This window comes from Drosophila mauritiana, chromosome 2L, assembly GCF_004382145.1.
Source record: "Drosophila mauritiana strain mau12 chromosome 2L, ASM438214v1, whole genome shotgun sequence".
Lineage (NCBI taxonomy): Eukaryota > Metazoa > Arthropoda > Insecta > Diptera > Drosophilidae > Drosophila > Drosophila mauritiana.
Genome location: NC_046667.1, coordinates 22891124 through 22952071, shown reverse-complemented (window position 1 = coordinate 22952071; position 60948 = coordinate 22891124). Strand labels below are relative to the sequence as shown.

Below are 60948 nucleotides of genomic sequence, written 5' to 3'. Positions count from 1 at the left end.
CAATCAAATCAGAGCCTACACTGAGTGGAGTTAATCTATAGAAATAGAATAGAAATTGAAGCCAGATTTCTTTCTTAATCTGAGCCAATTCCTGGGATAGTTGCGTAAGCAAATCGTTTTTCATTCCCTGTACCACCTGATTGACTAGATTTCCTACATCCTGTTGGGTACGACTCTCGCACTGTTTCCCTTCTGGTGCTAGTGAATTTATATTTGGCTTGCTGCCTGACGGAAGCTGGAAACATGCGCCCCACAGACTGAACACTCTCGGTGTGATCTAGAGTGAGTTGTGATACAGGTTTTCTGGAACTCATGCCCACATTTCGTTTTGAAAGTCACGGAATGTTTTAAGTCTTTGTCGCACAAGGTGCACTTTGGGACCTTTGCCCGCTTCCTCACTTCCCGGCATTTTTGGAAATTATTTATTTGTTTTTTTTCCCCAAAGTACTAAAATTTCTAAATGCCAAAGAGCTGGGTAATCTCAAACAAATTTATTAAATTATAAGATTTAAGGGCTAATTCTAGCAAAAATTTTTTTTTTCGCATAGAGACCAGTTGAACGCTGGAGTCCAAAGCGATTATTAAATAAAACCAAAACTCTCAAAATGGATTCAACGATAATAAAGAAACACAAGCATTCGCTCAATATAAAAAATAAGAATGTTAAAAATTGATAATATTCATATGATAATTTGCCTTCTGCCATAGGTTTCTTCCCTGCAAATCTATGGTTAGCAACATTTTTCTGAAATTCGTTGGGTAAAAAAATATAGGAAAAAGAAACATGCAATTGTTGCTTATGCAAAGCTAAGTGGCTAAACTTAATTGCCAAGCTTAGAATCAAAATCAGCAATTGCAAACGTGACATGAAATATTTAGCCGCCGTTTACAGAAGTTAACATTCGAATACTATTTCAATTGTCTCTTTTATTTCGATCTGTACTCTAGCTTGGTTCAACAGCGACTGACTGCCGCGCTCTCTGCAGAGTGGCGAGTCGATCAGTCGATAAGTTTCTCGATAATATTTGTATGTATGTATATAGTAAGGATGGGTGTATGAATGTATAAGCTTATGACTAGATTGGCTATGTATAATTAGGTATGTATGACTAGGAATGTATGACTAAGAGTAGAGGAAGAGGGTAGAAGGAGCAGCCTACTACAAATATATATTACGTTGTGAACCGTGGCCAGTTGATCTCTTTATTTTTTTTTTTGAAAATTCAGCTGTAATTCCGAAGCGATTCTCGAACGCTATTCTTTCGTTGTTATATGTTGAAGCTGGGTTCTGGCACAGACTAGTTATCCGTGGCCAGAGAGACAACTAATAATAATTATCCCCTCTGTCGATCCCTACTATTGGTTATTAGAAAGGTTTGACCTCACTGTATTCCTATATCAACCGTGGCTAACTGATCGCTTGCGCACAAGCCTTCAGCTATCGATCCTATTCAACTGATATAGGGTTCGAGCGAGAACCCCAGAAAGTACTGAAAGTACAGAGAGAATGTAAACACATACTGCTGAATACCTTACGAAGAAAAAAAGTTGAACTGTGTGTTTTTGCCTTCCAGTGGGAGTTTCCACAGCTGGTAATAAAGATTTTGGCCACCATGTTGGGTGCCAGGTAATTAAGAATGATAATAATTATTTCTGTAACGATTCATAAGGCTAGGGTGGTGTTATGAGATATTTCAGGACGCACGCGCGAAGGTACAGCTGCTCCTTGTCGGTTATGTGGTGTTGTGGTCTTGTCCTGGAATCTCAGCCTAATTTCATTCCAAAAATCATCAATATGATTGCGTGCTACGACAATTAAGAAAAGGGCGGCAAATCGCCATCTACGACAAAGACAATGGACAGAAAGATTCTTATACCCTACAAACTGCTCGATCCTCAGGTGTGGTGAAGGATCGTGTTATGCCCGCCCAACCTAGGCCATTCCGTACCAAAAAAATCACAAACAATTGTCGTCCCGAATGGCCCCTTCGGTCGCTAACCGCGGCTTACAGGGAATACCTCCTAGTCATAGGCAAACAATTTAGTTTTTCAAAACATTATAAAAAAGGATTATATTAGAATAAATAAAATTTCTTACAGCTATCATACATCTTAATTGAGACTTAATAGAATTAGAACTTAGAATTCAGACCGCCAATAATAATATTTCCATTTACAGCTTCAAATTTTTCTGAAAATAAATACTTAATTCAGATGAAATAACACTGGATGGGAGAGACAATTTTGTGCCTTCAAAAATCCATTAAAAGTTAACAAACATTTCTTTTCGGCCAAAAATTAAACGGACCAAAAAGAAACAAAGAAATAAGCGGTATCAATCTGCAAATCGCAAAGACAAATAGCAGAGAAAAATTGTGCCCTTAAAAACTAATTCCACCATTCCGGTCTGCTAAAGACCTTGGCCTTGAAAACGATACTAATCCTACTAATGCTTAGGCGATAAAAATATTGCTGCGCCTTGCGCACCGTGGGACCAGGACCCCGATTACGTGAATTTAATTTATATTTTTTTTATCTCATGCCTTTTTTTTCCATTAAATAAATCAGTTAAAAAACCCCCCCATTTTTGGGAATCCACCGACGAAAGCGCTTCCGGGTGATTTTCCTGTGGAATTCATGTCTTATGCAAATAAAAGATTAACAATAAAAATATAAAATAATTTGGAGACATGCAGCGCTACTTGCGATCTTTTTTTTCTCTTCTCGCTTATTTCATTTTTTTCTCAAAGGCCATCCAATGTTGGGCCGCACTACATTCTAAACCAAATGCGGCGTCTCGCTGTCACTTATAAAAAAACATACACATATAAAAAAACCACTAAGAACTTAACACTACTTAAACTAATTAGTTATTTCTGACCGGACTTAACATTTCTTTCGAAGCATCCACGATTTTAATAGATACAAAAATACTGCCACAAAAGCCGCGTCAATTGCTTTGGGCCAGACTCCGGGAACTAATCAGCTCGATCGCCGTGTTCTCTACCCGCACCGTTTTGAAGCTTAGAACGCGGGCGGGAACCGGGAATATCACGCTGCTCTTAATTTCTCTTAAGCATAAGCAAACTCTATGCGTTACATCGAACCAAAAATTGCGCTAGGTCGCGAATTTTTTTGGCGACCTTCGGAGACCGGCGGTTCTTTGAAATTTTCTAAAAAAAAGCGACGGCGACCCTCACAAATGCATGCCAGTTTTCCTTAATTTAATTTATATTTATGATTTCCACTTTCTCGGGCTTCTAGGCCTCCTGTTCCCAGTTGATCTCGAAGTTAATATATATAATATATATAATATTTAAATTTTGTTTAATTTTTTGTTTTTTTTGTTAATTTTTCAGAGATATCTAACTTGAATTCCCCCGGCACTCGCTTACCCTTTTTTTTGAATCCAGCGCCTCAATGATAATCATGAATTTTTTCTTCACTTTTCGCCGGCCACAAAAAAACTTTTCACTGTTTCGTCAGACCGTCAGAAATGGACTAAAACCATATTGGCCTTCGGATGCCGGCCGAACCCAGACTCCCAAGGCTGATACCACCAAGCTTGAGGCAGGTAGCTTATTGCCTCATGTCTTTGGCGTGGTATCTCCCTACGAATCGACCTTGTAAGTCTTCTAAATCGTAGTACGAATTCCCAACCTTTCTCCGGACCCGAGCTTTCAGGTAATTCGGACCCCATTTGGCATTATACCCCGCTTGGAAATTATTATGCCTGTAATTATTACGAAACACTTCCTGGCCCACATCATAAGATATTATTCAGGATCGGAGGTTGTAAAGCCACTCATTCTTATCATTTTGCTTTCTCATTACTTCCGCGGCCTTATTCCTCACTAACTCCAAGGAATCCTCACTAGCGAAAGCCATGGAGCGATCCTGAATCAACCCCAGAGCTCTTAACAATTTATATGTAGATCCTGATCCAACAAAGTGCTGCCCGAACACCATATAATATGGAGTAGTTCCCAAACTGGAATGCCCCGCGGATCTCAAAGCACAGCAAATGCTACTCAGCTCTTCGTCGCAATTTTTCTAGTCTGGCCTGACGTACGACCGGATCGCCGCTTATACCGACCTATTTAGTCTTTCGGAAGCATTCGACTGCGGTGAAAATACCGCCGTTAGCTTGTGGCGAATAATAATATCTTCGAACTCGTTCTAAGGTCTTATGTATTCCTCCGTGTGAAGCCAATGGATGATCGTGGGCATTTTTTAAAACACTCTGGACTAAGCCTGACTGATCATGAAAACAATCACCGGTGACATGATCCATTCTCATATATGCAAGGCCGTTAACTAATTTAATATCTGGCAACAAGTTGTTGTTCGCCTTCAACCGCTCAAATTCCTTGTACTTGTCGGACTTGAACTCTGGCGAATCCAAATCGACTATCAACCCTTGACTGGAATCTAACGCGGCTATATTCTCCTCATTTACCCGAGATAAATCGTCTGGCACAACATTCAGCTTGCCGCTGCGGTGCTCAATATTGAAACAACCTTCGGTTGTTTTTTTTAACCAAAACTCCTCCTCCTTGCTAGCGTCACACTGCACAAAAAATGACTCCGAAATCCGGACTAAGAAGAACAGGCGCTGAACATAACATCTCCTTCATCTCAAATGCTAGCTTTCCTTCAGGAGTCATGACGAACTTCTGTCTTGTCTTTAATAAGTCAGTCAAAGGCGCTGCTACTGACGCAAAATTATTAATAAACTTGCGATACCAGTCAACCATTCCTAAAAACCTCCGAAGACTTTTTAACGAATTTGGTAGCGGAAAATCTGTCATCGAAAATATTTTCTCCGGATGTGTTTTTATTACGCCCTTCCCGACAATGTGCCCTAAATATTTCACCGAACGCATGCAAAATTTACTTTTCTCTACGTTGAGCGTCAGGCCTGCCGTCTTAATATGACTTGCAACTTCTCTTAGAACCTTCAGATGTGATTCAAAGCTATCGGAAACTACCAATAGGTCGTCTAGGTAAACAAACACTTCGTTTCGCAGTTCTGCTGGTATGGCCTTGTCCATCAGGCGTGTCATCGTTTGCGAAGCATTTGTCAGCCCGAAAGGCATCACTTTATATTGATAAAGCGGCTTTCCGGGTAGGGTAAACGGCGTCTTAAACCTAGAATCTTTTTCAAGGGCTATCTGCCAATAGGCATCTTTCAGATCGAGACTACAAATAAACAAAGCTTTTGGGAGGCGACTCTCCCCTCTTCGGGAGAGGATTCGCATCTTTTCTGGTGACAGCATTCACATTTCCGCTATCCAAACAGTGCCGCACTTTCCCGGGTTTTTGCACTAAGACAACTGGTGAAGACCAAGCGCTATCGGATTCTTCAATTATCCCAAGCTTTAGCATACGTCCAATCTCAGCATATAGAAGATTTTTCACAGCTAGCAACACCGGGAAATGCCGCTGCTTTACCGGCTTAGCATCTCCAATATCAATTAAATGGGATAGTATAGAAGTTTTCCCAGGCCAAAATCGGAAAATGAAGGAAGTGCTTGCATTACATTTTGTAACTCGTCTTGTTGCTGTGTGGAAAGATAGTGAGTTAAGGAAGTTATTTTAGAAATTTGCATCTCCGCCGGCAGCAACTCAAACTTAGACCAAAAATCAATACCTATATATAAATCTTGGCTAAGAAAAGGAATCAAATGCAGGTCGAGAATTTCTTTCCTTCCTTTGAACTGTACTAATTCGACCCATTACTTCCATCCGCAGTGCTTACCGAAGACAACCCTTGCAGCGCTAGATTGCCCTCTAGACTCTTACTGCCGCTCCCATTACTATCCGATTTAAAACACACACTTCAGCGTATGGACGCCTGTCTTTCGCCCTATGTCGAATTGTGTTAATTGTTTTCAGAGCCATCCATCAGTTTTTTTGTACGCTGAGCATTTCTGGAATAAGATTTCTGACGTACTAGTGGTTGTGAGACGCGAAATGAATTATATATATTACGTTGTGAAACGTGGCCAGTTGATCTCTGTTGGGATGATGGGGTTTGCTGGTCATGGAAAATTCCTAGTTTGCTGAAAATAGAACACTCGAAAAAAAACTCGAAGACTTGTAGAAATAGCGCGGGCGCGACCGGGCGTATGTTTATTGATCGTGGTTAGTTTTTACACTAAAGCTTATTCTAGTAGGTAGGTCGGTAGTAGGCCGATGGAACCCGTCATCAGCCAGCATGATGTCCCGGTACTTGGACACTACGGTGTCGCTCAATGCCCGGACAGGTGTGCGGATCCGCACCCTGGGCTCGATCTTGAGCACGACCTCCAGCTTCGTGTTCGCGTCGATCCTGGAGCGAATCGTCGTCGTGCAGACCTTCTCGTCACCAACATTGGTCATCGGAAGCTTAAAGGCTGACGCCAACGAAGCGTCGATGCAGCTCATGGGGCTGCACGGATCGATGAGTGCTGCGGTCTCGAAGGTCTTCGTCCCGGTCTCCAACTCGCACTCGTTCCGTCGCACACGGAACTGCTGATGGAGAGCTTTCAAATGCTGCCACCGATTAAGAAGGGATTTCGTTTCCCCCTTTACTTCGGGTTCCACCGTGGAGATAAGGGGTCCCCCGACAAGGAAATGCCCTGGCGTCAGAGCCAGCAAATCTGTCGGATCCTCAGACATAGGAGAGAGCGGCCTGGAGTTAAGGCACGTTTCTATTTTTGCCAAGAGCGTGGAGAGCTCTTCGAACGTGTATTTTCGTGTGGCAGTGCATTTGTAAAATAGCGTCTTGAAGCTTTTTACGCCTGCTTCCCAAAGGCCTCCCATATGGGGTGCCCCCGGAGGAATAAATTGCCATTGCATCTCTTGATGAATATAGGCATTCGTCACCGACTCTTTCACGGCTTGAAGGAAATCGCGGGAATGCAGGGTAGCAGCGCCAACAAAGGTTTTGTCTGACTGGACTTGACGTGGACACCCTCTTCCGGATACAAAACGAGAGAAATTGGCAAGAAACTTTTCGGTCGTTAAGTCAGATGTAGGCTCTAAGTGGATGGCCTTGGTGGAGAAACAAACAAAAACTAACACATACCCCTTTGTAATAAGACATGCTCTTCCCGTATAGTTCTTTATATCGAACGGACCGGCGTAATCCATGCCAGTATACGTGAATGGTCGGGAGAACGATGCTCTTTCTTTGGGCAGGACACCCATCAGTTGGCTTTGCAACCGCTTTTTGTGGATCACACATACTTTGCACGAATTTACCACTGCTTTCATCAGGTTCTTAATTCTCGGAATCCAGTATTTCGACCGGATGAGGCGCACCATTAACTGGTTACCACCATGGAGAGTTATGCGATGCGTGAAATTCGCAAGGAGGCGAGAAAGTAGGCAGTTATACGGGAGAATCACTGGATGGCGTTCATTGTATTGAAGGCTTTCGGAAGCCGCCACACGGCCGCATGCCCTGATCAGTCCTTGCGGATCTAGAAACGGGTTCATGCTTAGGATGGCACTTGAACTTGGCACTGGACGCTTTTCACTTAGGCAGTGATATTCCACAGGGAATTCTCTGCGCTGAGTGTTCGAAATTAGGAACCGCTCGGCGGCGGCGATTTCAGTGGCCAGTAGATGCACATCAGATGGAGATGTCTGCTTCCTGCACCGCTGAATGAAGCGATAAACATAAGCAAGGACTCGTAGGGCTTTCTCTAGCTTGGAGAAACGTGCCAACAACTCTTCAGAAGGAGCTTTTGCGAGATGGACTTTTAGAGCACGCTTCTCCAGGTCGGTCACCGGAGCGTTGTCGACTTGAGTTGGCCATTGGTTGCGTGGATTTTGCAACCAAGTCGGTCCGTGCCACCATAACTGGCTATCGGCTAGATCTTGGAGGGAAACTCCTCTACTTGCCAGGTCTGCTGGATTATGCTCAGATTGAACATGAGACCAATTCTCTGTTTTTGTGGCCTGGGCGATCTTCGTCACCCTATTGGCTACAAATGTGGTCCACTGGCACGCTGGCTTGCTTAACCATGCAAGCACTATCGTGGAGTCCGTCCAACAGTAAAGTTCGGATTTAATCGTAGGCATCTGCGGAATGATGGCTGCAGCCATTTCGGAAAGCAATAACGCTCCGCACAGCTCCAGTCTTGGGAGCGAAACCGTTTTGACTGGTGCTACCCGGGTTTTCGCGGTTAGGAGTTGCACCATAATGGTGCTGCTCACTTCTACGCGGACATATATGGCCGCCCCATAAGCCTTTTGCGACGCATCGCAAAAGCCATGATGCTCGACCTTGAAATCTGGACGAAACGATAGCCAGCGTGGAATGCGTATCTGCTCTAACACTGAAAAACTTTGAAGAAAATTAAGCCATCGCTGAAAAAGCTCATTTGGAATGTTTTCGTCTCACCCAAACTCCTGCAGCCAAATCTCCTGCATGAAAATTTTGGCTCGAACGATAAACGGCGCTAACCAGCCTGCAGGGTCGAACAATTTGGCAATTTGGGACAGGACTTGGCGTTTTGTAAAGGACGTTTCGATAGCCAACTCTGGCGGGACGAAGAAGAATTCGTCGGAGGTTGCTTTCCAGCGAATACCGAGGGTTTTGGCAGTACTTTCTGCATCGATCTCGAGAAAATCAGTATTTAAAAGATGGTTGCTCTGAATGGCCGCTAAAACTTCCTTTTGGTTGGAGGTCCATTTCCTCAATGGAAATCCGGCGGAATTCAGAGCGTCTCGGAGCTCTTGCACCATGAGCTGAGCTTCTTCCGTGGAGTCCGCTCCGGCTAGAACATCATCCATATAATATAATAGGCATATAATAGGCGTTGCAATCATGCGTAGGAAGAACTTGTCGCATGTGCTTTAAGTCGAGATATTCCTGGATCACCGAATCGTATCTCGCATTCAAGGCCTCATCTCTTTTTAGACGCTGCTCATTTCTTAAGAACTGAGCCAACGCGAAAGACCTAGAATGCCCTAGCCCGGAACCAATATGTTCTGGGTCGCGAAAAGGCAGAGTAACGACATATTTGCCGCACTCGTTTCTCGTGGTCGTTCGAAGGAAATTCTTCTCGCACATGGAATCGGATTCTTTTACCAACGTTGTTGGTATATCCTCCACCTCCCAAAATTTTGTGAGGAGTTTGTCCAGTGAATCATCGTACGCGTGGGAGATCTGTGTAGAAAAAGAGGAAATTCTGCTTTGGGCTGAGGCTGACACTGGCCCAGTTAGTACCCAGCCGAAAATGGTCTCTTGCCCCAAGAGAGAGCCACAGATGTTGGTTTTTGCTCCACTCAGAAGCACCGAAGGCAAGATGTCGGCTCCGATAAGTACATCTATTTGTGCGCTCTCATAGAATTTTGGATCCGCCAGTGGAAAATCGGGAAGATCCCGAAGGAAATTTTGGGGAATTGGGTAGGAAGGCAGATTTCCGGCTAGTTGACGGAGGACATAGGCCGTCGTCTCCAACTGCAACGCGGGCCTAGTCGGAGATCGGATGGAGAAACTGCAGAGATTCTTGGACTGAGCAGCTACTGTTTGGTTTAAGCCCGAGACTTGGGCTCGAACCACCTGGAATGGCAATCTAATTAGATTGAACAGTCGCTCGGTTATGAATGTCGCTTCTGATCCGGAGTCGATCAGAGCGCGTGCCTTAAAGTTAGTGCCAAGATGGGAGATATTGATTATGGCAGTGCCAAGAAGGATAGCTCTTGAGCCCGTGGCGAAATAATTTTGAGCACCGGCTTGCTCATTTGGAACGAAATTGGCCTGAGTAGCGGAAATTGGCCTTGCAGGATTTGAAGGGCTTGAATTGCTGGAACAGAGGTTGTTTCGGTGCAACAACGTGTGATGCCGGCCACGGCAAGTAAAACAATTGTGAGTGCTTTTGCACTCACGAAGCTGATGTCCCGTTGCGAAGCAGTTTAAGCATAACTGCTTCCGTTTAATGTAGGCTGATCGGTCGTCAACCGACATTTGGAGAAACCGCGGACATACACGGACAGGATGGTTCTCCTTGTTGCACAAGTCGCAACTTTTCAATTTTGGAGCCACTTTCGTCTCGTAGGAATTTTATTTTCTAGAGGGCCCACTTGAGTTTATCGCTTTGGAATGCGACTGACTCGGTACGGACGGTCTCACATCATCGATTGCTTCTAGGGTTCGATGACGTTCTGTGAGGAAGGTGTTCAGCTCTCCCCATGTCGGGATGTCGGCTTTCTTATGTAGCGACTGCTCCCATAAGGAGAGAGTTATCTTCGGGAGCTTGGATGAGCATAGGTATACCAGCAGGCAGTCCCAGTTCTCAGTGTTGATGCCTGACAGTTCTAAGGCAGTCAAGCAACCTTGAACAGTACTTTGCAGTACCTTCAAGGCCGCCCCAGATTCCTGTGGTATCGACTGCACATTAAACAGTATTTTTAATTGACTGTTTACCAACAATCGTTTATTTTCGAAACGCTCTATCAGGTTTTCCCACGCAGAGCGGAAACCCTCGTTGGTGAGAGGCGAAATCGAAACTATGGCATGCGCGTCGCCACTTGTTTTGGCATTTAAGTGGAATAACTTTTCAACCGGAGTCAGCCGTGGATTATTAATATAAATGGCTGTGAAAAGATCCCGGAAAGTCGGCCAGCGAAGATAGTCGCCTGCGAAAACTTCTGTATCGCATGGAGGCAACCGACAGCCAGAGGAAATGTAGGCCTGGGGCGCAGCGTTCGCGGTTGGGATGGACTGAGAAGTGCCCTGCTCGATTTTATCAACGAGCTGGGCAACACACCTTTCATAGACTGAAAAGCAATAACTGTATTTAGCCCTGAGAATAGGCATGTTGCTTGCTGCCGCTTCGCCTGCTGACACAAGGCACTCTGAGCAGAGATCGTATTCCTTCTCAACCTTGTCCCATAGGGTTCGGACTTGGTCGCGACGGACGCCAAGCATCGTGACGGTTGGAGCTGCGGATTCCGGAGTTTTGATCTGCGACTCAAATTCGCTTAAGCGGTCAGAAACCGAAATGAATTTGGCTAGCGCTAGATCTGAAGCAGCCATATTTTTAGCTGTGCGCTGTACTGTGGCTTTGGATGGCGTAGCACAGTCGTCGGAAATCTGCGAAGGCGTTCTCACCGAAATGCTTGGGATTCTTGGGCCCTTGTGGTGAAAAAATAGACCTTGGTTTGTCAGCGGACAATTTCGTCTTATCGTCCCCGATGGGCATAATCGAAGAAATACGAAATGGAAGGAAAGCGGTTTTGGTGCCCTGTCACACTTTTGAAAAAGTAGACAGATTCCTCAGGCTGCACTTAATAATTTAAGTGGTGTAAAACTTACGAAGTGGAAACGCCGTAGTTTAGACTGATCGGACAGGTGATTCGGAGTGAACAGCGAATTGTAAAAATGACCTGTGATTTATGGTAATTGGGTCCACCTTATTTACGGTTGGAACCCTTGGAATATGGAACACGGTGATATAAAATGTTTTTTAGAACGCAGAAAATTGTATTCTTTTATTTACAACTGGAAACGGAGAAAATGGAATGACTGGAATTGAAGTCTTTTCTACGCGTTGTAAATACTTCTAAAACAACCACAAACTAATATCTAAGCAATACGAAAAAGAAATATTTGTCGGGTGAACGACTTGTATATGGCGGTCGTATTATTTATTTATGTATAATTATTTTTTGAAAGTTTTCAAAAACATTTAAAAAATAATTTAATAAATATTGAAAATGTTTAATTTAATTTAAAATTTATTTATTGTTCGGAAATAAATTTGGAAATTTACGGAAAAATATTGATGGAAAATAAAACGCCTTTTCCGCGTCGGCACTTGGGACACAGGTAATTTAAACTCTGGTAAACTTTGGTTAAAGGGAATGCAGATAATCTGCGCAATGTACTATATGTATAATATAATGTACTATATGTAATGTATATGGAGATGTATATGCATATGTATGTATATGGAGATGTATATGTATGGATATGGAGATGTAATGTATGTATATGGAGATGTAATGTATGTATATGGAGATGTAATGCATGCAATGTATATAGGTAAATGGCGGGAAAATATTTAATTAATATTTTCCTTGGAATGGCCAGCGGGTATGTGTTGTTTGTTTGTTGTTTGCATGTATAGCAGAGCAAATTTTATTAAGCGGACTGCGGAGTTAAGGCATAAAAATGTGTTGAAAATAATTTGGCTTGCGTTGGACACAGTGAAACGAGAACGGAATGTTTGCCACTTTTGGCAGAGCTTTGGACTTTAGAAATTTTCATTTCTTAACTTGGCACAAATTAATTTCACTTTTCCACATTTGAAATTTTGCACTGTTCGGACTGGATGAATATTTAAATATATTTGGAAAATGGGACTTAGAATTTTAGAACGATGGGTAATATGGCGGCGCCCGTTAAAATGGATAAGTAATTTCCTTTAATTGCCTTTTGACGGAGAAATCCGTTAGATCTGACAATAAATCTGGCAGCAAATTGAACGAAATTGGATGTTCGAACCTTTTGCTGCAGACCGGCAATTAAAAGGAATGGAGATTTCGTACTTATCTTATAAGTTGGTCGCTGAAGGACAAACTTGAAAAATCCAGGATATCCGGCTCGAAGGACCAAAATGTAGGGATGATGGGGTTTGCTGGTCCTGGAAAATTCCTAGTTTGCTGAAAATAGAACACTCGAAAAAAACACTCGAAGACTTGTAGAAATAGCGCGAGCGCGACCGGGCGTATGTTTATTGATCGTGGTTAGTTTTTACACTAAAGCTTATTCTAATGAGTTGGGTTCTCCCAAGAGCAGCGGATACTCTGTGGTGAACAGCGGGAGAACGTAAGAGGGAGTGGAGAGCATAAGAGGGAGCGGAGAGCGGGTGACAGTCGAAACCCCGTAACTTGAACAATCTCTTTATTTTTTTTTTAGAAAATTCAGCTGTAGTTCCGACGCGTTTCCCGAATGCTCTTTTATTCGTTGTTCTTTAATGTAGCTGGGTTCTTAGCACTGACTAGTTATCCGTGGCCAGAGAGACAACTAGTATAATTATCCCCCCTTTCGATCCAAGCGCCTAACTAGCCGTTACTTCAGATCCCTACTATTGGAAGATGGAAAGGATTGGTCCACTGTATTCCTATATCAACCGTGGCTAACTGAGCCTTCAGCTATCGATCCTATTCAACTGATATAGGGTTCGAGCGGGAACACCAGAAAATGTACTGAATGTTTTGGCAAACGTTGGCTAGAAAGTAAGTTTCCACAGCTGGTAATAACGATTTTGGCCACCATTTTGGGCGCCAGATAATAAAGAATGATTATAAATATTTATGTAACGATTAATAAGGCTAGGTTGGTGTTATGAGATATTTCAGGACGCACGCGCGAAGGTACAGCTCCTCCTTGTCGGTTATGTGGGGTGATGGTCTTGTCCTGGAATCTCAGTCAAATTTCATTCTAATGATTATCGATGTGATTGCGTGCTACGACAATTAAGAAAAGGGTGGCAAATCGCCATGCACGACACAGACAACGGACAGAAAGATTCTTATACCCTACAAACTGCTCGATCTCCAGGTGTGGTGAAGGATCGTGTTATGCCCGCCCTACCTTGGCCATTCTTTAACAAAAATTACAAACAGTTGTCATCCTGAATTGCCCCTTTTGGTCGCTAACCGCCGCAAACTCTACCTCTTACTCTTATTACTCTTCTCGCTTATTCAATTTTTTTTTCTGAAGTTCCGTTCAACTTTGGGCAGCATTATTTTTTTTTTACCGGCTCTTGAACTAAATGGCGCCTTGCTCTCATTTACACTTACACATATGGCTACAAAAAAATAACACTAAGAAATTATCACGAACTTAAACTACTTTTCTATTCCGGACCGAGCTCGCTACCTCGTTGCGGAATCCCTTCGCGGTCGCCAACTTGGCCCTGAGATTAACGTCGACGCGTTCACAAGCTTCTCAAAGAAACCTTGCTTTGCGCCAGACTATGGGAACTGATCAGTTCAATCGCAGCGCTCCCTTCTCGAACCGTTTGGAAACTTAAAACGCGACAGGGAAACAGGAATATCACGCTGCTCTTAAATTCTCTTAAGCGTATGAGAAATTCTTACACTGCATCGAGCCAAAAACTGCGGATGGTCTAGGATTTCTTTGCGAATTTTAGAGACTGGCGGATCGCTCGCTATTTCTTCCGAACTTTACAATGTTCTTAAAACCAATGTCGACCCTCACAAATGCATGCCAGTTTTCCGTATTTCCCTCAAAATTTGGGTTTTCAACTCCACAGGCCTCAAGGCCCCTTGTCCTGGTGCTAAACCAAATAGCCGCCGTCCTTATGTCTTCGGCTGGTGATCCAATGCTACACCCCAGACGACTCCAAACTCCACTCTAAGCGACATCGACTTTATTCACTTCCTAGACCCAGTTGATTTTGGGGTTACCTGGATTTCCTCTGGCACTCGCATACCCTTTCTTCAGAGGGGAATTCCTGATGTTTCCTCTTTCATTCCGAAATTCCTGACCCGAAGAATTCTTCTTCTGCCGCAATTTCAGTTCTGGAAACCGAAAATAGATGGCGGCCCCAAACCTTCTTACCCCCTAGATGACGCTGCCGACACTAGTCCCTTTCAGCCAGGGTCTTAACCGCCTCAGCCACCTTCTCCATGCTCTTAACCACACTTTCTATAAATTTATGAGATTTTATGAATTTATGATCGCAATGCCAAAGTCTGCGATTGCCTCGCTCGAGCTATTTTTGAAGTTTAATTCGTGTACCCACTCCTGTCACCTCTGGGTTGACATCGGAATTGGGGGAACGTAGACTGTGGCTGACTGTGTATGGACCACAAGAAGCGGTCTATTCTATTCGATTATGCGCAAACTCATTTTTTAATAGCCGTTTTCCGATTGTACCATGCCTTGATATTAACATGTTGCTTATTATAACGACCTTTTTCCCTACGTTCTGACGTCTCCGAGTAGGGGCGCCTAACTCAGACAGGATGTGTGCTCGTCTCCCCTAATATATGTTTTAATGTGATTTCCCGACCAAGAAGAAGGGAACTTTCCGATCTTATCGTAAGTTTTATTCGGGATATCTCCAGCTCTCGATAAGAACTCCGCAGGTCCTTGCCATCTGCTGTTCTGCGTCTTTTCCTCGATGTTCGTCATCCTCGACTACCCGGACCAGGAAGTGCACGTCTGGTATGACCACAGAACTTCACTCCTCCCCCTGTCGCACCATCACCGTGTAGATCTTAACGTTGCACTCTCAGTCTTGTAGACTAATTCACTTTCGTTCACTCTTGGTGATTGTACACCCACTTTAGATTCTTCCTCATTGGACTCCAAGGAGGGTTCTCCTATCTTGGACGACGTCACCATCGGACTCCGTTGCATCTACCCTTCGTCAGCGAAGAACCCATTCGCTATGTCCGCGTTTTCTCCCATAAACATTAGAAATGTGTTATAATGAGCTGGAATTTTGTGCTATTTCAATATTTCCTTTGAGATAACATAACATAATTATTTGTAAATCAAATATGAATATAATTTAAAATTGGATGACACAATAATTAACATAAAAAGAAGAGTATTCTGAAACAAATAAACAAATTTTCAATTTCGCGTTCAAATGAATGTTTCGGTCGCCATGGTAACCATGGTTCGTGGCGGAACATTGTTCCACAATATCGAAGAACCCACAAAATTTATGTTTTGTTTGACCAAGAAGAATACAGGATTTTAGATTAAATAAGCTTTATTAAGATGCCACTCGATAATGGATTCCTACAGTCCTCGCCGTCTGCTGCCCGGCGTTACTCCTTCGTCGTCCCTCCTTTGTTGTCAAGCGACGTCCTTGACAGCGGCCCCGTGCCGGCTCGAAAGGGACTAAGGATGTTATGGTGGCGCAGGTTTATCGTCCGTTATGTAGCATTTGCCGACCAATGACTACTGTCTCTTCTGACCACGACAGGCCCTTGTCGCCTCTAACAACGGATCATCTGCCGGCTCGAAAGAGACCTAAAATGTTATGATGGAGGTGTATCGTCCGTGAGGTTGAACCAAAGCTCGTCCTAGAACCACCTTTGCTAACCAAAGTCTCCACTGTCCCTTCTGACCAAGTTTAGTCCTCGTACTCTTCTGCGTCCTCGTCGTGGGTTCGCCTCCTTGCTCGGCTCCGTCACATAAAGTGACCGAAAGCAGACCGCGGCTCACTGACTGATTGCCTGATTTAAGACTCCTAACACTATAGTCGAGTTCCTCGACTATCAGATGCACGTTATTCAGCTATTAATATTTATGGCATATCGATAGATATTGAAGAATATAATGAGAAAAATTTACAAGACTACTAAAAATATAAAAAAATCTCAAAACACTTTTCAAAATTGTTGGCGTGGCGGTTTACGGGCGTGGAAACAAAATTGCCTCTATGCTCTGGATTGTTAATATCAACATACGGACAGACCGATATTGCCAGTTCGACTTGGCTATTGATCCTGATCAAGATATATATACTTTATATGGTCGGAAATACTCTAGTATACTTTAGTATACTATGCTATAACTGTAGATGCTATAACAGTAAAAGCTGGCTCATCAAACCATTCACGTCTAGAGCCAAATACTTCAGGGCGAAAGCCCTGTGGCTGTGGTGTTGCTCCTGCAATTCGTTTATCGCCATTGGCAACTGCGCTCAAAAAAATCAAATTCGTGTCCAGCCAGTAAAACAGTATGTTGTATTGGCCACAAAATGCTAATATCCACGAGTATTCCACACCACACGACGACTGTGTGGAAAAATATTTTTCCCGGTGTCCTTACTGTACTACTACTATAGCGCGCAAACTTCAATAACGGGTTTAAAAAAAACAGCAGAATCGTTAAAAAAAGATGTATCAGGTAGAAGGAATGGTTCCGAATCCACGTCCACGCCTTTCCACGTCCACAAAACGCAAAACACTTACACCAAGTAACGATTACACTTAATGATATAGCCACCAAGATGCGCCAAAAAGAAATTCAAGGTTTTTTGTTCTTTTGTTTAGCACACCTCCCTCGCTCGCTTGCTTTACTATAATATTTACTTCTCCTATTCGCAATATTAAAATGAAACAGTTCACAAAATAAAATAGCTGAAACTAAGCTTATTAGTGAAAAAGTGTTGAACATCAATAGTTATGGAATTTAATAGTTACGAGGATATGAAATTTGAAAGAAATTGTTTAACTCATTTGGGAAATATACGTTTGAAAACAATGGGCGTAGGAAATTAAACTATAAAGTTTAATTATCCTTAATTCCCCTAACAGGACGCCGGGATAATAGTTATGATGTCGATATGAACCTATTTCTCCACGGTTAAGTTCCAAAGGTTACACTCTTTGCAATTTTTCTGCAATTTACCTTGTATGCACGGTTTATGATATACATGACCACATTCAAAGCTGGTTATACAATTAAAGTGTGTGCCTACCATCAGTACTGGACGGTGGCACAATGAGCACATTTGTTCGTTGGAAACCTGCTGACCTCGTCTTTGCGTGGTGACTATCTCCGAGTGAATTTCAAAATAGTCATTAAGTTGAATTTGTTGGGCAGAGGATAAAATTTCACCTTGAAGATTGTAGTGCCACAGCATTTTAATAAGTGATTGTCGTAGGTTTGGAATGTTCTGTCCCATTTTTATCTTTCCAACAACCACCGCTGGGCTAAAGTAGTCTAATGCAAACAAAATAAAAAGAAGAATAATAGAACATGTTACCATTGAAAAGTATGTTACCAACTATGCCGTCCAAAACTTTCGTCACGATTTCAGGATGATTGCTAAATTCATTAATAAGTGCATTCCAAAGATCGTTGTCATCGTGCTCCTTGCAAAACTCGATGGCCATTTCTATGTCTCTGATCTAAAAATTTTTAATTTATAATTAAAGTTATCACCCACCCATTTTGCCTTACGCGGTGAAGAATGATATTTAGTGCTTCGGCCGCTTCTACACCACCCATACAACCGAGCAGGTAGACTATTTCTGGATAAAAGTTTTCCTGTTTGCATATGACCAACGCCTCCTGAATGTCATAGTCCTTTGAACGCTTTAGAAAGGGCAATAGTTTGTTTCGATCGAAAATGGCATATAAGGAGATAAGTTTTTTTTGAAACACATTACTGGGATCCTTTTTAAGTAAAGAATCTAAGTACTGCAACAAACAAAAACAAAAAAAATTATTTTTTTTATTCTTATTCATACTATTACATACGCCACTTACCCAGTACAGATACTCTTGTTTGTGCTCTAGCTGGTGGACAACTATCTCAGTCTTTATTTTTTTCTTGTCAAGTAGTATTTCAAAGGCGCAGTCACGATCCAATTGAATAAGTGGAATAATCAGTTTTGAAATGACATCGTAAAGCTCATACCGGCGAATTAATTGAAAGACATCCTTGTTCTGCAATCTACGAACATTATTTAACTGAGTTCCTTTAATTGACTTTGCTACATACTTTAAATACATGCGAAGGGCACTTTCGAAGTCACCTTGATAGGAATACAAAAGAGCCAATGATTCCAGCAACTGATTGGCATGGTGCTTTCGAAAGTTATCGTGAATAGCGTTAATAACAGCCAGGCCGTCATAAAGATGAGATGGCCATTCTTTGATAAGATTTAAGAAACCACATACATCAAATTTGAGAAACTCGTATAAAACCATTTCGTATACATGGGGATCAAGTTTGCATTCGTCGGAGGTCGGCAGATAGGCGCTAACTGATCGTAGCTGCTGACACTTTACAAACTTAAAAACTTCCTCTTCCCAAAGGACTTTGTCATTGCCTAGCATGCGGAGGCAAAGTTTTGCTGCGTCATCATACTTCTTAAGCGCCAGTAAATGGTTAACGTAAAGTCTATACATAAATATTTGTACGGATTAATTTCCTAAAACGATTCAGTTTTTTCATAACTCACTTGGCAACGGAAAGTACGGGAACATTACCTCCATTCGCAGATATAAGTTCCATTGCCTCCTCAAATTTACTTTAAAATAATAGAAATACAAGTACAGTAAGTTAATTATTTCAAACTTAAAATTAATCAAGAAAAAGCTATCTTCGATGGGATTAAGTTCATTATTCCCAGAATGTAACGCAAAGACAGAAATATAAAAAGCGGATTGATTGGGGTGTTGCTTAACACGATTTTTATTATTATGATTTTTGGTTAGTTTACACTTTTTGATGATCCATACTGAAGAAATGGTCGCTTCAATACACCTTTATTTTCGGCGCATAAGTGATTTCAAACAATTCGGACACCTTCGTAACACCTTGTTGACTAGGCATAATTATAAAGAATAAATATTTCGGCAAAAGCTTACTCAGCCTACAAATACTTCACAAAAAGTTAATAAATAAATGGTTAATCCGAAATTCGGAGCCAAAGTAAATATACTCCTTTTCTTAAGTATAAACGGAACGCAGTGTAATGGATAGACAAAAAAGGACCACACCAGGGTTCTTAGGATTCATCAGCAACAACTAGGACAGACGAGGGATAACCGGTTGATAAGGAAAAGCTATATCAACTACTTATTAAATTAAAAGTAGAGTAAAAGGGTATACTAAATTCTTTGAAAAGTATGTACCAGGCAATGGAATCGTTTCCGAGCATATTTTTTTTTTTACACATACCTTAACTTTACTTTTGTGTAGTTCCTTTTACACATACTACCCCCGCCATAACAAGTCTCTTCTGCTATGGTGCGGTCTTCAGTTCTTCAGTTTCTCTATTGGGCAACAGACACAGCTTCTATTGTGCTGTCTCTATCTTTACATAACTCATGGAGTATCTGATTATTTGATGTTGCTTTTAAACATTCATGAGAATTCTTATACTTTTGATAACATGTTAAAGCTTTTAGTGTATACATCATGTATACATCCAATACTTCAATTATCTCATATGGCCCTTTAAACTTAGGATCAAGTTTAATTTGATGACGTTCTTCGCTTTTGAGCTTTATTTTTATAAAGATGCATAATAGCTTCATGGACGTGATTTATGACGGACCATAGAAGAGCTCTTGGTATTACCGGCTGTATTTTTCTATGTAGTATTTCCTTTTGCAATTCATATGTTTTGTCCAGATTTCCTGGTAACTCATTATTCTTTAACTTTAAAATTATATCTTGTATCTCGGTATCTCGCTGCTGTTTTGAAACCAACCAGCTATCAGATACCTCGGTCAAATTGATTTGTAATCCTGCAACCTTATTCAAACTTTTGTGTTGTTCGAGCACTGGATTCCTAGAGAGAAAATCCAGATGCTCCATTCGCTCGCCTTTTCTATACTCTATTTCGAAATCAAATGACTGTGAAAACGCCCACCATCCATGCACCCTCGGTGTTAAATATAGTTGTGTGCGACTGGCCTTTAATGAATTACAGTCAGTATAAACTATAAATGTACGTCCCTGCAAATAATGTCGGAAGTGTTTAATAGAATTTACCCCTGCTAACGTCTACAGTTCGTATGAATGGTATTTTGATTCGGCGGGAGACGTACACTTTCTGTAATACTCTACCACCATGAGGTTTATTGTCAATTTTATGAAACAGGATCACTCGATACCCAATACAACTTGCGTCAAAATGTTGCTCTGTTGGGTATTGCGGATCGAATATGATTAAAACTGGCGTCTTAGTCAATATAGTTTTTATTTTTATTGGTACCTGTTCATGCGCTGGTAACCAAACAAAGTCAGTGTTTTTTTTTTTTGATGTGAGAAGATACAGAGTGTTTAGGGGTGTTTTTAGCAGAAATTTAACACAAATTGCCGAAAATATGTGGCTAAACCAAGGAATTGTCTTAGCTGTGAGACATTTTGGGGTGAGACATTTAATGGTTTTAAGGCTTGAATTTTTCGTGAGTTTGGCCTGACTTTTTCGTTGCTTAAATCAAATCCGAGATACTCTAATTTTGTGGTGAGAAAGGAACACTTAGTGACATTAAATGAAAATCCAGCCTTACTTAATGGCTCCAATACTGTCTGCAATCTAACTAGCGCTTTTTCTTTGCTTTCTGCTATTATGAGATCAGTATACACAATTGCATAAGTGTAAGCTAAAGCTCCTAAGACCTTCATTATAGGCCGCTGGAACACAGATGGTGCGTTCTTCAAACCAAACGGCATTGTCCAGGACTAGTATTGACCCTCTGGCGTTACAAATGCAGTTCGTTCGATTGAGCCCTCATGGACTGGAATTTGGTAAAAGCCGCTTGCCATATCTATGCACGAAAAATATTTATCACCCCGAAGTCTAACAATTTAGGGACTAGAGAAATGTGAACAGCTTGGTCGAATAATCGTAGCTCTTTTGCCGCACTTTGCTTTTCTCTTCTTCACCAACCCTATATGGCCGCCGTTGTACGGTCTTTTGCTGATCTATTAATCTAATTTCCAACTGCCCTGTGGGGACCCTAGTCTTTGGTATTCCATCAATTACACCATCTGAATAACATGCCTTATCAAGATTATTAAGATCACAATTTGATTCTATGACATCTTCATAATTGGAAATTACGAACGATTCTACTCTTTTCGTTGTGTAAATTTGAAATTCGTCAGCGTTCATATTTTTATTCGTCTTGTAAATTTCTTTCGATTTCCCCAAAAAAAATGTTTTGAACAATTTTTAATTTTTTTCTCATATTATTCCCCAATATCTATCGATATCCCAGAAAAACTACGACATTGCTCACCAGATTACTCTTCACGGCGGTAGTCAAATGATCGTACGCCTGATCCGATCGAAGTATTGGAATAAAGAATCTGGTAAAGGCTAAGCGATGACAACATCTCAGAGCTCAATATCAGCAGTTTAGTGCACGGTGGAAAGAGGAGTATCTTAAAGAACTCCACAAACGAAATAAATGGCACTTTCCGACCAGGAATCTCCAAGTCGACGATATGGTAGTCGCCAAGAAGGACAATTTTCTATCGAACGAAAGGCGGCTCGGCAGAATCGTTTCTGCCTTCCCTAGAGCGGATGACCGCATTCGAGTCGTTGAGATTCGTACTTCGCAAAATACAATGAAACGCCTTGTCCACAAGGTCATTCTCCTAGCAGCGGAGGACAAAGAGTCCTCCGTTCCAAGAGATAAGGGCTCTTCCCCCATTCCGAGTGTCAATGCGTAGTCTGCCAATACTATGCCCCGTTTTGCTTCTTTTCTTGACAAACAAATATCCTAGACCGCAGACGAACCCGAGATATTAAATCTTACCGCTGCCGAGTATGGCCGGGAATCCATCCTATTCGGAAGTGCAAGAGGTTCGACAAGCTGAGCGCTGAAAATTGCCTTATTAATTTTTTTTTTCATTTAATTTTCTTCTCAGTTATTACTTCGTTCCGAAGGTACCACGGCGCTCCAGTAATGATTCTCAAATCTTTGCTCGCTGAATAATATCTATGTTACTTCTGGATGCGTTGAAGTTTCTGAAGTGATTCGATTGGCCTGTTCGATGGTTCTATGTTTTTCCCTAAAGCCAAATTGATGTGTTGGAAGTGTGTTGTTTATTTTAAGATGAGGGCTAATTCGCAAGAGTAGCAATTTTTCAAACAACTTTGAGAGACAAGTTAGTAAGCTTATCGGTCTTTATGATGATGGCTGCGTTTTATCTTTTTCTGGAATCATCTTTTCCAGAATCATTACTATGGTAGACTTTTTCCATTTTTGGGGAAAGTATCCAAGCTTGGCGATTGCGTTGAATAAAAAGCAGATGTGCAGAATAGCACACATTGGAAGTTCAACGAGCATTTTTGGAGTTATTAAGTCAAAGGCAATTTTTTTTGGCTTCAGTTGTTTTTTGACAATCTTTGCTAATTCACATGGTCTGAATTCAATGGGTTCTTGAGATTCTAAATTCGCTTCTATTAAAGGAGGTAGAATAAATGAGTTGGTAGCGAGATTTAGTTGAAATACATTTTGTAAATGGTTAGCGAAAGCCCTGGAACACCTCAACACTGCGAAACCAGGTTCCAGAGGGACTTCGTAGTGGCATAATTGAAGCTATTGGAGTCTTTAGGTTTCTGTGAGGTCTTCACAAAGGGTGCTTAGTGCTGGTGGGAGGGAGTTGATTGATTTATAAACATTGGCTGTTTTCTTCCTCTTGTTTATGAGCATTGACAAGCATCTGCCTTGTAGTTGGCCACTCGTTTGTCTAATAACCACCTGGTATTTGTATTGTATTTGACGCTTGTTTAGGCGGCTCTTCAATTCTTTGTAAACACACAGTATCTAAAGTTTGCAGTATGTTTTTCCCCGCAGTTACTGCATTTCTTCACAGACTTTTCCCTTTTTCCCTTTACCGACAACACAGTATGCATTGGTGTGGCCGTATTCTTGGCAATTAGTACTTTGAAATGGATTGATACGTTTTTGCGGCTCCTCCACGCTGATTCTCCGATGTAGCATGTACTGTAGATTGTATATTGCATGCACTTCGTTTTTCCTAAGTGCCGGGACCTCTGGCTCGAGTTCTATTTTAAAAAGTGGCTGCGGAACTTTGTCCTTATTTAAAATATAAACGAAAATGTTAAGTACTACCTGTAGGCCTTGGTTTTGGTGGTCTGCTTCTGTTTGAATCTGTAGTTTTGTTTCATGAATATTTGTTTTTTTAAGCGGGATAATGTGGAATTTGCTGTCACCAACCAATGCAACGCGTTTATTTACGAGTGTGTTTGTAGTCTGTTATCGAATGAATATAGTTGGAGGCCTGGTTTTTTTTGGTTTCCCAACCGTTGTTTCGTTGGGTTGTTCCGTCGCAGAATCCGCCAAGATAGCATAGCGGTTTGAATTGTTTACTGCAGAGTTTTCATTGCCGTTGTTGGCTCGATTGATTTTTGGTTGATTACCCGCCTTATTGTTTTGCGGGCTGAGTTTTCTCTTGATTTGGATGTAGCGATCCATGCCAGACTGCACAGTCGAAATCGTCTTCTGTTTTTGTTTTGGTTCTTCTTTGCGTAAGTTATTGTTGTTGCCAATGGTCGGTGTTGCTGATATATTTACAGCTGGCAGAGCGATAATTAGTTGAGCCGCCGACGAAGTTGTTGTTGTGGTAGCTTTGAGAGTTGCTAGGGGGGTCACTGCACTTGTTATTGCACTGTTACAGTTACCCGGAATGTTCGTTTGGCGCTCCGAGGGAAGCGGGGTAGGAGAGGCGGGGTCTTGTGCCGAAGCAGGCAGAGAGGGAGAGAATGAACGCGGTCTGTCCTTCGCAGAGAGCAAAAGTTTATTTTTCGAGTATGTTGAAGGTGAGGGTGCTCGGTCATTGATTTGCGTCGTTCCGAAAGCAAAGTATGCATTGTTGCGTTGTAAAGACAGCCGGCCGCTCACATTGCCGCTGAGTGCGTGTTTTGATTCATTGTTCTAAGTCCAAATATAACAATTGCCAGAACAATATGGAATAATTATTTATTTTAGTAAATAATTACTATAGTCAATAATTGTTAGTTGTGCAAACTGTACTTTTCACTTTGTGTTCAACTTTCACTATACTCTTGTAGTTTTAGTACTTGCTATTGACAGCAACAGTCTCCCTCGTGTTGGGGTCAGACGTATATGCGAAGCTGATCCAACCGGGATTCCCAAAAATCGAGGATGGGTTGCACGTTGCTCAGAATACGATGGACCGTCTCTGGAACATGCCTGGAGTGCTGACACCGATCCTGGGGGCACAGACTATTCACGCCAGATGGGGGCGAATTTCCGACCGATAGTGTAAGCGGCCAGCGCTTGCGCGCGAGCCTTCGCTCCGCAATCTTCGTCTGCTCGACCGGCAAATCCACCACTCCGCGGTCCTGGGACTTTAAGCACAACAGCAGCGAGCAACGGCAGCGAGCCGTCGACCACGACGACGCACAGGATGTGGCCGTAATAATTGGATTTATCCGGACCTCCATTTCAGTTTTGATATTTTTTCATATTTTTATTAGTCTTGAAAATATCTATCGATTTGCCAAAAACTTTTTGCCTCGACCAGCCTAACGCTCACAAAACCTCCTAAAACTGTCGCGCCCACACTTTTGCAAAATGTTTTGATATTGTTTCATATTTGGTGTACTGTAAATTTTTATCGATTTACCAAAAAACTTTTTGCCACGCCCACTCCAACGCTAACAAATCATTTTGCTCACCAATGTCTATCTATATCCCAGAAAAATGATGAAAGTTCCCGTTCGAATTTCCACTAGTTGAGTAACGGAGATCGGGGCATAGTCGGGGAAGTCGACTATAGCATTCTATATTGTTTTAAATTTATTTCTAATTTTTTAGAGTAACATCCTCCCCTCCTTACCGTACATAAACTGTAGAATCAGTGAGCGAGGAATGGTCAAAATGCTGATAGACAAAGGCTTTTATAAAAATTACATACACCCAAAATGTGCAATAAATCCAAAAAAAAAAAAAAAAAAAAAAAAAAATGAAAAACCGTTCCATGTCTGTCCATATGTTGGTGGCACCGATCGGATTGAAAAACAGTAACCTAACCTAAAAGCACTCGAGTCCTTGGAGGCGCTGATAGGAAATGACACAATAAGAGAAATAGGATTTATAATATTAACAGACAAACTAAAAATTAAATTATATCAACAACCTTCAGGAGAAGTCAACAATCTCAGACTAGAACACGCCAATAACATTTAAAAACAAATTACGAAAAAGATCTGCTTGAAACAGTTGACTGTTTATTGACCGAAACTAAAAAATAACGTTTACAACAAAAGTGGTAGCAACGATTAGAAGTACTCTCACCGACCCTATCTATTCAAGACACTATCCTTACCCAGAAGCACCCAGGAAAGACGTGGGGAAACAAAAAAATTTGATTATAGGAAGTTGAACATGGCCACCATTCCAGATAGGTACCCGATCCCAGACATTAATTTATTCCCTGCACAGTTTGGAAAAAACAGGTTATTTTCCGTTATAATTTTTAAAAAGCGGTTTATTTCAGATTCCTCTAAGGGAATCCGACATAGAGAAAACTACTTTTTCAGTGAATCAGGGTAAATATGAGTTTACGAGATTACCATTTGGGCTTAAAAACGACCTCTCTATATTTCAAAGGGCACTAGACGATATACTCCGAGAAAATCGGTGTAAAATGCTTCGTCTACATAAACGACATCATCATATTTAGCAAAAAAGAAGAACAGCATGCAAACGGCATTAGTAAAATTTTCCGAACTTTAGAATAGGCAAAAATGAGGGGTCCAAAATAGAGGTAGAATTCCTGTGATTTATGATAGCAGGCGGTGGAATTAAAACAAATCCAGAAAAAGTAAGAGCTATCGCAAGATTCCCTATTCCCAAGACACTTAAAGACCTTTCATAAAAGAAGCAGAACTGGCTAAACCCCTTTCAGTCCTTTTAAGAGGGGAGGAGGGCCGAGGCCGAATCTCCAAGACTGCTTCAAGCAAAACTCTAATAAGTTGGAAAGCGATGGACGCTTTTAAGAAGCTAATAAGAACTCTTGCATCTGAGGAAGTTATGTTAATTCACCATGACTTTAAAAAGGAATTACAACTGACAACGGACGCCTCAGACTGTGCAATAGGAGCAGTATTGTCTCATGATGATAAACCCAAAATGTTTAATTCAAGAACTCTGAGTAAAGCCGGGAAGCACTACGCTCCAAACAAAAAAGAGATGCTTGGCATCATATGGGCGGTACAGACACTCCGCAATTACCTTTATGGTTCCACTAAAGTAAAGATTTTCACAGACCACGAATCACTCACGTTCCACAAGTCCCAAAAGTAGGAAGCGCTGGAAAGCAATCCTTGAAGAATATAATCATGAACTTTTACAAAATCCAAAGAAATCAAACGGAGCAGCAGACGCATTAAGTAGACCACCAATTCGAGCGAACGATGAAATAAATACCCTCACCGCAACAGTCCACAGTAGTAACAGCTCGCCAGAAAGACTAATTTCAATGGCAACGGAGCCACTAAACATCTTTAAGAATCAAATAATACTGAAAATAGGAAACCAGGACTCTTTTAAATTTGAAATAATTTTTTACTGTAAAGGAACCCTCACTCCATTTCGGAAAAACTTGATGAATGTACTTCACTCAGCAGCATTTTAGAAAATTCAAGACCAGATTTTTATCAACAATAGTAACTGACCTGACGGACGGATCAGGAAAATATAATGATTAACGAAAAAAAAGCTCAACGTAGCGCAAAAGAAAATAACCAGCAAATATTAGAAAATTTTTATTTTCCAAAAATTATAGCTAAAATGGAGAAAATCGTAAATGAATACAGCGTCTGTAAAGAACACAAATACGAGAGACATCCTAATAAACCCGAAATACAGAAAAAACTTATGCCCCAATATCCAGGTCATATTGTCCACATCGACCTGTACTTCACTTGTAAACAAGTTGTCCTAACCGCGATTGATAAGTTTTCTAAATATGCGCAAGCGATAATCATAAAATCTAAGGCAACCCAACATGTGAAACAACCTCTAAGGAAGTACTAAGGAATTTTGGTATACCAAAAATCGTGGTAATAGATAACGAAAAATCGCTAAGTTCAGGTCCAATAATGAAAATGATGCAGGAGAAATATAGTATAGAAGTGTTCAAAACTCCACCCTACCATAGCGCGGCAAACGGACAAATCGAACTACTACTACTACATAGTTCCATAAGAGATCTTATAGGCTGATCTATAATTAAATACAAATACTCCATTCACTCCACTACTGACAGAAAACCAGTAGATCTATTTTTTGGTAGGAAAGTAGCAAATGATCCTAACCTACAGGAAAGACAGGAACCTTTGAAAAAATAAAAAACAAACAGGAGAAACATAAAAAAAAACATAATAAGTAATAATCGTCTTACACTTGTAAATTTCTATGGAATTGCCAAAACCTTTTTGCCACGCCCTCATAGAGAAAAAAACTGACATGTCCACACTTTTGAAAAATGTTTTGATTTTTCTTCGTTTTATTGTTTGTCTTAACAATTTTTATCGGTATACCAAAAACACTTTGGACACGCTTACAGCTACAATACGACGGAAACAATCACGCCCACACTTTTGAACAATTTTTACATTTTTTATCATTTCGCGTTCGTATTCCAGTAGATGATAGTCGGGGAACTCGACTATAAGATTCTCTCTTGTCTATAAGTGTAGGTTTGTAGTTGCAGATTTACACAAATAGTAACAGAATTAGGACTAAGATGGAAGGAAATATGAATTGCAAAACAGAGTTAGCTCGTGAACCTCCAGAGTGAACAGACGTGTTTTCATCGAGCTCCGTATAAAATCACTTGATTTAGTGAAGTAAATAGTTAATAACATAAAATATATAAATAAATCGAAAGCGAAAGAGGCGCTATTGGCAATGTTAAATTGCTATACTATATAATTTTTTGTGTGTGGAATAATAAGGAAAAACTAAAAAACAAATAGACAACGAACAAATCGATCATTCTAAAATGAGCCAACGCGAATTGCGAGCTCAGCGCCAAAAAGAGCAAGACGAGCGCCGACTCTCTTTGCACCGGAACAATGCATACTTCACCATTGTGTCTGACGCCCGCGAGTGCCAAATCATCCACCCGGTCAATAACCTAGCACCTGCAGAATGCAAGCGATCGCGGTCTTGCTCACCAATGCTTATAACTGCACAAAATGAACCCGAGCGCACTGAGTGCGTATCTCTCATGCTCTCCCCATTCCAAACGGTGTCAAGTTCTTTAGCTATCAGTACAGCAATCACGATATCTACTGCAACTGCACCTTTAGTAACAACAACTGCAACAGCACCAACATGAACTCTATGCTCAAAACCTACAAAACCTAGCGGTGTACAATTCCGCTGTACCAAAAACAACGAAAGCAAGAGCACTCACACCGACTCTTGAAAGCGGAAGCGGACAAGAACCAAAACAAAACAAAAAACTTTGTCAAACAGGGCTGGATCGCTACATCCAAATAAAGCGAAATCTAAGCCCACAACACAAGCAAGCTGGTAATCAGCCGAAAATAAATCGAGACAACGCCTCCAACGACTCAAGATCAAATAGGTTTGCACTATTGGATGACTGCGAAGTGCAGGAACAGGGGCAGAAGAAGATAAAGCTGCCACCAATATATATACGTGAGAAAACATCAAGTGCGCTGGTTAACAAGCTAGCTGCAATTATCGGAGGAAACAAGTTCCATGTTATACCTCTTACTAAGGGTAACATACAAGAAACGAAAGTGCAGAATTAACTCTTTAAAGTCGAACTGGAGCCATCGAGTCAGAAAAACAACAAAAATTAAGTACATCCTATATATAAGCTAAAATATTTACTGTACTGAAGAATAACCGTAGAAGAGCCACACAAGCGCAGGCAACCTGTGCAGTGTACCAACTGCCAAGAATATGGCCACACTAAAGCGTACTGCATCCTAAAATCCATCTGCGTCGTTTGCAGCGATGCCCACAGTACTGTAAACTGTCCTCTTCTGCCACTCGATGGGAAAGGGAGCTCCACTAGACCTGCCTAGGTTATTTTCTTTCCTTCTGCCCGCCTGTGGCTGCCCCAGTCGAACCTTGGGGTCTGGGCGTTGATGCTGTTGCGCAATGGCTACGCCAAGCGAAGATTTTTCAGGTTTAAATTTTTGCCTGGAAAACACACGTAAAACTTAACCCCCTCACCGATAATGTCGAAGAAAACTCACTCTAATAATATTTTCAGCGACAAAATAAGTCTCACGCTCGCAGGTTATGATTTTTTTCCGACAAGAACTTTCCACGACTTGACTCATCGACTATTTTATTAGAAAAAAATAAATCGGAAACTCAAGCCCGATTTATCAACTGTAGGTGATTAAAGCAACAAGTCAAGTCAAGGTTCGCAAATGCCAGGAAATTAATTCTGCGAAAATTATGCTCCAACAATAAGCCGGTTTTTAAGGATATTTCTAAAGGGGATATAGTCAAACACGTCAAAATCGACGAAGCGCTTAACACATTGGGTTTGATCTGAATGCCACAGAAGGTTCAGTTATGTGGACGCATTAAAAAATTAACCATAAACAACCATAAGCAAACGAGTAAGTTGCAAGCCAGCATAGATATTTGATCCATAAGGACTATTTACTCCCTTGGTGGCGGCGAAGGCAACATATTTATACATACGCTACAAAACTATGGGACTTAGGTTGTTAATACGAGCTTCTACAAAATGTTAAAAATGGCTGGATGAGATGATGTCCAAGCTTTAACTTCTAGGCAGATCTTTGATACAAGTTCTACACCTATATTACAAATTCACAGACTTCAGGTCGGAGACACAGACAGGGTCGGAGAATGATTATAAAATTATATTAAAAAAATGAAGAACATCCTATATATAAGCTACAGTATTTACTGCACCGAAGAATAACCGTAGAAGAGCCACACAAGCGCAGGCAACCTGTGCAGTGCATCAACTGCCAAGAATATCGCTACACCAAAGCGTACTGCACCCTAAAATCCATCTGCGTCGTTTGCAGCGATACCCACAGTACTGTAAACTGTCCTAAGAATAAAAACGACAGTTCAATTAAGTTATTAAGAATTAAGGAACTAAGGAATTAATTAAGGAACTCAAGAGTCGCCTAAACAAACGAGTGGATTCAGCTTGGGATCGTATCACACCAACAATTCACAAAGTAATTGAACCGACTACAACTAACATCCCTTCGTCTGCAAGCCACCGAACAATGCCAAACTCTTCCTTTGCAAGTGTACTAAAATGTACCAACAGCAGTCACCTCCAGCGACCAGCATAAAATTCACCAAATAAACACACAGAACATGCAACAGCAGCCAATTTGCGTTGAAGCGATTATGCTTTCGATGCAGCAAAGCATGAAAGACTTCATGACCTTCATGCAAGAGCTTATGAGGAACCAAAACATCCTTATTCAAATGCTCGTTTCTTCTAAAACAGGATAATGACTCCCTTAATAATAGCTATCTGGAACGCAAATGGTGTTTCGCGGCACAAGCTAGAACTTACTCAGTTCTTAGCCGACAGAAACATTGACGTTGTGCTACTCTCAGAGACTCACCTTACCGAAAAGTACAACTTCCAAATACCAGGATATAAATCACCCGGATGACCTTGCCATGGAGGCACTGCCATACTAATACTATTGCGAATTAAGCAGCACTTTCTTGGTAATTGACAAGAAGACTGCTTACAATGTACTTCTATAAACCTCCAACGCTCACCTCGCCTCACAATCTCTGAGGAAATTCACAACACTTTTTGACTCATTTGGTGAAAGATTTGTTGCAGTTGGCGATTGGAATACCGAGCACATGTACTGGGGATCTCGGATAGCGAATCCTAAAGGAAAACAGCTGTACAACGCAATCATCAAACCGCAACACAAACTTAACTAAGTTTCCCCGAGAACGCCTACATACTGGCCAGCAGATCCCATGAAGCTTCCAGATTTGATTGACTTTGCCATCACAGAAAGGATATCCCAATCAATGATTACAGCTGAGGCACTTCCAGAACTCTCATCTGATCATCTTTTGTACCCTCTACAACACATCGAGCGACCATGTAGGCTTACAAGCAATACAACTGGGCGAGGTACAAAACACATGTTTGTTCCCATACCGGCTTTTCTAGCTCCCTGGACATTGATCAATTTGCTGGTGATATAGAATCAATACTTGTCGCAGCAGCAAAACGTCAACTCCACAAAACAACCATGTATGCAGTATAAAGTTTAACAAGACAAGTAGAGATACTGAACTGCTTGTGCTTGAAAAACGACGACTTCGAAGGGAGTGGCAGGAGCACGGATCACCTGGCGCAAAGAGTAAATTCTTCTGCTTCTCGCAGACTTACCAAAGCGCTTAAGAAAGAAGAAGCCCACAGGCAGAAAGAATTCGTTGTGGAAAGACCACAGGAACCTACAGGCAACAACAGAAACGGTTGTACATCTCTTTAACTCTACCGGAAACTGGTCTCGCAGTGACATGGACAGAGCAAGAGTCTTCGCTGATCATCTTAAAGAAGTATTTCAACCAAATCGAGCCACTAACTCATTTACTCTCCCACCTTTAACTGCATCTGACTTAACACCACAAGATTCTGTAGAATTTAGATTTTTATTTTTCTTGTGTTCTCTCCCTTTTGTGCGTTGTCCGCAGTGCTGTTTGGTGCTGTTTTTGTATGCACAACTTCTGCACTGTGCACCTATTCTGTCGCTCTCAATCTCTTGCTCTCCCATCTAAAGTTAGAACCTTAGAACGGGCAGACTGCTCTTTTGCGGTACATTTAACAACACGATTGCATGTTTTGATTTTGCGTTTTGGTACAGTGATTTCAATGAAAAAAATATTGATACTAATTTTGTCTGCTTCTAAAATAAATGCAGCTCTGGTTTTAGTAGGCGAACACGTGGTGACCTAGCTAAGGGCCCAAATCTAAAGTACTGTTGTGATGCTTGATTGGGGGATTGCGAAGGGGATGAAATCGTTTAAGCGCCAAACTAAAGGTGGCTTGAAAGGACTGAGCAAGAGTTTTGGCGTAGCTAGAGATAGTTTTCGACGAGCCGATGATCCCATTTCCGCGATAGACTCGCAGCCTTAGCTATCAACAGGTAAAAAAGATTCGGAGCAATCCTATCGTCAGCTAATAAAGATCAATCCGTTGTGGAGAAAGTCCTTCTTAGGATTGCTAAAGATTCCGAAATGTCTGCACTGGTTTCTCAACCAGTGATTGCATTTGTCCCAATTAGCTTACAACCACAAAGGAATGTTGAGTCCGGACTAACGTTGGCCATCTCACAAATACAATTTCGTAAATTGGTTTCACTAAAGGAACGAAATTTCGTTTTTTCGCCTTTCCTCCGATTAAACAAATTTTGCTGTATTGTCTTATATATAAGACAAAACAAAAAATTAAACTTTTCTTACGCTAGCATTTCATCTTTCAAGATAATGAGCTATTTTCAACCATATTTATAGTGTTTTTTGGCCGGATACTACTATAAACTAAGATCTATTCTTACTATTACCTTTTAAAATGCTAGAGGCTCGTGTAGAAAACTAACTAAATTGTATTCCGTTAGGCTCTTCTTTGCATATAATTTTGCTTACAGAGACTTGGTTAAAGACGAAGATACTTAACTTCGAAGACTTTCCAGGTATGTACAAGATGTACAGGTATGATCGTCCCCCCAGCCCGCGAGTTGAAGTCTTAATTGCGGTTAGGTCTATCCCCCAGTCAGAGGAGTTACTTTTTGACGGGTCCCTAAATTTAGAATTCATATGCGTAAAGCATAGATAGATAGATAGAACTGTTCATATTAACTGCTCCTTCATTCCGCCGTGTTCTGAATTCCCAGAATATCTAAATCCTTTGTCCGCTATTCCAAAAAAACTGTCTGGTAATGATTTTAATATACCTGGCACAATGTGGTCCCCAGCAGAAAAGTCGAATATGCTCGATCGTTGTCGCAAGATAATAATATTCGAAGCTCTAGTGGCCGATTCTTGTATTTATGTCTTGTAACAAGTCCCGACATAGAAGATGAAGAGATGGCAAGCGAATTTATTATTTTCGCAAGGCAAACTTTCTGAGGCTAAATAATTTTATAGCTGGCCTCAATTGGTCCTTTACTCCTGTAACATAATGGTGGATGCCATAAATATTTTTTATACCGCAATTAAATCATTTGTTAACTCTTGTGTTCCGATGTACTATCCGTCTATAACAAACCTCCTTAGTTTAATAAAGAGTTGACACACCTAAGATATGTCAAGTCCAGACTTTACACAACACTTAAAATTACCAGTTTTCAGTCTATCCTTTTTAAATATTTAAGTGCTCGGTTAAATTTTAGCGTGCTCAATGTTACAAGAGCAAAAAGGTAATAAAAAGGTAAAAACATGTAAAGTACATGCGCTGTTTGAGTGCTGTTTTTGTGATGGTTTGCCTACCAATACATCCCTAGAACAAATTGAGCAGTAATTAAGTGCAATATATGAATACTTGACAGTAATTCTCCGATGATAGATTAGTAGTGTAGCTTAGTAGTGTATTAATGTCATGAAAATATTGGACTTTAAAGAAGTTTATTGGCTTACCTGTGTTTAATCAACCATTCTATACGATCATCTGTTTCAATAAGACTAGCTACAACAATATCCTTTGGGGCCACAATATAAAACCGATTCTCCTCGATTATGCCACCCAGACTATAGTCATTCACGGTGTACTCCTCAAAGCCGCGTAAAGTTAAACTGTCTGTGCAGATTTCCTCGCTGCTATTCATTTTGTATTCAATAACGCATAATACAGGTCGTTGGGCTTTAAAACAAGAGCTTTTTTCCTTGCGAAAGCCAAGAACCACCAATTGCTTTGCAGATAATGGTGCAAGCCCACATACGTAGAAAGTTGTTTGAAATGTCGAGACTGCAATGGTAAAGTGAAATTATAAATGTGAGGATTTTTAATTTCACTGCGTGTGCCCAAAATTTTTTATTATAACCGTTACTCGTAGAATATAAGAATATACAAGATACGTTGAATGGTATGTAACACGTAGAGGGAAGTGTTCCCGACCATAATAAGTATATATTTTGGATCAATCGATGTGGTCTGTCAACTATAATTTTTAACACGTAGCAAGCTGAATATTGTTTTTGTGATAATATGTACATAGTTTCGGCTATTACTATTTTTAAGCTAAATTCAAATAATAATATCGTTTAGGCAACGCAAAAAAAAATAATATGGATTTAAATTCTAAGGACTTGTAAAGTGAAGGGCATATTTTGTCAAATTTACAATACATGAGCATACGTGTGCACATATATAGTTGTCGGCTGTCACTGTATGCGTAGAAAAGAGCTGATGGCTGTAGAGCTTTCCGCTCTCTCGCTCTTGAACAAAGATTCGAGAGAGCCTGGAGCCACCTCTAGAGCCAACACGAAAAAATCGTGTGCAAAAATATCGAATGACGTTACGTTACGTTACGCATCTTGTTATTCTAGTGTCTTTGGTAACGGGTATTTGATAGTCGGAAAATCCACTTTAGAATTCTCTCTTGATTTTTTAATAGACTTTACATACTTGGATCCACAATGTAGACAGGCAGATTGCCAGTTGAAGCTTCGATTGAATTTCTCTTTCGAATTACGCAAACTCGAATAGTGTCTACCCAGCCAATCAACAATGTATGCTTGTTTGACCAGCGAAGGTGGCATCGAAAATTTTCTAGTCGCTCCTGAGGAGGAACCTCCCATTTTATTAATCCAAGTGAGCATCTTTCGTTTAAATCGTAGACTCGAACTCCTATATGACTCGCCCAGGCAATAAAGTTGCCATGCCAGCAGATCGACAAAACACTGCCTTCGACTGAGCACAGTTCAACCGGTTTAAGCTTCTTTAGCAAGTTACGCTCGTACAAAATAAGTTTGTCGTCGCCTGCAAAAGAATTGCTCTAGATAAATTAACAGAAAATATTGATATTACCCACCCACTACAAATCTCTTAATGTGAGCTTTGGAATCGGGCTCCAGTGATACGACCTTTATACATTTGCCAAAGCTGAGACTGTGATTGTTATCAGAGCTAAACAACCCCGTTATGTTGACCTAGGCAAAGAGAATTAAGTTTTATATTGCTATCAAGCTCAAATACTCACTTTTCCGTCGTCGGAGCATGTGGCCACATACTCGCCCTTATGATCTACATCGATATTGTTTACTGCCACTTGGTGAGTGTACCGTTCGCTAGCGCTAAGATTTGAGTAGACTGAGTTTCCTTGATGGTCAAATATACAAACACGCCCTCGGAAAGTTCCAAATATAAGAAACTAAATATGTACGTATTTTAGAATACTAAAATAATATGTGGTTGGCTCACACCTTTAAGTGTACAGCGCTACAAGTGATGACATCAGCATTGAGCATGTATTTCAAATCGTTTCCGAGACGGTGATACTTGAATTTGGGCTCCACATCTTCCTCATTTATGCTATCGGCCCAAGAGTCCTGGAATGATCAAAAGTTTAATAACCTGCGTTTAGCAAAAAATTCAAATATAGTACACAACTGATGAGCGGCAAAGCTTTAGCCATTTAAAACAAAAGAAAATTTCTGATTTTAGAACAACGAAAATACACAGACTGATGTATTATTTTACTATTTACATTTACTATAACGCTATAGATAATAAAAATTATTATAACACGGTCTTATTATTCGATGTTATAGCTGTGTCCCACTTATATATTTATATCCGAAAACCGTAAATACACTAGATTCGTAGAAAAGTATGCAACATGTACACTAGCGGGCATAAGTATTTGGACAAGAAAAATATTTAATATATTTCATTGTTTACTTAAAGCAAAATTGTTTAATAATTTTTGTAAATAGGTAGACTATCGTAGTTAAATTAGGTATGTGAGATTCCCTTTAGCATGTAATTCGGCTGCCTGCGTGCAGTAATATTGTACTCAAGATTAGTCACAATAAATATTTGAAGCGAATAGGTTATGGGCCCAGCTCACGCAGACTTAAAAGTGAATATTTCTAAACGGATTAGAATATTCGGCATCTTTAAATATTGTGATTCGGAGATTTAATACGAAAAAGTTATCGAAATAAAAATGAGTTCATCAATAAACCAAATAGAAAAACTTGATGATGAAAACTACAGTGCGTGGGCTGTACAAATGAAGAGTGTCTTAATTCATGCGGAATTATGGGGTGTAGTGTGTGGACGTGTGGTTAAAAATGAAAATGATAGTGCTGAGCTAAAGGCTTTGTTCGACGCGAAGGACGAAAAAGCATTAGCAAGTATAATGCTATGCATTAAGACATCCCAAATTAACTATATAAAAAACTGTGAGACGGCTGTAGAGGCATGGCAAAGGCTTAGTGAAATCCACACTCCCTCAGGTCCGGCACGACGTATACGTTTGCTAAAGCAGTTGTTGCACATGAAAATGTCTGAAACAGAAGTTGTTTCAAGTCATATGAACAATTTCTGTGCGGTTTTCGAAAAATTAAAAGAAATCCAATTGGTAATCCAAGAAGAGGTCCTTAGTATTCTCCTGTTGTCCAGTTTGCCGTCATCGTTTGAAAGTTTCGTAGTTGCAATAGAAACGCGCGATTAGTTGCCCACATTGAAAATGTTAAAAATAAAATTACAAGAGCAAGGGCAAAGGCGTATGGCAAATGAAGAACATTCTGCAAAAAGCGAACAAAGTGCATTTGGAATTCATGAACATGAAGAAGAGTGTGCAAGTAAATAATCAGCAACTGGCTAACGGAAAAAGAACAGTTAATTGCTGGATTTGTGGTCGCAGCGGCCACAAAGCTGTAAACTGTAGGCAAAGGAAAGGAGAACATAGAGAGAGCGAAAACTTAAATACCGAGAAATCATTCTCTGTGCTCTGTTCAACTGTACAGCTTGGCGAATTGCCAAAAAATATGTGGTGCCTTGATTCAGGAGCAACGGCTCGTTTGTGCAGTGAGAGATCGATGTTTAAAAACTTAAGAGAGCATAAAGAGCGCATTCTTTTGGCTGGCAATAAATATATTATGGCTGACGGTCGTGGTACAGTGAAAATAACCTGGCGCAACTCATCATTTGAATTGATCGACGTACTCTTTGTAAAGAATTTACAATGCAACTTTATGTCGGTGTCGAAAAACGGATTTCGTGTGTCGTTCGAAAACGGGCGCGGAATTTTAAAGAATGATAAGAATAAAGTTGTTTTGATTGCTGAAATGCAAAGTGATTTGTTTCTGTTCCAAAATGAAAGAAAAGTTGAAAGTGCCTGTTTCGTTGCACAGACAAATTTGATGAGAAAGTGGCACCAGAGATTCGGCCATTTAAACTTTGCAAGCTTGAACAAAATGATCAAACAAGAAATGGTACTCGGACTTAAGAAAAATTATTTAAGTGGCGCAAAAGAAACCGACTGTTTGAGTTGCGCAAAAAGCAAAATATGTGTGAAGAGTTTCCCAAAAGCCTCTGGAAATCGCACAAATGAATTACTGGAGCTAGTGCATAGTGATATCTGTGGTCCAATGCAAGCGACGTCTGTTGGAGGTGCACGCTATTTTGTCACCTTTATAGATGACAAATCGAGATACATGTTTGTATATTTCATAAAGACGAGAGATGAAATACTGGCCAAATTCAAGGAGTTTAAAGCATTTGCCGAAAACCAAAGCGGCAAGAACTTGAAAGCATTAAGGAGCGACAACGGGCGTGAGTATTTGAGTAAAGCGTTTCAATCTATCTTGATAGAAAACGGCATAAAGAGACAATTGACGGTACCGCACCCCACAACAAAACGGTGTAGCGGAGCGCGCTAACCGAACCCTGGTCGACATGGCAAGGACTATGATGATTCACGCAGGCGTCGGCGACTCACTATGGGCTGAAGCTATCAACACTGTTGCTTATCTACGGAATCGCGCTGAGACGTCAGCATTATCTGATGTAACACCGTTCGAGTCTTGGACTGGAAGAAAGCCATATGTGTCCCACCTGAAGATATTTGGGTTGAAGGCTATCGTGCTGAACAAATCCACTAAGAAGAAATTTACTGCGAAGGGCGAAGAAAATATTTTGGTTGGATACTCTGATGCTTCTAAGGGATATCGCCTGTTCAATCCTACCAGGAAGAATGTCTGTGTTGCTCGTGACTTAATTGTATTTGAAAACGACCAGGATGATGGTATGACGGCACGGGAAACAGTACCTTCTCCCAATATTCAACTTGTGGAGATGCAGCACCTTCCAATCTGTGTTGCTGAGGGTAAGAAACAAGATGATGTTTTCCAGGTGTCAAATAAAGACGATGACGACGTTGCGTCTGTCGAGCAACACGATTCAGAGGGAGAAGCGTCATCCACTGAAGACAATGAAGCCACCGAAGTCAGGGGACCTGGACGGCCGAAGAAGATTTACACTGGTAAACCTGGCAGACCGCGAAAACAATACAACATGGTCAACGGCATGAGTACGGATGAGGTTCCGATTCCAACAAGCGTCAAGGCAGGAGAGAAGCCCATTGGGTCGAAATGGGTCTTTACAGTGAAGCGTAACAAGATGGGCAAGGTCGAGCGCTTTAAGTCTCGACTTGTTGCAAAAGCGTGCGCTCAGCGATACGGCGTTAACTTCACGGATACGTTCTCACCAGTGGCACGCTACTCATCAATCAAACTGGTAATTGCTTTGGCTGTGGAAAACGGACTCTACATGCACCAAATGGACGTCTCGTCTTCATATTTGAATGGCGATCTTCACGAAACGGTATATAAGAGGCAGCCAGAGGGATTCATCGATGAACGATATCCAAAGAAGGTGCTGAGGCTACATATATCTATATATGGACTGAAGCAGAGCGGCCGAGAATGGAATAAACTACTGAATGAAGTACTGCGATATTTGAGAGGCACAGCTGATTTGCAGTTACACTACGAGCGTACTGGTGTGCCTATACATTGCTATGTTGACGCGGATTGGGCTGGTGACACCACGGACCGAATCCTTTACTGGATGGGCATGTATTGCTGCAGGAGCTGCCTTTACGTGGGATTCAAAGAAACAATCAGTGGTTTCTCTAAGCAGCACAGAGTCAGAGTATGTGTCACTTTCCATGGCAGCGAAGGAAGTGCCGTATGTTCAGAAATTGGTCAACGAAATGGGATTTGGTGAAACCCAGGCAACTAAGGTTTATAGCGACAACCAGAGTGCCCAGTGCTTGGTGAAAAATGACACTTTCCATGCACGTAGTAAGCATATAGACATAAAACATCATTATATAAGGGAACTGTATAAAAACAATATAATAGAAGTTAATTATGTACCCACAGAAAACATAATAGCAGATGTTCTAACCAAAAATTTGAATAGATTTAAACATGAAAAGTGTATCCAAGGGATGGGTTTAAACTAACAGAAAAATGTATTTTGAATTTGGAATTAAGATAAAAAACATTATCTATAAGGATTGACATATTGCATTGAGAGGGAGTGTTGAAAATATGTATGTAATAAGGTCAATGCACTGTGTCTCCCTCTTTTGGTCGCGGTAACCAAAAGCTTTTTTCTCTTGTTGTGAGATTCCCTTTAGCATGTAATTCGGCTGCCTGCGTGCAGTAATATTGTACTCAAGATTAGTCACAATAAATATTTGAAGCGAATAATATGGGTAACTTCATTGTTGATTTAACAAAAATTACTTTTTTATAAATTAGCAGTGGCATAAGTATTTGGACAAATTATTTAAATGTTATAAATTGAAAAAAAAGTCGACTAAAAAATTATGAGACATTTATAAAAAATATACCCTCCCTTAGCGTCTATCACTTTTTGCAGATGTTTTGGTACAGACTGTACACAGCTGTGGATATAATCTATTGAAATATCCTTCCATAAGGTTTATATTTCCAAAATCGTTTCTTCGCGACTTCTAGATAAGTTTGCACGCCTGTTTCTTTTTAAATATGACCAGAGGTTTTTCATGATTATTAAGCACATCTAAATATTTCCTTTGATTCATGGTTCCATCAACAGGAAACAAATTTCCTAAGCCAGTGAAGGCTACGCATCCCCAAAACATAATTATTTACTCTCTGACATACTGGTGCCACTTTTTTCCGATATTGTTTCGGTAATCTAACAAAAAAATTTTTTTTGAGCAGTGAAACTCAAAAGAGCTTTCATCGCTCTCCAAAACATTGTTCCAGAATGATGGAGGCTGACCAACATATTTTTTGTCAAAGTCGAGGTGCTTTAACTTATTTCGTGGAGTTATTAGTGGTATGACTTTGCTAACATATGTTCCTAAATCGGCTTCTTTAAGACGTCTGCGAACTGTTCTTTCACTGATATCGATTTCTGCTCCTTTTTTTCTTTGGCAAGCGATCGGGGAGTTTGTAGAACATTCTGCTTAAAAATCCGTAAGATATACCCATCGTCCTTTTGAGTTGTTTTACGTGGTCGGCCACTACGCGCAACGTTTTTGGTTGTTTGTGATTTTTGTATTTATTTATTTGGTAATACACCGTTGGCCGTGGAATTTTGTATAAATCAATGATATTTTGTACCGAAATACCAAAGGTATACTTAATTATTATTTCATTTTTTATAAATTCGCTCAGCTCCTTTGTTTTCCCCATGTTCAACAAATTTATGAATGAAATAAAAGTAGTAGTAGTAAAGGTAGTAACACGTTATCAAGAACAAATGTTCAAATGATCTAAAAAAAGTAAAAAATTTGATATTCTGCGAACAACAGATCAATGCAAACTAATTAAATGTGATGTCTAAATACTTTTGCCACCGCTCAAATCGTTGTCTTTCTAGCTTCCTTATCAGCAGAAGGAAAATTGAAAAGGTAAGAAGCAAAGCATACCTCTCGCATGTAACTGTAATGTCACTCTTTGTTTTAACATCAATAGTTTACTTATTTATTTCACTATACTATGAAAAAAAGGCCGCCATGCCAGTAGGTATCACAAGGGGATCAACGCGCCACCAACGGTGGTACGCGCCGTAATTGTGACACACTACTGGAAGTGCAACTACACTCTCCACGCGAGGGCGGCTGGAAACAGGCTCTTAGTTAGGTCATGTCTCTGCTAAGAGTGCTGGCTAATCGTAGTTGGGCTGGAGCTGGTAACTCTCAAAAATTTCCACACCTCCGGGCCGGACTAAGGTGTCATTCGACCCGTGCCGAAAGTCTGCCCGGCTGGGGGCCCGTGTAATACTAGCCCAGTCGATAACGGAGAGTCCGGGCAAGTGGCGTCCGCCCGGTCTAGTTATCCTTACCCGGGCACTGCGGATCTCTGCCCGGGCGGACCTTTTATTTCTCTGCAACTCTACCGCAGTCCTTGACTGCGGGAAATGTCGCAAGACATTACGAGGACCGTCTCCTTGACGGAGGGCGCCTACTTCGATGGTAACACCAAAAAATGCTCCTAAACGGAGTGCGCCAACGGCACAAGCACGCCCAGTTGCGAGAGGGAAGTATCGGGGAGCCACACCGAGTCACTCGAATGTGGTCCAAGCGGGACAGGCTTAAAACCCATTACCGCAACTTGGTCAGCCTGGGGCCCGGGATGACCCTAACAGTAAGGGGCAGAGCGGGGCCAGAACGAAGTGGTATCTTCGTTACCTTCAGCAGGGCAAGTCACCCGCAGAAGCTTTGTCTCTGGCCAAGACACCGCAGCCGCTAGAGCCAAAGCCCAACTCTGCTTCGAAGCGGGCAAACACCATCCTGACATTACGAGGACCGTCTCCTTGACGGAGGCCGCCTACTTCGGTGGTAACACCAAAAAATGCTCCTAAACGGAGTGCGCCAACGGCACAAGCACGCCCAGTTGAGGGAGGGAAGTATCGGGCAGCCACACCGAGTCACTCGAATGTGGTCCAAGCCGGCCAAGCGGGACGGGCTAAAAACCCATTAGCGTAACTTGGTCAGCCTGGGGCCCGGGATGACCCTAACAGTAAGGGGCAGAGCGGGGCCAGAAAGAAGTGGTATCTTCGTTACCTTCAGCAGGGCAAGTCACCCGCAGAAGCTTTGTCTCTGGCCAAGACACCGCAGCCGCTAGAGCCAAAGCCCAACTCTGCTTCGAAGCGGGCAAACACCATCCTGACATTACGAGGACCGTCTCCTTGACGGAGGCCGCCTACTTCGGTGGTAACACCAAAAAATGCTCCTAAACGGAGTGCGCCAACGGCACAAGCACGCCCAGTTGAGGGAGGGAAGTATCGGGCAGCCACACCGAGTCACTCGAATGTGGTCCAAGCCGGCCAAGCGGGACGGGCTAAAAACCCATTACTGCAACTTGGTCAGCCTGGGGCACGGGATGACCCTAACCGTAAGGGGCTGAGCGGGGCCAGAACGAAGTGGTATCTTCGTTACCTTCAGCAGGGAAGGTCACCCGCAGAAGCTTTGTCTCTGGCCAAGACACCGCAGCCGCTAGAGCAAAAGCCCAACTCTGCTTCGAAGCGGGCAAACACCATCCTGACATTACGAGGACCGTCTCCTTGACGGAGGGCGCCTACTTCGGTGGTAACACCAAAAAATGCTCCTAAACGGAGTGCGCCAACGGCACAAGCACGCCCAGTTGAGGGAGGGAAGTATCGGGCAGCCACACCGAGTCACTCGAATGTGGTCCAAGCCGGCCAAGCGGGACGGGCTAAAAACCCAGTAGCGCAACTTGGTCAGCCTGGGGCCCGGGATGACCATAACAGTAAGGGGCAGAGCGGGGCCAGAACGAAGTGGTATCTTCGTTACCTTCAGCAGGGCAAGTCACCCACAGAAGCTTTGTCTCTGGCCAAGACACCGCAGCCGCTAGAGCCAAAGCCCAACTCTGCTTCGAAGCGGGCAAACACCATCCTGACATTACGAGGACCCTCTCCTTGACGGAGGCCGCCTACTTCGGTGGTAACACCAAAAAATGCTCCTAAACGGAGTGCGCCAACGGCACAAGCACGCCCAGTTGAGGGAGGGAAGTATCGGGCAGCCACACCGAGTCACTCGAATGTGGTCCAAGCCGGCCAAGCGGGACGGGCTAAAAACCCAATACTGCAACTTGGTCAGCCTGGGGCCCGGGATGACCATAACAGTAAGGGGCAGAGCGGGGCCAGAACGAAGTGGTATCTTCGTTACCTTCAGCAGGGCAAGTCACCCACAGAAGCTTTGTCTCTGGCCAAGACACCGCAGCCGCTAGAGCCAAAGCCCAACTCTGCTTCGAAGCGGGCAAACACTATCCTGACATTACGAGGACCCTCTCCTTGACGGAGGCCGCCTACTTCGGTGGTAACACCAAAAAATGCTCCTAAACGGAGTGCGCCAACGGCACAAGCACGCCCAGTTGAGGGAGGGAAGTATCGGGCAGCCACACCGAGTCACTCGAATGTGGTCCAAGCGGGACGGGCTAAAAACCCAATACTGCAACTTGGTCAGCCTGGGGCCCGGGATGACCCTAACAGTAAGGGGCAGAGCGGGGCCAGAAAGAAGTGGTATCTTCGTTACCTTCAGCAGGGCAAGTCACCCGCAGAAGCTTTGTCTCTGGCCAAGACACCGCAGCCGCTAGAGCCAAAGCCCAACTCTGCTTCGAAGCGGGCAAACACCATCCTGACATTACGAGGACCGTCTCCTTGACGGAGGCCGCCTACTTCGGTGGTAACACCAAAAAATGCTCCTATACGGAGTGCGCCAACGGCACAAGCACGCCCAGTTGAGGGAGGAATGTATCGGGCAGCCACACCGAGTCACTCGAATGTGGTCCAAGCCGGCCAAGCGGGACGGGCTAAAAACCCATTACTGCAACTTGGTCAGCCTGGGGCACGGGATGACCCTAACCGTAAGGGGCTGAGCGGGGCCAGAACGAAGTGGTATCTTCGTTACCTTCAGCAGAGGAGGTCACCCGCAGAAGCTTTGTCTCTGGCCAAGACACCGCAGCCGCTAGAGCAAAAGCCCAACTCTGCTTCGAAGCGGGCAAACACCATCCTGACATTACGAGGACCGTCTCCTTGACGGAGGGCGCCTACTTCGGTGGTAACACCAAAAAATGCTCCTAAACGGAGTGCGCCAACGGCACAAGCACGCCCAGTTGAGGGAGGGAAGTATCGGGCAGCCACACCGAGTCACTCGAATGTGGTCCAAGCCGGCCAAGCAGGACGGGCTAAAAACCCAGTAGCGCAACTTGGTCAGCCTGGGGCCCGGGATGACCATAACAGTAAGGGGCAGAGCGGGGCCAGAACGAAGTGGTATCTTCGTTACCTTCAGCAGGGCAAGTCACCCGCAGAAGCTTTGTCTCTGGCCAAGACACCGCAGCCGATAGAGCCAAAGCCCAACTCTGCTTCGAAGCGGGCAAACACCACCCTGACGCCTAAGAGGCAGAAGGTGGAGAAGAGCAGGACACTGACTGCTCCCTTCGATGGCCCAAGTACCTCAAGGGCTGCAAAGGCAACTGAGGTACGCAAGCCATCATATGCGACCGTAACTGGGGCCATTAAGGTTGCGGTCGAACCAGAGGGGTACCCCATAGTCATCCTCGGCAGTGAGAACCTCACAGCTCGAGGACGCACTACTGGAGGAACTAGTCCTCTCCGGTTGGGATTCTCCAATCAAGTTTGGAGGAATCCACTTAAGGGTGGGCCACCTGATAGTGGACTGCCGCAACGCAACCACTGCTGAGTGGCTGCAATCAGCAATCCCCAGCCTCAGTAAGTGGAGCGGTGTCTCCCTGGAGGTAAGGATAGGCAACGTCCTGCCATCGTCACACAACATCACCATCTTCTGCCCCAGGACAGGGGACAAAACAACAAAGTGGATCATGGAATTGATCAAGAAACAAAATGACTTGGACACTGAGAACTGGCGTCTCATATCAAGGAGGAATGAGGGTGGTGGCTCGCTCCTCAGCCTTGGCATTGATGACAACTCATGCGCCAAGATTATCTCCAGTGACCACAAGCTGAGCTTCACCTGATAGTGGACTGCCGCAACGCAACCACTGCTGAGTGGCTGCAATCAGCAGTCCCCAGCCTCAGTAAGTGGAGCGGTGTCTCCCTGGAGGTAAGGATAGGCGACGTCCTGCCATCGTCACACAACATCACCATCTTCTGCCCCAGGACAGGGGACAAAACAACAAAGTGGATCATGGAATTGATCAAGAAACAAAATGACTTGGACACTGAGAACTGGCGTCTCATATCAAGGAGGAATGAGGGTGGTGGCTCGCTCCTCAGCCTTGGCATTGATGACAACTCATGCGCCAAGATTATCTCTAGTGACCACAAGCTGAGCTTCAGGTTTGGAGACATCTCAGTTTGTGGTCTAAAAAACGCCAAAGCGATCAAATCCGGCACAAGACAGGTCGAGACTCCTCGAAATCCACCAGTCTACGCGGAGAAGAAGAAGCCCAATAAGCTCTCCGAATCCAGCGAGGCGGATGATGAGGATCTTGATGCGACCATCATCGAGATGGGGGATCAGACCCCGTTATCCTCTCAGGAGCTAGACATGGAACTAGACCTGCTGAGTATGGAAGAAGCGATACCGGTGGATGGTGATCTGGGTATCTTCAGATCAGCAACGCCGACGATGGAGCCGATCATCTAATGGTCGGAAGTACAGGGATAGCTCAGGTGAACATCTATCGCGCCAAGGCGGCCTCGGCTGTGCTGGCAAGGATGTTCACCAAACAACATCTTGGGCTAGCCCTGGTACAGGAACCCTGGTATAACCAGGGAATAAAAGGACTGTACGTGAAGAACGCCAAGGTGATTTGGGATCAACGAGCCTCTAGCCCTAGAGCCTGTATCCTGGCATGTAGTAGTATTAATTAGAATTTATCACGCGGGACTGTGTACCGATCGTGGTAGATGATGTGGGAGCAGCCAAGAAGACTGTGGTGGCATCGTTATACTTTGCCGGTGACGAGGCGTGCCCACCGCCCGAAATCACTGCACTGGCAGAATACTGCAAGAGGACACACTCACCCATCATCATCGGATGTGATGCAAATGCACATCACGTGATATGGGGCAGCAGCGAAGTAAATCAAAGAGGTGAGTCATTCTTAGAATTTATCTGGAATAACAATCTAGAAATCCTAAATGTCGGCAATGTTCCGACATTTGTTACCAGGGTAAGATCTGAGGTTCTGGACATCACACTTTCCAGCAGATCAGTGGCTTCGCATATAAGCGACTGGCACGTATCTTCTGAGGAGTCAATATCAGATCACAGAATTATTCGTTTTAACATAGGGCTTAATCTAGAATGCAGCGAGCGTAGGCGCAATCCCAGGAATACGAACTGGGAAGGGTTTAATGCCTCCTTACTGCGGAATCCAGCTTCTGGGGTAACCGGGAAACTCCGTACCACTCTAGAACTGGAGGCCGCCGTAGAAGATATTAACTCGTGTCTTACTAACGCGTTTAGAGACAACTGCTCCCTTGGTCGAGCCAAGAGGGAAAAAGATGCTCCATGGTGAAACGACCAATTGGATAAATTACGGAAAGCGACCAGGCGTCTCTTTAACAAATCAAAAAGAGAAGGGAACTGGGATGCCTACCGGAATAAACTGACCATGTATAACCATGAGATCAGGAATGCCAAACGAAGGAACTATAGAACCTTCTGTGAGGCAATAGTAAACACATGTGAAGGCGCAAGACTTCACAGAGCAATCTCCAAAGGAGTGCCAGAATCAAATCAGGTACTACGTACGGAGGATAACTCATATACTATAGGAAGTAAGGAGAAACTTGAGCTACTAGTGGCAACTCACTTTCCGGGAAGCACGCTTCAAACGGATGGGAATACACCGGTAACGGCACAAAGTAGACCGTGTGCTACTGATTGGGCCAAAGCAAAATCAATAGTAACAACGAAGAGATTAAGATGGGCAATTGGTACATTCCAGCCCTACAAATCTCCTGGTCCAGATGGCATTCAGCCAATCCTGCTACAACGAGCGCTAAATCAGCTCGCAGTGCCGATCAGGAAAATACTGATCAGCAGCCTAGCTTTAGGACACATACCTACTGCCTGGAGTATTGCAAAAGTGGTCTTCATTCCAAAAGCTGGAAAGAAAGACATCACTGATCCGAAGTCGTTCAGACCCATCAGCTTGACATCGTTTTTGCTAAAAACGTTGGAAAAGCTAGTGGATGTCAGCATTAGAACCACTCTGCTTGTAGAGCATCCGCTCTAACGGACGCAGCATGCCTACAGGGCGGGCAGATCAACTGATACTGCCCTATATCACCTGGGGCAGGATATATCGCCTTATTGAGGATTCACTTACTCATAAGGAAGTGTCGCTATGTGCCTTCTTAGACTTACAGGGTGCATTCGACCATACCTCCCATGAGGCTGTCAACGCATCCATGGCAAGAAGAGGACTAGATGCAACAACCAGCAGATGGATCAAATCACTACTGGCATCAAAGCGAGCCATGGCCACTATAGGAGGACAGTCGTCCACAGTATCTACCACAAGGGGTTGCCCCCAAGCGTGTGTCTTCTCGCCTCTTTTGTGGAGCTTGCTGGTAGACGAGCTGCTGGACAGACTGACCCGCAGAGGTTTTCCTTGCCAGGGCTATGCTGACGATATCGTCATTATAGCCAGAGGTAAATATGAGGACACACTCTGCGATATCAATGAACTAGGCCTCAATATGACCAGCGAATGGTGCAAGGAAGTACGCCTGAGCCTAAATCCTATCAAAACTGTAATTGTTCCTTTCACAAATAGGTACATGCTACAGAGAATGAAGGCAATAACCCTGTCAGAATGTCGCATAGAGGCCAGCAAAGAAGTTAAGTATTTTGGGATAACCCTTGACTCCAAACTTAGCTTCAAAACTCATGTCGATAACACAATTGATAAGTGCACCAGAGCACTTTTCACGTGTAGAAAAATTGCTGGAAAATCGTGGGGAACCTCACCACGCATAATAAGATGGCTGTACCTCATGGTAGTCAGACCCATACTAGCCTATGGGGTAATAGCCTGGGGTGATAGAGCACGCCTTAGCACCACTAAGGTGAAACTTCATAAGCTGCAAAGAATGGCCTGCATATGCATGACAGGATCAATGCGTATCTGTCCCACTGCAGCCCTAGAAGTACTAATCGTCATTGAAATGAAACGGAAAGCCACCCTAATAAGAATTGAGGGAGCAGGAAATGACTGCAACCTCACAAGAAAGGATGCTGAAAGCCTAAAATGGGATATCCCTTTGCTGATGCAACCAAGGGATGAGATGCCAGCTGAGCACAGGTTCGCTCAGAACTTCAACACTCATCTCAGTAATAAAAACAGTTGGACAACCCTGGGGAAAGTACACCCTATGAAACCACAAACAATAACGTGGTATACAGACGGATCCCTCACCGACGAGGGAAGTGGGCTGGGGGTTGTAGGCCCCAGGTTAAAATACCACGAATCAATGGGCAGATACACCAGCATTTTTCAAGCTGAAGTCTGTGCTATTGGACGCTGTGCCGAGTTTAATCCGCAAACGAACTATCGGGTCAAGGACATTGCTATACTGTCTGATAGTCAAGCAGCCATAAAGGCGCTCAGCAACGCTAAAATAACATCTAACCTAGTAAATGAAGTGAGGACAGCCCTAGACAAACTGGGAGCTGTCAACAAACTCACAATAAGGTGGGTCCCGGGACACAACAACATCCCGGAAAATGAGCTATCGGACAACCTAGCCAGGAAAGGGGCAGAGAACCCTCTAATTGGGCCGAACCATTCTGTGGTGTTGGTCACCACAGAGTACTGGGCTTACTTAAGACAATAGAGGAAGAAAAACGTCTGTCCTTCTGGGAACACCTACCAGGACTTTGGCAGTCTAAGATTCTCCTTCATGAATATAACCACAAAAGATTCAAGACCTTAATGACACACGGGAAAAACACCGTGCGCATTTTAACTGGCCCTCGCAGTCATTTGCATAAGATTGGCATTGCAGACAGTGAACTCTGTCGCTTCTGTTGCATGGAGGAGGAGAGCTCTGCACATATTATATGTGACTGCACGGCGCTTTCCATCAGGCGGAACAGACTCCTGGGCATGTATGTACGGGAAACAATTGCAGCCCTGAACCCCAATAAAATTCTGGCTTTTATGCAGTGCATTGGACTTCAGGGAGATCTTTGAGTCATGAAGGGGTAGTACAATAGATCCTACTGGGTCGCAGTACACATAGAAACCCACTTAATAATAATAATACTATGAAAAGCATAGCCGGCAGTTGCAAGCTAATGGTGTCTAAATACTTATGCCCACTTGTGTAGAAGGAACAAGAAGAAGTCTGATCAGGAACAATCGAATTTCTATCGATTTGTCAAAAATTATATTGCTACGCCCACTCTAAGGCTACAAACCGACCAAAACTGTCACCTCCACACTTTTGAACAATTTCTACTTATGTTTTAAGTTTTATAATTTTTTTTCCCAATTTCTATTCCAAAATTGAAATTCTATTCCAATATAGAATAAAAATACAATAAAAAATCAAAATTTGTTCAAAAATGTTGACGTTGTATCATGGTAGATATAAGCAAAACAAATATAAATATAAAAAAAAGGTCAAGAGTATAGTCGTGACAGTTTTGGTTGTTTATATGTGTGGCAACGGTCTGAAAGATATTTGTGGAGCGTAGAATCAATTTATTTTTCTATCTTTTACATTTCCTCATCTTACAGTGGTTATCGTAACAGACGAGCGGGCGGATAGGCATACATGACTAGATTGACTTGCCTATTCACCCTGATTAAGAATATATTCGAGGCTAGTATACCTTTCTACGCGTTCATGTTTGTACTGTTATTTGTAAGTTTTTATTCTGAAATTTTTCTAAGTTAGTGCTGTGGTTAATGTTGGGAAAATAAATACAAGTGCCTAACGACTTTTCCCACCTCAAAAGAAGACGAGTTATCACTGTTTTTGAATTCTTTTCCCCATTGAATAAATGTTAGTTTTTGTTAATATTAAAGCTACGTTGGCAGCACTGCCGTTATCGACATTTTGCTTACATTTAAATACTTAAATAAATTGTGTTCACACTATAAACATGTGTGTACACTTAATGAGTTAAATTCGGGTGTTTGAATCTAACTCACTAGCTATTGCGAGGGCTTCGCCTTTTATTCATTCTAACATGGGTTTTTATCATCTAATTATATTATGCAGCGCTTGTAAGACGCCGCAATCTGCGTTGGTAAGTGCAGCTGAGTTTTATTCTTAAATCTATGTTTGAGGCCTATAACCGCGCTAATCATCTCCCGCGTGGCCATATCTCTTGACACTTCCACAATAGGCCGCTGCCATCGTACTTATCTCCCGCAAGTCAGAGGCAAATGTTTCTTCAGCCTGTTATCTTTTATATTGTGAAGGCGAAACCAAGCTTAAGGTTTTGGGGTATGTTCCAGCTGGTAATGCCAACTTTCAAGGACGGCTGAATTTTAATTAAATTGGATGCAATAACATCATTGATGTTGGTCGAGTTCTTAAACGTTCGAGACCGCATTGAAATGTTTAGTGACGAACCATCTGTCTCAAAACTAGAATCGCCTATTCCGGTAAAACAAGTTGCCGATCTTGTCTTCTTGAATTGAAGCTTATTTGCAAATTGAGTTGTTTTAAGGTGCAGTTGAGATCCAGAGTCAAGCAGTGCTCGGAAAGAAACAAATATTCCTGATCGGTTTGTTACTAATACGGTGGGAGTGGCTAGGATCACAACAACTTTACCAAGATCCTGTGCAAGAAGAGCAGCAGATGTTTCAGGCAATGCTGAACACGCTGCAGAGGATGTGAGTGAGAAGGAAGCGTTTCTCCAGTGATCTTTTATGTAGTGAAGGCGAGGACCAGTTGAGGCAATTGCCGGAGTTGCACTGCCTCAGTTGATGCCTAGACTTGAAATCGACTTGCTGTGTTCAGGTTCTTAAAACTCTGGCAGTAATGAATTGAGTGCCCAGAAGCACTGCAGAAGGCACAGGTAGAAGGGCTGAGACTTGGGTAGTTTCACGCAAATCAGATGTTCTGTTACATGCCACCTGATTGTATGGTGCTTGCCATGGCGAACTTCATGTTCTCCAGCGTCCTGCATCGCTGCACCAGAAACGATGCCATGGATTCCTACGTCGTAATTGTATTTTTGATCCTCCAAATGCTCCTCCACCAAATGGTCCTCCAAATGCTCCTCCCATTTCGCCTGACTCGCCGGATCCAGCTTTTGGATATGTACTTGGGCAATAATGCATGCAGAAATTTGTTCCGTTGAGCCCCTTCCATTTAGCGCACGAATATGAGCGTTGAATTTATCCGACAGCTCATGAATCATTGAAACGGTATCACTCTGAGCTGCCTTTAGAATCTCAGTAATGTGTGCCTGGAATACTAAACGAAGATTAGCAAATCTGTTTTGTAACAACTAAGGCACTCTTAATAAAATCCATTTTAGGTCCAACACTGAGCTACGCCATCCAAGAATACGTATTTCCCTACGACGTCTGAAGAGAATACATCCCCATGAACTCCTTACACGTAAGATAGCATAATCTCTCCACGGTACCATTTATATAAATTATAATTAATAATAATTGTTGGGGTTTTGGGGGTTGCTGGTCCTGGAAAATTCCTAGTTTGCTGAAAAAAAGACCACTCGAAAAAACACTCGAGGACTTGTAGAATTAGCGCGGGCGCGACCGGGCGTATGTTTTATTGATCGTGGTTAGTTTTACACTCAAGCTTATTCAAATGCGTTGGGTTCTCCCAAGCGCAGCGGAGACTCCTCGGAGACTCTGTGGTGAAGAGCGGGAGAGCGTAAGAGGGAGTGGAGAACGTAAGAGGGAGCGGAGAGCGGGTGACAGTCCAAACCCCGTAACTTGAACATTCCGCCCCCCTTGCAATCACTGGGGTTGCAACATAGCCATCCTACGGCAAGCTGCAGGCACCGGACACGATCCACCCAAACACGGTCTTTTGAGCGACCGGCATTCCCTCGTCGAAGGTCAGGAATCCGGATTGGATAACCATAGGATAAATGTCTGCTCCTAAGACCATGGATACGGTAGCAGGCCGATGGAACCCGTCATCAGCCAGCATGATGTCCCGGTACTTGGACACTACGGTGTCGCTCAATGCCCGGACAGGTGTACGGATCCGCACCCTGGGCTCGATCTTGAGCACGACCTCGAGCTTCGTGTTCGCGTCGATCCTGGAGCGAATCGTCGTCGTGCAGACCTTCTCGTCGCCAACATTGGTCATCGAAAGCTTAAAGGCTGACGCTAACGAAGCGTCGATGCAGCTCATGGGGCTGCACGGATCGATAAGTGCTGCGGTCTCGAAGGTCTTCGTCCCGGTCTCCAACTTGACCAGCGCTGTGGGAAGGATGTTCACGCTGTGGCGTTGCAGCAGCGACGAGAGCGATGGGCCTGGCGTCGTCGATTCCGGACGTCGTGGCGGTGAACTCCTACGCTGAGTTGGCGGATTATGCCGGCGGGAACGTTGGGACGAGGCCGAAGCTGCTTGCCGGGTTGGCACCGGTTGGCGACGCGAGCGCGCTCGCGACCGCGACAACGAGCTAACCTGCTCGTGCATGTGGAGCAGCGTGTGGTGGGATCGGTCGCACTTCTTGCAACGATCACCGCTTCGGCAGTCTCCCGTGGAATGCTCGTGAGCGAGGCAATTGGCGCAGTATTTGTTAATGAGGACTGCTCGCAAACGCTTTTCAGCGCTGAGCTTTAGGAACCTCGCGCACTTCCGAAGAGGATGGATACCGCGGCAGACTCGGCATCGGTAGGATTGAATACCTCGGGTACGTCTGCTCTCCACGGCACGAGCACTGCGTGCGTTTTTTTGACGAGGAGCCATGCTGCGCGTAGTCGAATGTCGAAAGGAGATCGAAAACGAAATGAAAAATAACGGATGATTAGTGCTAGTGAACTATAACTAAGGACGAGAGGAGCGCCTATTATTGTGGAGATTCGGAAGACTCCGTCGGCAAAAGCACCACTTTTGCCACTGGACGTTTAATAACTCCACGTGCAGTACGGATGTTTACTACACGGACGTTGCCGTCAGCTCCTGGGAAAACAGACTCAAGTCTGCCGAGCCGCCACTCATTAGAGGGCAAGTTGTTGTCCTTGATGACGACCATGTCGTCGATGCGTAGATTTTTGGACGGGGCCTGCCATTTAGAACGCTTGTGGAGTTCTTTGAGGTACTCTTCTTTCTATCGCACACGGAACTGCTGATGGAGAGCCTTCAAATGCTGCCACCGATTAAGAAGGGATTTCGTTTCCCCCTTTACTTCGGGTTCCACCGTGGACATAAGGGGTCCCCCGACAAGGAAATGCCCTGGCGTCAGAGCCAGCAAGACTGTCGGATCTTCAGACATAGGAGAGAGCGGCCTGGAGTTAAGGCACGCTTCTATTTTTGCCAAGAGCGTGGAGAGCTCTTCGAACGTGTATTTTCGTGTGGCCGTGCATTTGTAAAATAGCGTCTTGAAGCTTTTTACGCCTGCTTCCCAAAGGCCTCCCATATGGGGTGCCCCCGGAGGAATAAATTGCCATTGCATCTCTTGATGAATATAGGCATTCGTCACCGACTCTTTTACGGCTTGAAGGAAATCGCGGGAAAGCAGGGTGGCAGCGCCAACAAAGGTTTTGCCATTGTCTGACTGGACTTGACGTGGACACCCTCTTCTGGATACAAAACGAGAGAAAGCGGCAAGAAACTTCTCGGTCGTTAAGTCAGATGTAGGCTCTAAGTGGATGGCCTTGGTGGAGAAACAAACAAAAACTAACACATACCCTTTTGTAATAAGACATGCTCTTCCCGTATAGTTCTTTATATCGAACGGACCGGCGTAATCCATGCCAGTATACGTGAATGGTCGGGAGAACGATGCTCTTTCTTTGGGCAGGACACCCATCAGTTGGCTTTGCAACCGCTTTTTGTGGATCACACATACTTTGCACGAATTTACCACTGCTTTCATCAGGTTCTTGATTCTCGGAATCCAGTATTTCGACCGGATGAGGCGCACCATTAACTGGTTACCACCATGGAGAGTTATGCGATGCGTGAAATTCGCAAGGAGGCGAGAAAGCAGGCAGTTATACGGAAGAATCAGTGGATGGCGTTCATTGTATTGAAGGCTTTCGGAAGCCGCCACACGGCCGCATGCCCTGATCAGTCCTTGCGGATCTAGAAACGGGTTCATGCTTAGGATGGCACTTGAACTTGGCACTGGACGCTTTTCACTTTGGCAGTGATATTCCACAGGGAATTCTCTGCGCTGAGTGTTCGAAATTAGGAACCGCTCGGCGGCGGCGATTTCAGTGGCCAGTAGATGCACATCAGATGGAGATGTCTGCTTCCTGCACCGCTGAATGAAGCGATAAACATAAGCAAGGACTCGTAGGGCTTTCTCTAGCTTGGAGAAACGTGCCAACAACTCTTCAGAAGGAGCTTTTGCGAGATGGACTTTTAGAGCACGCTTCTCCAGGTCGGTCACCGGAGCGTTGTCGACTTGAGTTGGCCATTGGTTGCGTGGATTTTGCAACCAAGTCGGTCCGTGCCACCATAACTGGCTATCGGCTAGATCTTGGAGGGAAACTCCTCTACTTGCCAGGTCTGCTGGATTATGCTCAGATTGAACATGAGACCAATTCTCTGTTTTTGTGGCCTGGGCGATCTTCGTCACCCTATTGGCTACAAATGTGGTCCACTGGCATGCTGGCTTGCTTAACCATGCAAGCACTATCGTGGAGTCCGTCCAACGGTAAAGTTCGGAGTTAGTCGTAGGCATCTGCGGAATGATGGCTGCAGCCATTTCGGAAAGCAATAACGCTCCGCACAGCTCCAATCTTGGGAGCGAAACCGTTTTGACTGGTGCTACCCGGGTTTTCGCGGTTAGGAGTTGCACCATAATGGTGCTGCCCACTTCTACGCGGACATATATGGCCGCCCCGTAAGCCTTTTGCGACGCATCGCAAAAGCCATGATGCTCGACCTTGAAATCTGGACGAAACGATAGCCAGCGTGGAATACGTATCTGTGGTAACACTGAATAACTTTGAAGAAAATTAAGCCATCGCTGAAAAAGCTCATTTGGAATGTTTTCGTCCCACCCAAGTTCCTGCAGCCAAATCTCCTGCATGAAAATTTTGGCTCGAACGATAAACGGCGCTAACCAGCCGGCAGGGTCGAACAATTTGGCAATTTGGGACAGGACTTGGCGTTTTGTAAAGGACGTTTCGATAGCCAACTCTGGCGGGACGAAGAAGAATTCGTCGGAGGTTGCTTTCCAGCGAATACCGAGGGTTTTGGCAGTACTTTCTGCATCGATCTCGAGAAAATCAGTATTTAAAAGATGGTTGCTCTGAATGGCCGCTAAAACTTCCTTTTGGTTGGAGGTCCATTTCCTCAATGGAAATCCGGCAGAATTCAGAGCGTCTCGGAGCTCTTGCACCATGAGCTGAGCTTCTTCCGTGGAGTCCGCTCCGGCTAAAACATCATCCACATACATGAAATTTCGAATGACATTGCTAGCTTTTGGATGGCTGAGTTCTACGTCAGCTGCTAGCTGCTGCAGTACTCGGATCGCCAGGAAAGGCGCGCAATTGACTCCAAAGGTTACTGTTTTCAGTTCGAAATCTCTGATTTCCCCTCTATTGTTACGGAAAAGTATTCGCTGGAATGGAGTGTGTCTCGGATCTACCCAGATCTGCCGATTTGAAAGTTTTCAAAAAAAAATAATTATCCATAAATAAATAATAAGACCGCCATATACAAGTCGTTCACCCGACAAATATTTCCTTTTCGTATTGCTTGGATATTAGTTTGTGGGTGTTTTAGAAGTATTTACAACGCGGAGAAAAGACTTCAATTCCAGTCATTCCATGTTCTCCGTTTCCAGTTGTAAATAAAAAAATTAAAATTTTCTTCGTTCTAATAAACATTTTATATCACCGTGTTCCACATTCCAAGGGTTCCAACCGTAAATAAGGTGGACCCAATTACCATAAATCACAGGTCATTTATACAATTCGCTGTTCACTCCGAGTCACCTGTCCGATTAGTCTAAACTACGGCGTTTCCACTTCGTAAGTTTTACACCACTTAAATTATTAAGTGCAGTCTGAGGAATCTGTCTACTTTTTCAAAAGTGTGACAGGCTTCCCTTCCATTTCGTATTTCTTCGATTATGCCCATCGGGGACGATAAGAAGAAATTGTCCGCTGACAAGCCCAGGTCTATTTTTTTCACCACAAGGGCCCAAGAGTCCAAGAATCCCAAGCATTTCGGTGAGAACGCCTGCGCAGATTTCCGACGACTGTGCTACCCCATCCAAAGCCACAGTACAGCGCCAAATTCATTTCGGTTTCTGACCGCTTAAGCGAATTTGAGGCTCAGATCAACACTCCGGAATCCGCAGCTCCAACCGTCACGATGCTTGGCGTCCGTCGCGACCAAGTCCGAACCCTATGGGACAAGGTTGAGAAGGAATACGATCTCTGCTCAGAGTGCCTTGTGTCAGCAGGCGAAGCGGCAGCAAGCAACATGCCTATTCTCAGGGCTAAATACAGTTATTGCTATTCAGTCTATGAAAGGTGTGTTGCCCAGCTCGTTGATAAAATCGAGCAGGGCACTTCTCAGTCCATCCCAACCGCGAACGCTGCGCCCCAGGCCTACATTTCCTCTGGCTGTCGGTTGCCTCCATGCGATACAGAAGTTTTCGCAGGCGACTATCTTCGCTGGCCGACTTTCCGGGATCTTTTCACAACCATTTATATTAATAATCCACGGCTGACTCCGGTTGAAAAGTTATTCCACTTAAATGCCAAAACAAGTGGCGACGCGCATGCCATAGTTTCGATTTCGCCTCTCACCAACGAGGGTTTCCGCTCTGCGTGGGAAAACCTGATAGAGCGTTTCGAAAATAAACGATTGTTGGTAAACAGTCAATTAAAAATACTGTTTAATGTGCAGTCGATACCACAGGAATCTGGGGCGGCCTTGAAGGTACTGCAAAGTACTGTTCAGGGTTGCTTGACTGCCTTAGAACTGTCAGGCATCAACACTGAGAACTGGGACTGCCTGCTGGTATACCTATGCTCATCCAAGCTCCCGAAGATAACTCTCTCCTTATGGGAGCAGTCGCTACATAAGAAAGCCGACATTCCGACATGGGGAGAGCTGAACACCTTCCTCACAGAACGTCATCGAACCCTAGAAGCAATCGATGATGTGAGACCGTCCGTACCGATTCAGTCGCATTCCAAAGCGATAAACTCAAGTGGGCCCTCTAGAAAATTAAATTCCTACGAGACGAAAGTGGCTCCAAAATTGAAAAGTTGCGACTTGTGCAACAAGGAGAACCATCCAGCAATTCAAGCCCTTCAAATCCGGCTCGAAGGACCAAAATGTTGGGGTGTTGGGGGGTGCTGGTCCTGGAAAATTCCTAGTTTGCTGAAAAAAAGACCACTCGAAAAAACACTCGAAGACTTGTAGAATTAGCGCGGGCGCGACCGGGCGTATGTTTTATTGATCGTGGTTAGTTTTACACTCAAGCTTATTCTAATGCGTTGGGTTCTCCCAAGCGCAGCGGAGACTCCTCGGAGACTCTGTGGTGAAGAGCGGGAGAGCGTAAGAGGGAGTGGAGAACGTAAGAGGGAGCGGAGAGCGGGTGACAGTCCAAACCCCGTAACTTGAACAATAATAATATAATATTATCTTTTAAGCTACGCATTAGGTTAAGTTCAGAAGGAAGTGAACGATTCCTAGTGAGTTTAAGATTAATAATAATAATAAATGATTATTCCAAAAAAACGAATGTTTTGTAACAAATCCAATGATATAGCATAGTTGCCATCCGATATTTCCAGTACACTTTGGGAAAAAAGCCGGAAATTTTGGTATTAATGTAATTTCTTGTGGTTGATATTTTGCTGCTGCTTTCATTTTTTGATTCCCAAGTAACAAGATAGCATAAAAATAATTTTAGAACATTTTTACGAGTTATAGTTTATTTTTAGCGCGCTTTCAAAGTCAGCTGATTCAGAGGTGCTTTGAATTGTGAAAATTGGCGGGAAAAGTTGAACAAATTGCAGCGCAAACATTGTCTTCATAGCAATCTTTGAGAATTTTTTTAATCATGGAAAAAACAAGTCAAAGTATGTAAATTGATCGTTAATACATGTTTTCCTATAATTGTGTGTTGTTGTTGAATTGTCCAATGTATTGCTTGTGAGTATTTTCAATTGTTTACTAACAAACGTTCTAGTGTTCAGTGGAATATTACTGTTGTATGGCACAAATAAGCACCAAGGTTAAAGTTGTATGTTTTTAACAAATATATGTGGAATCAAATGGCATTAATGTTTTTTTCGCCCCTTTTCTCGAAACATTTTATGTTGTAGGTGTGTATGAAGTTAGTCATGCAGTGCTGCTGGACGCGATGCTGACGCTGTTAACAGTTATATGTATTTTGGAAAATAAAGAAGAGAACTTTTTGACTAAAGAGCAAAAGATTACAATTTCAAAGAAAGTGAACCAATTTATTGCTTATGTGAACAAGCACTGAAGGAAATGCAATCGAATGCTGGAGCGATTCAAACGAAATCCTTCATTGTGGCTTGCGTCTAAAATTTTTGTCGTTATTAATAAGGCAGAAATGACACTATGCACACCTGGTCGAAAACAGTTAAAATATGAAGATTTAGGGCCTCAACTTAACAGAAAATTAGCAAATAAGTTGGCTGCAGAAGAAGGGCATTCAACGCCACCTCTCGTACATGCTGCTTCTTTTATTTTGCGGAAATTAAAGCAGCATGTACGAAAAGGAGAAATACTTAATATTTCTGAAACAAGGCCAGAAGTATCGTTGCAAGATTTGCTAGATCATACAGCTGTAATGCAAGAGGATGTTTTAGATGTTTGACACAATGAATTATACGTCAATTGTGAGCTATGGCTTCGATGAATTTGGATCACAAGATCACTTACAATTTTTATATAATTTTGATTCGTGGTCAGGTTTTGAGTCGTGGTCAGATCAAAAAGTGAACAAATCCGAAATTTTATATGAACCTACTTATAAATATAAAAAAAATAAAGTCGCTAACTTTACAATTGTAATTAATACCAAAATTTCCGGCTTTCCGGCAGCGCAGTGTCCCTCAGACATGATCGATTGCATGTTTGCATCAGCGGTCACGTTTCCAGAATTTTCAGCAGCACCGACTCGAAATTCGGTTCAAGCGGGAGAATGAGGCTATGTACGCTCGCAAATATTACTATGTACATATATGCAATCTTGTGTAACCAATAGAAGTATTTTCAATGTTCACCTATTTTAATTGGTCTGAATATTACATACAAAAATTTTTCTTCAACAACGCACTAAGCAACAATAGCGATTTAGTTCATGTGATAAAGCTTTAAACAGTTTTGCAAGATTTGCTCTATTTATTGTTGGTTGTCACCAAATGTTGAGCTAATAAGCTTTTTTATTAGCTGTAATTGAGCAATCAAAAGGCGACGTTTATATTGCAATTTTGAACGATATTGTTGGGTCATGCAGCCGCCAAAACTGTGCAGTAGACTAATCTCATATTCTTTAATATTATAAGCCAAATTAGTCAGTGGTAGCAGTTGCGATGCCCATAGTGCAAACCGCTGTTCTCGCACGCATTTATCTGTACGGCGCTCATTCCTTGTTTGTTGTTGTTAGCTACCTACGTTAAGCTTGGGCGCTGCATTTCGGCTGTCTGCCCCGCCAATTGCCAATTCGTCGTGTTTCGGAAAGGACTTAGCTTAGGCCTTGGCTGCCTTAAACAACTCGCAAAATAAACAGTGTTGTAATATAAACAAACTTTCTTCGGTTTTCTTTATTTTTCGCAATAGCTATTGAAAAAGCTCAATAGCTAAACATTGGTGACCCCGACGTGATAGTGTTATTTTGCATGCATTAATTAATGCACTTATCCCGTTTACAAATAAATATAAATACATTAAATCGCAATCGGTTGGACAAGTGAGTGGAGATTTCGGTGATAGTGGCTGTGTTTAAGCGAGCTAGCATTGCATATATACATACATTGCTACATATATCGTTACGTGCATTGACCCCGCTTGCATTTTCGGCATCTATTTTGTGCTCATCTTCCCGCTGAACCGAATTAAAGGCAAGTGCATAGTGCAGAGCATGCCATATATTATTGCCAGCAATTTAGAGACTTAGCGCCAGTAGATCGTCTGCGCGAGGCAAAGAGACTAGCACTATGCCTAAATTGCCTAAAGGCAGGTCATTAGCTACGTCAATGCAGCT

General features: G+C 42.9%; 1 protein-coding gene across 3 annotated transcripts; it reads right to left on the bottom strand.

Moving 5' to 3' along the window:
• Positions 1–15737: 15737 nt before the first annotated feature.
• Positions 15738–36263, bottom strand: LOC117135189 (vacuolar protein sorting-associated protein 41 homolog). 3 transcript variants are annotated; one of them, XM_033295256.1, is made up of 12 exons: positions 36148–36261; positions 35966–36091; positions 35743–35913; positions 35575–35692; positions 35169–35522; positions 34181–34508; positions 18967–19035; positions 18504–18905; positions 18269–18455; positions 17960–18199; positions 17781–17907; positions 15738–17719 (listed from the first exon to the last, which is right to left on the bottom strand). In XM_033295256.1, the coding sequence occupies exons 1-12, from the start codon at positions 36175–36177 to the stop codon at positions 17346–17348; spliced, it is 2526 nt and encodes an 841-aa protein (XP_033151147.1). In that variant the 5' UTR covers positions 36178–36261; the 3' UTR covers positions 15738–17345. The 3 variants fall into 3 exon arrangements, with proteins under 3 accessions (XP_033151147.1, XP_033151148.1, XP_033151149.1); XM_033295257.1 differs by having other exon boundaries at positions 36153–36244; XM_033295258.1 differs by lacking the exons at positions 15738–17719; positions 17781–17907; positions 17960–18199 and having other exon boundaries at positions 18325–18448; positions 36148–36263.
• Positions 36264–60948: the final 24685 nt, after the last annotated feature.

Coding starts and splice junctions, on each gene's coding strand:
- LOC117135189 (XM_033295256.1), bottom strand. CDS start 36,177: ATGGCTAAAGCTTTGCCGCTCATCAGTTGT. Junction 34,509..35,168: donor TGTCTACATTGTGGATCCAA/GTATGTAAAGTC, acceptor TTACCATTGCAG/TCTCGACATTTCAAACAACT. Junction 17,908..17,959: donor TAAATATCATTCTTCACCGC/GTAAGGCAAAAT, acceptor AAAAATTTTTAG/ATCAGAGACATAGAAATGGC.